This window comes from Chenopodium album, chromosome 22 (genome assembly GCF_948465745.1).
Source record: "Chenopodium album chromosome 22, dcCheAlbu1.1, whole genome shotgun sequence".
NCBI classification, from domain to species: domain Eukaryota; kingdom Viridiplantae; phylum Streptophyta; class Magnoliopsida; order Caryophyllales; family Amaranthaceae; genus Chenopodium; species Chenopodium album.
The window spans coordinates 27751913-27824001 of NC_137855.1; the positions used below are offsets into that span (position 1 = coordinate 27751913).

The 72089-nt window shown below is 36.5% G+C and overlaps 1 protein-coding gene across 2 annotated transcripts; it reads left to right on the forward strand.

Annotated features, from left to right (window-relative positions):
* The first annotated feature begins 13172 nt into the window (after positions 1-13172).
* LOC145604986 (S-adenosyl-L-methionine-dependent methyltransferases superfamily protein) lies at positions 13173-43973 on the forward strand. Of its 2 annotated transcripts, none has more exons than XM_081660984.1 (13): positions 13173-13616; positions 13699-13794; positions 14435-14518; positions 20860-20934; positions 22135-22215; positions 22285-22424; positions 24295-24555; positions 29043-29217; positions 29547-29630; positions 38481-38598; positions 41255-41454; positions 42909-43101; positions 43488-43973. In XM_081660984.1, exons 1-12 carry the CDS (start codon positions 13491-13493, stop codon positions 43092-43094), a joined length of 1626 nt encoding a protein of 541 aa, XP_081517110.1. In that variant the 5' UTR covers positions 13173-13490; the 3' UTR covers positions 43095-43101; positions 43488-43973. The 2 variants fall into 2 exon arrangements, with proteins under 2 accessions (XP_081517110.1, XP_081517111.1); XM_081660985.1 differs by having other exon boundaries at positions 38481-38571.
* The last annotated feature ends 28116 nt before the right edge of the window (positions 43974-72089 follow it).

Consider the following 72089-nt stretch of genomic DNA (forward strand, 5'->3'; position numbering starts at 1 on the left):
CTTGAAAAACCTTTGGTGAATCGACGACAATGTTGCAATTAGGTTTGTTGATACAAACTTGTTTGTTTTTCAGTTTTTCAACCATGATGATAGGAAAAAAGTGTTAGATGGAAGACCTTGGGCTTTCGATAACCAAACATTGCTATTGAAGGAGATTAGTGTCCATGAACAACCCTCTGAAATTACTTTTGACTCATGCCCTTTCTGGATTCGTATTCTTGATGTCCCGTTTGGTAAACGAACCACAAATTTTGCTAAAGATGTAGGGGATCGTATTGGTGAATGTTTGGAGGTGGATGAGTCGGATCCTCTTGGGTGGGAGGAATATATGCGGGTTAAAGTCCTTGTGAACATAAACAAACCTCTTCGTAGGGGTATGAAAATTGCCATTGATTCGGAACATACAAAGTGGATTGGTTTTAAATGTGAGCGTCTTTGTGAATTCTGCTATTTTTGTGGCCGAATTGAACATAATGATAAGGACTATGATGAGAAAGATAATTGCATCAATAATTCTCCTATTGTTTTCCAGTATGGACCGTTCTTGTCCGCATCCCCTCACCGTTCAAAGGTGTCTGCCATTGAAAGGGAACAGGAGAAAAAATGGGTGGAGAGTTTAGCTAGAAAAGGGAGAATTTCGAGGTCAGATTACAATGACTCTTCTGTTGTTCGTTTGGCACCCCTTGGTGCCGCAAGAAAACTAAAATTTTCTTCTCCAAATGCAAGCCTCGCTATAACTCCGAAGCCTCGTACCATTGCACTAAAGGGTCGTGACTGATAGTAGCAATGGCAAAGTAGTATTGAGACCATCAGTGGTGCAAGGGTGTAATGCTAGTGTGAGTGATAATGATACTCTGGCTGCTGGGAATGGGCTGACTGTAGCGAAGGATGTTGGGGCTGTGGGTTTGCAGAGTGGTATGGTTGCTAACTCGGGTGAGGCAGGGGCTGCTGCTTCTAAGGCTCATAAAACAAGGCGTATGGAAGAGGTTACTGCGATGGATGTGAGTGAAAGTGGCGACGGAAAACATGAATCAAGAAAGAGGGGGGCCGAGGCTATGTTTGAAGTGAATGCAGATGGTCCCGTCAACTTATCTGAGAAGAAGATGAAGCTTGGTGTGAGTGATATTCCTTCTCTTATTTCTGTTACTAAAGTAGAGGGTTATGGGGATGCCCATGCCCTCGAAAAACAATGAAAATATTTAGCTGGAACTGCCACGGGCTTGGCAACCCGCGTGCGGTTAGGAGCCTCCAAGATATGTGTTGGAGGGAAAAGCCAAATATTGTTTTTGTAATGGAAACTATGATTGATGAAAAAATTCTTAATAAAATAAAAAACTGTTGTGGGTACACGAATGGTGTTTGTTTTAGTAGTTTAGGTAGGTCGGGTGGCTTGGGTATGTGGTGGGAGGACATTAACGTTAAAATTGTGTCCTACTCTATTCACCATATTGATGCTCATGTGTTGGATGACAATAATGTGCCTATTTGGAGAGCTATTGGTATCTATGGTTGGCCAGAACAATTGAATAAATGTCAAACATGGTCCCTAATGTCTCAACTCAAAGGGATCAATAACCTTCCTTGCATTATGTTTGGCAATTTCAATGAGATCTTGAGTATGTCCGAAAAAGAGGGGGGTGTTCCAAGGAGTGAGAGGCTTATGGATGCGTTCCGGGAAGCAATTGATAGATGTGTGTTAAGAGACCTTGGCTACAAAGGAAGTATCTTCACTTGGGAGAGGGGGAATTCCATGGTAACATTCATTAGGGAGCGTCTTGATCGTTTTCTTGTGGATGAGGGGTGGTGCACTTTGTTCCCGGACCGTGATGTACATCATCTGCCAATTTTGAAGCCCGATCATGCACCCATTATGTTGACAACAGAGGTAAGACAAATGGATGAGTGGAGGGGATCGGGTTTTAAGTTCGAGAATTTTTGGCTATCAAATGAGGGCTGTAATGATGTCATTAAGGAGGCTTGGGCTGATTCGGGTGGCCTTGGAATACAGCATAAAATTCTTTCTGTGGGGAGAAACTTGCAAGTTGGGCGGCTCTTACTTTTGGCTCCATCAAAAAGAAAATAAAGAAGGCTGAGAAGGCTCTTAAGGGGCTAAAAGAGGGAGCTATGGGTGGTGAAATTCTGGAGCGTTGCCATGCTTTATCGAGAGAACTTGACTCTTTATACTTGCTTGAGGAGTCGTATTGGTTTGCTTGAGCCCGGGCAAATGAATTGAGGGATGGAGATAAAAATACAAAATATTTTCACCATAAAGCAAGCCAACGCAAGACTGGAAATAGAATTGTTGGTCTCTTTGATGACAATGGAGTATGGCGGAATAAAAGAGTTGTTATTGAGAAGCTGATAACCGCTTACTTTTCTAAGCTGTTTGCCACTAGTTCCCCGACTAGCTTTCAGGACGCAATGGAAGGTCTCGATGCTGTTGTTACTCCAGAGATGAACACAATCCTGGATAGAGAACCCACTAGCAAAGAAGTTAAGAAAGCTTTGTTCCAAATTCACCCTCATAAGGCCCCGGTCCCTGACGATATACACGTTTTATTTTTTCAGAAATTTTGGCATGTTGTCGGGTCAGATATAATTGCATATGTTCAGAATTGGTGGAATGGGAATGTGAATATGGCTGAGATAAATAACACTTGCGTAGTCCTTATTCCGAAATGTGATAAACCTACTCTGATCTCGGAATTTAGGCCAATTAGTTGCTGCAATGTTATTTATAAAATCATCTCTAAGGTGTTGGCAAATAAATTGAAAATCTTTTTGGGCGCAATAATCTCCCCGAATCAGAGTGCTTTTGTTCCACAGAGGCTTATTACTGATAATGTTATAGTTGCGTTCGAAATTTTTCATGCAATGAAGAGAGGTGGTGAAGGGAAGGATGGTAATGTTGCCTTAAAACTTGACATGAGCAAAGAATATGACAGGGTGGAATGAGTGTTCTTGGAACAGGTGATGATGAAATTGGGGTTCTCGAATAATTGGGTTCATCGTATAATGTGTTGTCTTAAAAGTGTCTCTTTTGCTTTTAAGATAAATGGTCAAATTTCGGGGTCTGTGATTCCATCTAGAGGGTTACGCCAGGGTGACCCTATTTCTCCGTACTTATTCTTATTATGTGCGGATGCTTTTTCGACGCTGATTACTAAGGCGTCCAATGGTAATTTAATTCATGGTGCTAGAATTTGCAGGAATGCTCCTAGGGTGTCTCATTTATTTTTTGCAGATGACAGTATACTTTTTGCTAGAGCAAATGTGCAAGAATGCTCGGTTATAGATGATATTATCAGCAAATATGAGAGAGCTTCAGGTCAGAAAGTCAATCTAAGCAAAACTGAAGTTGTTTTTAGCAAAAGTGTGTGTCAGAACCGAAGGCAAGAAATTATTGATATTTTGGGTGTTAGAGAAGTCGAGAGACATGAAAATTACCTTGGTTTGCCAACTACCATCGGGAGGTCGAAAAAAGCTATTTTTGCAGGATTGAAGGAGAGATTATGGAAAAAGCTACATGGATGGAAAGAAAAGTTGCTTTCTAGGCCGGAAAAAGAGGTGCTCATCAAAGCGGTAGCTCAAGCTATCCCCACTTACATGATGAGTATTTTCAAACTTCCCGATGGCTTTATTGATGAAATTCATGCAATGCTTGCTCGATTTTGGTGGGGCTCGTCGGAAACTTCAAGCAAAATGCATTGGCAACGATGGGATCTTTTATGCCGTCCTAAAGCTCTCGGGGGCTTAGGGTTTCGAGACCTTAAATGCTTTAACCAAGCTTTATTAGCGAAGCAATTATGGAGGCTACATCATAATCCGAGGACTCTAATTCATTCTATTCTTAAAGCAAAATATTTTAAGAATTGTGAGGTTCTCGACGCTACTTGTGGCTATGATCCTAGTTATGCTTGGAGGAGTATGTGGGGTTCTAGAGGGTTGCTATTGGAAGGGTTGAAATGGAGGGTGGGGAATGGAAGTGCCATTAATGTGTGGTCCAGGCATGGTTACCAGGTAGCTCCTCGGCTATTGTTCCAACCCCAAATGCATCTAGTGATATGGGCTTAAGAGTTAGTGATTTAATTGATCACAATTGCGGTGAGTGGGATGTGAACATGATTTCCAGCAATTTTAATGAAGATGATGCGGCAAAAATTCTCACAATTCCGTTGTCTCCTAGCAGCCCCCCCCCTCGATAAGATGTTTTGGTGGCCGTCAAAGGATGGTGCTTACTCTGTGAAATCGGGGTATTGGTTATGCAAGAAAGTTCCGACTATGATGCAAGGGGCTGATATGAATGAGGTGTGGAGATTGATTTGGTCTTTGGTGTGCCCACCGAAGCTCAAACATTTTCTTTGGAGGGCATGTAAGGGGTTTCTTGCTGTCAAGGAGAGATTGCTATATCGTTACATTGTTACGGAGAGCACTTGTGGTATATGTGTTGCCCCAGAAGAGACTATTATCCACGCCACTTTCGATTGTACAGCAGCCAAGGAAATATGGGCAGCAAGCCTAATTAATTCCAAGATTATGGCAGCCCCTTCTAGCAGCTTTGTCAAGCGCTGGCTATGGTGTGCTAAGAATGTATCGAAGGAGGAGTTAGTGACCATATCATCACTAGCATGGGCAGCATGGCATTGCAGAAATCAAAGCATATTTGAACAAGCAAGTTTTTGTGCGATTGATGTGGCAAGGGGATGGGTGAACTTTGTCAGAGAGAGCAACAAATATGCAGCAAGAATCAGTAATGGTGCAGCTCCAATTGTTACCAATGCCCCTAGTTCGTGGAGTTAACCTGTGAATGGGGTAGTTAAAGTAAACTGTGATGCACATATTGGAGTGAAGACAGGTTTGGGGGTCGTAATCAGAAACGATCAGGGCTCCCTACTTGCTGCTGTTGTGCGTCAGGTAGGGGCAGGGTGGGATCCAGCGATGGCTGAAGCTGCAGCCTACAGGTTAGGTGTGCAATTGGCACGAAGGTTGGGCTACTGTGATTTGCACCTTGAGACTAATGCTGTGAGCGTGGTGAAGGCAGTCAAGACAAGAGCAAAAGGCTACTCTCCTATTTTCGTTATATATGATGATATTTGTAATTTGGCTTCTGTTTTTAATTCTTTCTCTTTTACTCATATTAAGCGTGCGGGTAATACTCTAGCCCATAATGTTGCAAGATGGGACACTAGAGGTTGTAATGAATATGTTTCTCTTGGTCCTTTCCCTCAAAGCTCGACAACTTTGGCGGAAATTGATCTTCTATAATATTAATCCGCAGCTTGTTTCAAAAAAAATGCAGAATTTAATAATTTTATATTGTGTTTAGTACTTGTGAATTTTTATTATCAAATTAAATACATGACAAACTTATGTTTATGTCGGCTTATGTTTGATTGCTTATGTGGTAAAATCATTTGATTGTATAATTTGAATAATTTTAAGAATCAAATTGGATGATTTGGTTGTAAGGAAAATCAGGTCGTTACTATATCCTCCCTATATCAAACTAAATTTATAATTCCTAAATTAACTTTTAACGAGTCTAGTAGCAAGTTTTGAATTCGGACCACAAGGACTAAAGGCAATAATTTGAGTCAATTAAAGCGAGAAAATAGGTCAAAGACAATGGAAAAGAAAGCCAAACAACTATAAACGATAAACAAAGAAAGCAAAACACTAGGGAAAGGGGGATTAAAGCATACAATTCAATCACTCAAACTACAACAGCTAACATGATCAGCACGTACACCAAGAGAAACAAGCATAACAAAGTCCCTTCCGCACACAAAGACATGTAATTTCTCAACTAAAATAGTTCACTCTCGCGCAACTAATCAAGCTAGATATTGGGTATTCATAGTACGTACAAGCTTAGAAAGTTAGAATAAAATAAAAGAGCATTAATAAGATTAGAAAATTAAAAAAAAACAAAAACAAAATCAACAACACAAAACTATTAGACTCTCTTTGTGATTGTAGACACCTAAAATGATTTATAATAAGATACGTATCAAATATGGATTATATTTTGTGTATACTATACAAGTGTACTATATTGAAAATTATACAATTTACACATGTATCTAATATATATCTAATGTTCTTTCCCCCTTATTTCATTTAATTTCTTTGTTTTCTTTAATCTTATAATTTATTTTATTTGTCCCTATTTCTCTCTCGGTTTTGTTATTTGTGTAGGTTGTGTGCGGAGCTTCGAGCCTTAGTTCAATCAAACCAACACACAATCTCCCCGTTGCTACATGCCTCCTATCCACCGCGTTATCCTTCACCCACTCTATCGTTATCCTTCACCATACCAAGCTATCACCCACAATACCACAAAGAACACCTCTTACCCCTGGATTTACCAACCAGCACCACCAATATCGTTCACCTCGCATCACCACATCACCATCAGCGTTTGCAATCACCAACAACCTGCTGAATTAACACCCACCTACCGCATCCTATCTTCGTCTGTAACTTCACCTCCGCACCCAATAGCACCCTTGCACACCCTTGCATCTCCCTTGCTAAACAACATACAACATCGCCCCTACAACTACTACTCTCCCTCACAACCCGCATCAATTATCACAACTCAACATTAAACCACCGCAATTGTTGGTAAAAAACCTGTCGATTCCAACGACAAACATAGAAAAGATGAAAGGGAAAAATACTTATCGAAGATCTCAAACTCACAGTTGCGCCATGGAACATAATCCACTGCCTTAGAAGCGAAATACGCCACCACCGGTACAGGTTTCCTGATGACGCACGCCCCCCAAGTTTAACGCAACTCTCCTTCGTAATTCGTGTACCCGAACCCGAAGCGTGGAATTACTCATGTTTAGATCTCAAAGGGTAGGTTTATGTTTATGTGTTTAGGGTTCCAGAGATAACGAAACTTTGTATCTCAATTTGAGGGTTTAGGAGGGTATATATATATGTGTACAAAAGAAAGGATATAAATGAAGCAAACAAGGCCTCCACGATAAGCCCACGAGCGGCCGAGCTCTCGCTCTCCTATGATCGAGCTATCGCTCGGCCCTGCCGCAAGCAATAAACGTAGTGAGCTAGCATGCGAGCTATAGCTCGCACCTACTGCAAGCAACAAGCAGAGCGAGCTAGCACGCGAGCTATAGCTCGCACCTGCCATAAGCAGAGAGACCATACGAGCTACCATCCGAGCTATAGCTCGGACTTGCAGTAGCTCATATGCCATGTGAGCTATAGCTCTAACGCTAGCTCGACCTTACGTAGTCTACTTGCCATGCCATCTATAGCTCTCTCGCTAGCTCCATTGCTAGCTCGGTCTCGCGCAGCTCACTAACTTGCTTGACACACCATTCCATCATCAACTCCTTGCACACTCACTTGGTAAGTCTCCGATTTGCATTACTAGAATTGTAAAAACTCCAACAATCCCCCACTAATGCAAAACGGACATGAGATCATGAAATCTGAATAGTAAAATGAAAGATTAGGTACTTAAGCACTAGTATCCATAAGGTTTGAACTAACGCCTTAGTAACACAGGTATTCAACACTCTTCTGGTGAGTATCCAAAGGTTTGAACTCCCAGGAGCGAGGAAGGAACATGTATCACATACTTCACCTTTTGAACTTGAGTAATTCCGCCAGTCTTGGCCAACACCTTGGGCTCTCATGAGTACTTCAAGAAAACTACACAACATTTTTCCCTTGAAGGAGGCCACCCCTCGTACTCACGTAGGTGTTCCGTCTGTGTATAAAATACACATTCCCAGCACATCTAGGGTCTTTCCCGCAGGCTTAAAACACATTCAAGCACCTTACAAACCCAAGATTCTTTGTGCAATGGAATAAGAACATTAAGAATGTAAAGTGCAACCCTATCAACTCGTCGGTGCATCTATCAATCCACTGCTCAACGAGCTCTTAGGCTAGATGCATTAAGGGATACTCCCAACCTCAGTCATTCAGTACCACTATCGTTCCCTAATCGAGTAGTATCAGGGCTAGTGATTCTAATTCATTTAAGGATCACTATCGTTCCTTACTCTCAAGCAACTGGGCTATTAGTATTAAGAGCAAGCAATGCTCAACCTTCCACCTTCGGTGTCATTATCAATCCTACTCTAAGAGCCACTGGGATAATGGTCTTAAATCCACTTAAGAACCATTATCAATCCCTGCTCACAGAATAACTGGAAAAATGACATTAAGAGCCACGCTCAACCTTACTAAATCCACCTGGTCAACAAACCACTAAAAAGAGTTATATATTCAATAAACATAAATGGTGTAAATCCAACAATGAGTCAACCAAAACAAGGCTCTAGACCCATTCAGATGAACATAAGTTCAACAAATTAAAATACTTCGGTGTGTCCATGTAAGCTGTCTCAATTGACCACCCAACCTGGGTTATGGACATATTAAGAGCACTTAAAGCTCAACCTATAAACATCAAGCAACAAGTCTACCAAATCATCTCATAACCATATACTTTAGAGGGTTATCAAGCCAGATCACTTCAGATTGTAGACAAATCTTTTAAATCTTCGTCTCTGGAATAATTTAAAATACCCTACAGGATCTTAACTATACTCCCTTAGACAATCAAGCACTTACATGTGCTTCATCCTTGTATAAGGACCTGCTTGATTCTTCTTTGCTTTCACATACTCTAACATGAGTATCACCTCCACAAGATCTGTCTAACTCTGTCACTACATCTGTAGTTCCTGACAACATACATAGACACTTGTGAAAAATAATGTAGAGAACATGAGGATTAACTTACCCCCACAATGGACAAACTTCTAGAAATTTATTTTTGCAATAATCATCTTCTTGACACACGTCATCCAATCTTATGAACCTTTGCTTCATAATGGATAGTGTACACCAATTTGTTTTGCAGCTCACTCAAAACAGAGTACCACCCTTCATCATGTAAAAACCATACACTGAAGAGGTTCAACTAATCATCATTGTTCATTCAATCATTGTCCTTTTAGAACTTACTGGACAGGTACTTGAGAAACTTTCTCACTTTCACCTTCACCTCTGTACTAATTGAAACTCAAAACAATAATTGAGTAATTCCTTTTTGACAAACTAAATGAACAATATAGTTCACAACAAAACCACTTCACGTCAAGAATAATTGTGTTCATCATTTAGATTGCAAAACATTTGCACACTTGAATCAAACATCAAGGGCAAATCATAAAAATAACTCTGGCTTAAGCATGATAAATATAATTTACCAGAACACTTTCTCTACATCACAAAAATGAGATTAATGCGTACCTTTATTAGTTCATTGGCTTACTGCCTAAAACCATTCTGCTTATCTCATTATCCTGTACTTGTGTCTTGGCTTTGAGACACATATACATCTTTATCTCAATAAACAACATGCATGTGAATTTAACAACTTATGATCATTCTAGCATATGAACTCTATCAATGCGAACCATAGTAACATCAGACATGCATCAAGAAATTCAACACACATGCCAAGAAAAACTTAACATAACAAGTTAGGGTACTCAAATCTAACCCCCACTCACCATACATATCACAAAGGATATAACATCATGAGCAAAAATACCTCATCTTCTAAGTTGTCCCCTGTGCATGCGTTTTAAATACACACCCTTGATTTACAATCAATCATGCTAGGAAGCTTAAGCAACCTTACTACAAAACAGACAAGCTTAGAATAAACCAGGTGAGTCACAAAGATGAGTCAGCACCAAACTTACATAATAAATCCTAACATCACAGTATCTTACCTTCAGCTCATTTCCAATCAACCTCCTTTCAACTCACCTTGAAAGATACTTACAACAGATGGATTTCTAATAACAAGGCAAGATATACTCTTCTCAAGCATATAAACTCAAAGGAGCGCAAACTCGCATTAATATGCTTCTTTCCACAACTAGTTAATCAAGGCGTATTCATATGGTTTCAGGATTTTTTTTTATCCACCACTACATGAAAACATACCACACGACAAACCATCTACATACAACTTTTGATCAAGAAAGTAAATACAAGATGATACAAAACTAGTTCAAGCTTTAATCAAATACACCTTAGGTGATGAACTCATCAATTTTACTGGCAGAATAAAGCTTAGGAAGCAAGAAAAAATTCTATGAACGAGCAAAACTAACATGCCATGTCATAGGAAAACATATACTTGAGACATTTCATAGGTTTGAACATATCACGGTCATGCATGATAAACGTAGCAGATATTCAGCAAACACATCACCCACAGTCCCACAAGCGTTCATGCTTTACGTGAAACACATATAGAGAAATCAATTCTTCATAATTGGAAACCCCCACATAACATATGCCACATGAAAATAAACATGACACGGGTAACAAAATAGGGAGTAACATCCATATACTTGGGTGAATTACTTACTACAAACCAGGCCAATAAACAACTGAAACATATCTGCAACCCCCACAATACTAACATTCACAGAATATTAATAGATCTTAAAGAGATATGGAAGGTTAATTCCCATCCTTACCTCATGTGGGGCACTTACACTTTAAACTTGCACGACCATTCTGGCTTTGCTACGTCAAGCCTTTTTCATTCTGCTATTAAGCACGGAAATCAACCTGGTCTCATCTAGACCATCAACAAGAAAAATAATTGCTACACCTCTAGCAAATTAAATACATTTCAAGTTCGTGAACAAAGCTAATATAAGATCACAAGAATTAAATGAAACAATAATTCTAAATCCCTTTTTAATCTAAAAAGAGACACTTACAGGCTTATCACATACTCCGTGTTCAACAAAACATTGTCCATGATTAGGAATAAGGTCAACAACACACTATCGTAAGATAGAGCACATATCATTCCTAATCTACTTGGATAAAACACATTAAAGTCCTTGAACATAAATAAATTACCATTGGACGAAACATACATTAGCAGAAATAAATTACTTGCAAACCAACAAGCAAATAGCCACAGATAAACGTCTCTTACGGAGACCTTCCTCCTCAATACCACTCATCAACAAGATTACAACTAACTTACTAGTTAGTCTCAAGATCTAACTCACCTCACCCCCACATTGCATTGCAATACATCATAATAATTAAATTATGCATATTTGGGGCTAATATAATGAACATATTATGTAGAGTTACAAAATTAACATAAAAAAAAATAGAGAAGAAACTTCCCTGATCTTTGGTATGAGAATGATAACCTTTAATTACATGTTATCATCGAGCCAGCTACAACCTGGCACTGAAAATCATCAAACTCGCTGTTTTGAGAAAGAAAGTCGGAGGCTGGACGCCTTGGTGATCACTACTCCGCAGTTGCATCCTTCGACACGAGCATCATACTCTCGAAACCGTTTGATCCCAATCCACTATATTTGTTATGATTTATCTCTGTTGACTCAAATCAACTACTCCTAACCATTATAATGGGATTTGATCCTTGAAAATTAATTCTGTCAATTACCCATAAAGATCCACTAGCTAGGAATTAAACAATGAAACCACTTGATTATAATTTGATATTAAAGGATTTAACTTCCTTAATATAATTCAATCCCTATCCTCGGGATACATGATTCATATTTTGTCGACTAAATTAATAGTCTCATAAATAAGGTTCTTAAATACTTTTCAATTTCATGTCAGACAAGACCCCTCTCGATCTCGAATACAAGGAAGTTAATAAATTAATCTAATATAATTTTTTCGAACTTTCTTCAAAGAATTCATCCAATCAACTGACGAAGACGGAAATCACAATCTGATGAAGATAGTCCCCATAAATGAATTTCGTCAAATTTGGCCGTCATACCAACGAACCCAAACTACCGCAAAACTATGTTGATCATCCGAATCATAATTTTCATCCCAATCATACGATTTATAATTTAATAATCCAGGAATCGACTATATAAGAAATAAATACTATTTCGCTTCTAAATTGTTGGTAAAAAACCTGTCGATTCCAATGACAAACATAGAGAAGATGAAAGGGAAAAATACTTATCGAAGATCTCAAACTCATAGTTGCGCCATGGAACATAATCCATTGCCTTAGAAGCGAAATACGCCACCACCGGTACAGGTTTCCTGATGACACACGCCCCCCAAGTTTAACGCAACTCTCCTTCGTAATTCGTGTACCCGAACCCGAAGCGTGGAATTACTTAAGAACTGTTCAAATCTCACAGGGTAGGTTTGTGTTTATGTGTTTAGGGTTCCAGAGATAACGAAACTGTGTGTCTCAATTTGAGGGTTTAGGAGGGTATATATATATGTGTGTACAAAAGAAAGGATATAAATGAAGCAAACAAGGCCTCCACGATAAGCCCACGAGCGGCCGAGCTCTCGCTCTCATATGAGCGAGCTATCGCTCGGCCCTGCCGCAAGCAATAAACGTAGTGAGCTAGCACGCGAGCTATAGCTCGCACCTACCGCAAGCAACAAGCACAGCGAGCTAGCACGCGAGCTATAGCTCGCACCTACCATAAGCAGATCGAGCGACCATACGAGCTACCATCCGAGCTATAGCTCGGACTTGCAGTAGCTCATATGCCATGTGAGCTATAGCTCTAACGCTAGCTCGACCTTGCGTAGTCTACTTGCCATGCCATCTATAGCTCTCTCGCTAGCTCCATTGCTAGCTCGGTCTCGCGCAGCTCACTAACTTGCTTGACACACCATTCCATCATCAACTCCTTGCACACTTACTTGGTAAGTCTCCGATTTGCATTACTAGAATCGTAAAACTCCAACAGCAATAACCACCATAGTAGTGACATCAAGCAACCACCATTCGGCCCCTCAAAAGCCCCGATTCGATCTCGTTGTGGGCTCGATGAGGGCACACATCCTCCAAGCACAGGTTCATCGCAGCTGCGCAATGCAAGCAATGTCAAGAGTGTCACTGTTTTGAGGCAGGATGTTTGCACACCCCAAGATAAGAATAGTAAATTACCTACCACCATCACCAACAAAGAACAAGCTTGAAGCTTGGGTAGTTAACAACAAGAATACAAATCAACTTTAATCTTGGTTTGGATAATCTATACCTAACGATCAGTTATATCATATACCTAATGATCAACTACAGAGAAGGAGACCAAAGAACATGATGAAAAATGAGACGATGTGCAATGGAAGGGCCGGGTATTTATGAACAGAGACCTGAGAGGAGAAGAACACACAAAGGAGAAAGAAAGGGAAGGTCAAACTGTCAAAATGACCAAATATCAAATAGGGTAAATAATTTTAGGGGTATATTTGTCTTTCACAATGTTCCTAAGAATTTTCTTACACTTTTTTTTTTTTTTTATTTTTTATTTTTTTTATTTTTTTTATTTTTTTTAAAATGAGGATATTAATCATATTATCGTACGGAGTATATGAGTACTACTCTTCCGGCTAATTACTCATACTCCAAAATTTGAGTCTACTGAATAATGGAATTCAAAAGCAACTACTCGTGTAACACTGCTGCTGAAACCCTTGAGTGGATTAACGCCATTGTTAAATTCCTAAAACCTTACAAATTTTTCTTCCAAGCTAATGTCGTCAATTTCCTCAAGGTTGTTCCAACTTCTCTGAATTCTGCATTTCAATTTTCACTGTCATCTTGGTTTTATTGACGCTTTTTCTCCTTTATTCCAGGATCGATTGTGGGAAGCAGTTGATGAAGATTGGATTGATTGCTTGAAGCATGAACCTGTTGAACATCTTCTTCAGATTCCTTCTGGAATTGTGCAGGTTTAATTCTAATACTAATGATTGTAATTCCAGCACTAATCATCAATAGAATAGTAAAATATATTAATATTTCACACAGCATTTGTTATTTGATGAATAGGCTTTTGTGTGTTTGAGGTAACTGTCAATCAGTGGCATCTATTGTATATTTGTTTCTAGTTCATAGGATTTAATGCATAGTGTTTTTAATTTATTTGAACTAGAGCATACCCGTACCCGTGAATGCACGGGACAGATTATTCCCGAAAGAAAACATGATTTAAAGTGAAAGGTTGGTAGTTGCTAGTCTCTTGAAATGAATTACAAAATATAAAAAAGGAAAAATAGTGGGATAGGTAGTTATTGTTTTTTTGTTTGGTAAAAAAAAAAAAAAATGAAATGCATAGAATTTGAGTATTGGGGATTTGGATGATCGTTGTGAAGTGTTGTATAATTGACTGTGTAATTATATACTAGATATCTTTTTCAAATTATGAGAATATAAAAACTATAAAAGTATATTGAAAAGATATTATGAGAATAATATCATATGTGATATTAGTGTGGTTAATGAGAAAAGGGTGACCAATACTATATTGATATTGGTTTCCATGAGAAAACTTGAGGTGTGAATTTAACATAAATTCATGAAACATTGTAGGACCATTGGCCTGCTTTGCTCAAGGAATATGTACTCACTGCCAAATTGCTTGCATTTCCACGAGAACCAGCAAAGCTTGAAAAGGTATAAAGCTCTTAAATCCTTTTTTTTTTTTTTACGATTAATCATCAACTACTATTTTCGTTATTTTCTACTAATGATGGTATGAATGTGTATATATAGAAAAGCTGTATTGTTCTTGGAAGACAATTTGTATGAGGTTTTGAAATTGCGTTTTGTTAGATTTTGACGGAGGTATTGTCCAACACCACTGTTATCTAGGAGTTCTATTAGCCAATTTAAGCCATTAGTGGATAGAATTTTGGATGGATCCAAGATTTCTAGACCTTGTCTTATGCAAGCAGGCTACGACCTGTTAAAATTATTCTTCTCGATCCGTAGACAATCTAGTTTCAAGATGTTGATTATGCCAAAATGATTTTGAAAAATAATGAGATATTGTTGGATCTTCTCGTGGATCAATGTTATAAACACTAAAAGTGCGTTGATGTCTTGGGACATAATGTTCTTGCGTAAGGTTACTGATGAGTTGTGTGTCAAAAAAATGCATGTTTGGAATAATTTTGTGAGTTCAAAGCTTTTGTGAGTTCAGACTATCAAGGAGGATACGCTGTTATTATATTAAAAAGAGTTTGTGGGCCTTCACTTCTTTGGACACACTTTTCTGGATGGTTGGGAAAAATTTAATCTGTAGGAATTTAGGAAATAAATTGATCAATTTGGAGAATGATGCTCAACCCTCAAAGCTTGTATTTTTTCTATATAACGGTTGTACAAGTTGTTGAGTGGCTGTCACCAGCAATTGGGGTTGTGAAGGGAATTAGTTGCAGGGCTTGCAACAATGTGGCAACTTCCAACTGTCTTTCTATTACTTGGTTGATGCTTTATTATAGAATGCTAGCATTTGCCAAATGCATGGAATGTACCCTGTGATATGCTTTACGGTCTTTGCAATGCTAAAAGTGACATACTTCAGCATTCGTTATACTGTGATTATAGTGCAGCTTCAGCCCTGCTGAGGTTGCTGAATTGCAATAGACCTGTTTTTGACATAGAAGGTGAAGCTCATATTGCAGTTAACAAAAAATCAATCACAGTTTTTTCTGTATTATTTTTGCTGAAGTAGTCTATAGTATTTGGTCATAGAGAAAGAGTATGAAATATGCTCACGGTGAATCCTGTGAACTGCTCAACAGTTGAGAAATGTTTTGCTTACAGGAATCTTAAAACTATTTTCTGTGGCTGCTTTTGTTTGGCCGGGTTTATTTTTGGGCAAGTCTAAAGGATTTGTTGGATTCTTAGCCACTATTTTCTGTGTCTTTTAGTGTGCTATTTAAGCTGGTTTGTTAGTCAGTTTTGAAACCAACTGGATCTTTGCTTTGTGCAAATTTTGCTGTGTTTTATGGGTTATCATACAATGCGGAATTGTGTTTATCTGTGCTGCGGGTTTCTCTGGATGGTCTCTTGCAATTGAAAAGCTCTTACTTCTCAAACCTTTTGAGGAAATGGGTGGAGGTTAAAATACTGATGTTATCACTGAAATCATTTTTTTGGTCAGATTGGTTTACCAATTGCAGTCTACTGTGCTGTTCTGCTGCAGTTCATGTATGAGCTGATAGTATGTATTTATGGGCATTATATTGATTTTTTTTTTTTTTTTTTTTTTTTTTTTTTTTTTTTTTTGTGTGTATGTTTAACTCTCTATTTATCCAAAGCCTTTTGGTAATTAAACCAGTAATTTTAATTGAAAACAAAAAAAATCAGCTGTAAGATGTAGGTTTGATAACAGCAAATCATTGATTGATCTTATACATAGTATTGTTAGATGACTAGGATTTTTTTCAATTTGCCTGTGAATTGTTTCCTACCCATTCTAGACCTTTTTACATAAATAAACTCAGAGTTTATATTGTAGCAGGATCATGACCTGTTATTAAGGCTTAATACTTCCTGAGTGGACATTGGCTAGACAATTATAATTAACAGCAGGGATTTGATCCTTTCATTCATTGGATAGAAATAGTAAGAACACAAGCTAGAAAGAGATAGAAATGGCAGTTAGAATTTCACGGTAATCTTTATCCTCTTTTGGGGACAACTGTGGTAATTTAGCAGTTAGAATTGGTGGAAGTAAAGACCAAATAGAATGCACGAGGATATGGCACATGCGCCTTGGGCATATGTCGGAAAAGGGTCTATCATTGCTTAGTGGACAAGGTTTGTTAAAGAACATGAAAAAGCGTTAAATGTATTTTTGTGAGCATTGTGTGTATGGAAAATCACACAGGGTGAAGTTCTCTACAAGCAAGCATAAGATCAGAGGATTGTTAGTCTATGTGCATACGGATGTTTGGGGTCCGGCTAAAGTTGCTTCCAAAGGTGGTTCTAGGTATTTTGTTACATTTGTTGATGATCATTCTAGATATGCTTGGATTTATTTTTTAAGCATAAGGATGAGGTATTCGACGTTTTCAAGCGGTGGAGAGCAATGGTTGAGAACACAGGTCAAAAGCTATAAACTGTACGGTTTGATAATGGTACCAAATACACAGAAGGAGCTTTCTAGGAGTTTTGTGATCAAGAAGGCATTGTGAGACACTGGACGGTCAGAGACACACCACAACAGAATGGAGTCGTGGAAAGACCGAATCGTACACTACTTGAGAAGGCAAGGTGTATGCGCTTTAATTCTGAATTAGGCAAAGAATGGTGGGCGGAGTCGATTGCTACATCTTGTTATATAGTAAATCAATCCCCACATTCTTATTTAGATGGTGACACACCTTATAAGGTATGGTCAGGGGAATATGCAGATTACGCGAGACTTACACCCTCGAACGGCCCTGAGAAAACCGAATTCGCCCCAACCTCGAATTCGGATTTTCGAAGGACGCGACCCCCACCCACGGGGGGAGCACAACCGAGTAGCGAAGCTACGACTTGTGAGTGAGAAAATGCCGTAGATGCGAAGGTAAAGCGATAGTCTTAACTCCTACTAGAAATCTTAGAGGGTCGCGGCTTATTATCATGTTAAGGATAATAAGCTTGATAAAAGAGCCAAGAAAGCAATCTTTTTGGGGTATCTAAAAGGGGTTTAAGGATATCGTCTTTAGAGTGTAGAAGATTCTAAATTTGTAATTAGCAGGGATGTGACCTTTGATGAAAGATCTATGGTAGCTTTATCGAAAGCTATGGTGCCTAATGATGGTGATGTTAGAATGACTACAAATACTCAAGTGGTGGAAATAGAATCTAGAAACCAACAAGATTCTAGTCATGTTCAGGTGGAGCATCTTGGTGTTTCTTAAGAAGAGGAGGAGGGTGATCTGGATCATGAGGAGATTCAGCAGGAAAATACACATGTACTTCAACAGCAGCAGCAGGATTCTTTGGCATCCACTTGGCAAAGAGGAATTATAAATTAGTTTAGAAGTTTGGATCAGACAAAGCTCTGAAGCATTACGACAGGTAAACTTGGTAGATTATGCACTCTCAGTGGAGGATGATGAGTCGGTCACCTTCAAACAAGCTATTAAAGATAAGGATAGTGAGAGTTGGTTGGTTGCTATGGAAGAAGAGATGCAATCTCTTCATAAAAACAAGACACGGGAGGTAGTCCCATTGCCCGTGGAAAGACTGCTATAGGCTGTAAGTGGGTGTATAAAAGAAAAGAGGATCCTTCCCAGTTAGATAAAATAAGGTATAAGACTAGGTTAGTGGCCAAGGGATTTGCACATAAAGAAGGTGTTGATTACAATGAGATATTTTCTCCAGTGGTACAGTATACTTCTATTCGGGTGCTATTGAGTCTTGTAGCTCATGGAGATTTTGAGCCGGAACAACTCGATGTGAAGACAACCTTCTTACACGGTGACTTGGATGAGGATATTTATATGTATTAATCAAGAGATTTAAGGTTGAGGGTAAAGAGAATCTGGTATGTCGCTCGAGGAAATCACTTTATGGATTAAAGCAATCTCCTCAACAGTGGTACAAGCGATTTGATTCTTTTATGTTAAAACAAGGATTTTTCGGAATTAGTTACAATTGTTGAGTCTACATTCGCAAACTTCGTGGAGGTGATTATTTTTATCTCTTATTGTATTTAGACGTCATGCTTATTGCTTAAAAAGCAAGGTGGAGATGGATAGGTTAAAAACTCAACTCGGTGAAGAGTTCGAGACTAAAGACTTGGGCACTGCAAATAAAATACTGGGTATGAAGCTTAGAAGAGAGAGATCAAGTTGGAAATTGTTCTTCAGATTATAGAAAGGTTTGGGATGAAAAGTGCTAAATCAGTGGTGACACCAATGGCTCCACATTTTAGACTTTCTGGTAAACGATAAGGCATACATGGATAATGTACCTTAGACTAGTGCAATTGGTAGCTTAATGTACGCCATGGTGTGTACACGTCCAGACATTTCACAAGCAGTCAGTGTTGTTAGTAGGTTCATGGCGAACCCTGGGGAAGGGGGAAGCAGTGAAATGGATATTACGGTACTTGAAAGGTACTATTGACACAGGTTTATGCTTTGGTGGAGATACATGTCGAATAAGTGGCTTTGTTAACTCGGATTATGCTGCAGATTTAGATAGAAGACGATATACTACTGGTTATGTGTTTAAAATACATGGCTCCAGTTAGTTGGCGATCAATGTTACAGGCTACAATGGCTCTATCAACGATAGAAGCCGAGTATATGGCTATGGCAGAAATAGTTAAGGAAGCATTGTGGTTGTGGGGACTTTTGGGGTTAAAGTAGGATAGTGTGAATCTAAATTGTGACAGCCAAAGAAACAGGTTCATCATGCTCGTACCAAACATACATATGTAAGGTATCATTTTGTACTAGATGTCATAGAGAAAGGAAGTATTTCTCTTGTGAAAGTGCATACAAATGAGAACCCTTTAGACATGTTAATGAAAGTTGTGCCACGAAGCAAGTCCCAACATTGTTTGGAATTGCTTAATATTATCTCATGTTAGGTAATACATGGAGAAATAAATTTAACAACGATTGGTTTGATCCCGGTCGAGGGTACATAGTCAATCATTGTTAAAATGATGCAACCGGATAAGGAAACCGCAATTTGTTCGTCCAAAATTTGAATTGTTTTTCAAATTATGAACGAGGTGGAGAATTGTGGGAATATATGGCTAAAATTAACCATATCACATATTTTTTAGAGAATAGATAAATAATGTGAATGGAAAAGAGATGTTCTAGGAGAGAAAAATGGTTGTGTGATGGCAAAATGCAAAATGAAAGGAGTGTATTTTGCAAACAACATGCTACGTTATTTCTTTAGATAAAATAGTTTCAGCCATTCGTTGTTTAGCATTAAGTTATTATATAATGCATAGGTTGTAAGTTGATAATTTAATCATCATTTTTTTTATTCACGTCAAAGTTTATTTTCTTATATTTATTATTTCCTTCATAGTGGTTATTTGTCTATCCCAAAATATTATTTATTTATCATCATTTAGTTTGCAACTTTATAAAGCTTCACCGGCTAATAAGAATGATAACATGAAAAATTAACAGTGTGTTTGGATATAAAAAATCAAAGATAAAGAAAGGGAGGGAGGGTAGGGGAAGGGATGGGAAGGGGAGGGTAGGGAAGAAGATGAGTGTTCCTTCCAAATCTCTCCATTGTTGGAGAGATTAATTTCTTACAATTTAATCCCCTCATTTCTCTCCCCTCCAATACCTTTACTTCTTCATTTGTTATCCAAATGAAAGATAATCCATTCCTCCATTTCCCTTCCCTTCCTTTCCCTCCATTTCCTTCTATCCAAACAAAGTGTAAATATTGGAGTGGGGTATGATGCCAGACCAAATATCAGTAATCATGGAATTTGCTGGCCATCTGGATCTTGCCTTCCTAGAGCTTCTGTCAGTTATATGTTTGCTTGATATATTTTTTGTTTCAATCTACAAATTCCCTACCTTAGTCCTAAGCTAGTTTCTCAATCTCTGAGATGGCTGCTAGTTGAATGCTATGTGTTTCATGCTTAGCATAGGTTTCATCTGCATAATAGATCTGCTGGACATACTAGCTTGCAAGATGAACAATAAGACAGACCTGATGTGAAATGGGTAGATTTTAAACTCATTTCACCCACCCATTGAGAATCAGGCTGCAATTTCTGTATAATATTGTTATACTAACTGTCTGCCTTTGATTGTCACATACTCACATTGTTAAATCAAAGTACACTATCCCAGTAACCATTGTTTTTACTTGGGGTAGTCTATATTCAATTAACTTTCTACTTTCTAGCATGCTAGGATTATGCTATGTATATGCTTAAAATTTGAAAGTGGGCACTGGATGAGCTTTCTCCATTTAACTTGTATAACATATGCCATTGTTTTATCAATGGTTTCTTGCAGGAATTACCTGGAATTAGCATGACATCATTAAATAGTGTCCTTTCACAAGGCATGAATCCCAAGAAAAAGCATGAAGTAAGTATTCCCCTTTTCATCTTTTGGCCATGCACCTTCTTTACTCGCAATTTCTTATGTTTTTTTTTTTTTTTTTTTTTTTTTTTTTTTTTTTTTTTTTTTTTTTTTTTTTTTTTTTGGATATACAACTCATGTTAGATACATCAAGTCTATTACTACGTAAAAACTGTTTGATTAACACATTCGATCGTGTGTGATTTATATTAAAAGCTTAACATATTCCAGGATTGCTTGGTTGTAAGGGTTGGATCTGAATATATTTAAACCTTCTTATACACTGCTTTAATGGATGTGTGTTGTTTACTGTGTCGTGAATGTAATTATGGTGGTTATCGTCGATTGATGTTTCTCAAGTTTTTGTGTACACCACGTTAGAACTTTATGGTTGTGATTGTTAAATTCTATAATCTGATCATGAGCCTTGTTTTTTTACTTATTATTATTTATAGTTATACCATCTCTGTTCTGAATGATTGTAGCACTATGTGTTTTGGCAGGTTTCTACTTCCAAAAATTCTTCACACTTTAAAATTATTCCATTTTCGGCAAACTTTTACTACCTTACCCCTCTTATGCCACAATATTTACACATTTCTACTCACTATCCACCTTTTTTCCTATACCCACTTACTTTTTTACACCTCTCTTACTTTACCACCTTTTTCTTACACCCACTCACCCACCCACTCCTTAATAATGTGCAAATAGTAAATGCTAAGATCAATTAGAAACAGGGGACCTATTTTTTTGTCTTTTCCTGTTTCTCTCAGTAATTTATGGACAAACAGTTCTACACTCTGATTGTAGTTGTGCATTTTGAACTTGTTTATGCTTTGAAATTATCCTCTGAAGACACTGAAATGGATTCATTTCCAGAAAATTGTGTTTTAGGTTATTTACCTATATGAAGTTATGAACTGTATGCATATTTTTATCATGCTAGAATTGTCTATAGTAGCTACTCTACCAGGGATTTGCTGGGAGTTCATTGGTTGCTGGTTTTTGTGTAGTTACTGGGTCTCTTTTGACTGATCAATATCTGTAATTTAAAACTTGGCCTGCATTTAGCCAGGTCTCTTTTTATTTGCTCAGAGTGATTATCATTGGCTGGTCCAATCTTTTTTAATGTTCCATTCATCTAAGTGACCTTACGATATGAACACTTTTTTTTTTTTTTTTTTTTTTGTTGTTGTTGTGAAGGTTGAGGTTTTGTCTTCTCTTGTAAGCTGTATCACGAGAAATATAGGAGCTCATACAGTGATTGATGTTGGTGCTGGTCAGGTAGATAATCTTGTCACACTTTTGTTTCGGATTCAAGATTAATTTATCTAGCTAATCAACCAATTACAGGGCTACCTTAGTCTGGTACTTGCCTTCCAATACCAGTTACCCGTAGTTGCCATTGACGCCTCTTCTCATCATGGAGCTGTTACAAATATACGTGCAGAGAGAATCAAGAAGCATTATGCAGCTAAGCTACATAACTCTGGGTATGTGAAAGGTTGAACTTATGTTCCTTTGCTATCATGTCTAGTTTATAGATACCAATCTTCCATTAAAATACATTAGCATATAACCTATGAGTACCCATTCTCCAGCAACATCCTTGACAAGCTGTTGATGTTTTGTTAATTCTAGCCTGTAGATTACTTTTATATTTTTTATCAACAAAATTAATACGAAGAGCTCAGAAAGGATATAGGAACAAATTCTACATGAAAAATATTGTGGTGATTAGAAAGTTTGAAGTCTAGTTCTTGAAGAGGGGAAGCTTTTGGAAGGTGAAACTTTTTGTGAACATGAGAAACTATTTACACAAGTATGTTTTCCGTTGGAACACATGTCAAATAAATAAAATATTCTACTCCCTCATTTTCTACCAAGAAAAGAAGTTTCAACTTAGGATGTAGAAAATGGGAAAGGGTGAAAGTGAAATCACTGACATGAAAATAATTTTTGTGAGAGTAAGTGTTGGTCCTTTTTAAAAATGCAGTAAGTTATAAGTGGGTATATTAAAAAGTAATGCTCCCTCTATGTTTTATTACTTGCTCCATTTCTCTAGACACATAGTTTTAGGAGAAATAGTAGAAAGTATTATTTTATGATGCAAGTGGGGTTGGTTGTAGAATAAAAAAAATCTAAAAAAGTATAATTGAGTATATGTGGGGAGGAGAGAAGATAAGAAAAATATTAAAATCTAATATGAGGGGACCACTAGTGAGGAGGAAAATAGTAAAATATTGTTAAAAGTTTCCAAAAAAGGCAATGGTGTAAGTAATAAAATACGGCCGCAGAAGGATAGTGGAGCAAGTAACAAAATACGGAGGGAGTATTTACAAAGGAAAGTCAGTATATTCAAAAAAGACTAAGAGAGTACAAATTATATCTGATGTGGAAGTGATATTTCCAATGCCTCACCACTCCCTTATTGAAATGTTTATTACAGTTCTCTTTGTTTGTTAAATAGAAACTCTATACCAAGTCAGGAACTGGAGATAAGAAAATGGCAGACCATATTTTAAAGGTAATACGCCCTTAAAATTTTGAAGTTTGGGACATGTTTGATCATTTCAATATATGATCTAATTTTTTCGTGGTGGTGGATTGGTAACGTAGTGGTCATCATGGTGGCGTGGTTGGGGATAGGGAGTTGATAAAAATTTTTTAGTTTTAGTGCAGATGCTGTTTACAATCAGTATTTATTATGTCTGAAATAACGTGAATTTTTCAACCATAAATTTGGGCATCTGGGGAAATTTTAAGATATAATTTTTTTCAACTTGGCTTGGTTTGAATATAGATTTTACGTTAAGGTTCTTATTTAAATTTCAGGCACTTGCATTGGGTTGATGTCTCTATCAATGCAACACAAGCTGATCTATAAATTTTTTTAAAATTTAGAATATTAGTCATATGAAAAGTTTCCCCAAAATCAGTTTTCTCCACATGGCGGCTATTTGAGACATACTTGGGGTGTACTCTAGTGATTTATTAGGGTTTCCTTATGTTATAAAAGGCCCTTTAGGTGATAAGTTAGATCACATCTTAGAGAGCCATAAATAATAAAGACTCCTTGTATTCTCATTCTTTCTCCATTATAGTGAAGAAACTCTCAAATCCCCCACCTCTGGATGTAGGTCTAATTTGACCGTACCACGTAAATCCTTGTGTTTTTTTGTTTATCTTTATATTGTTTGCTTGTTATTATTTTTCATTGACTTGTTCCGGATTAATCAAACACAACACCACCCGATTTCCTAACATTTATGCTCCTTTATGGACCTTCATACCAACAATTTTCAGCTGCTGTTTTCTTGTTCTTGTAGCAAACTGATATACCAATTTACTGTGCTAGATTAGCAAGGGGCTCCAAAATATGCCTATCACAATGACATGCCATGTTTTGTCTTCATCTATGTTGAGAAACCTTAGCAACTACTGCTGTCAGCAAGATGGATTTGATAAAGATCACAAAGGAAATGGGTCCAACCAAATTTCTCCTGCAAGATTTGAGGTTGCAGGTCTGGAACTTCCATCCAGTGGTGATGATTCTGATTGCGAATCATCACTGGTTCTTGCTGGTCTTCATGCTTGTGGTGATTTATCAGTGACTATGCTGAGGTATGTCTGTCGTTATCATATCTTTGGATTTCTATATTGAGTGTGTTCATTTTATTTTATCCTCTTGTTTTATTATACCACAGTACCATAATTTTGTGTGTGAGATGTTTTAAGGAGGTAGAGGTAAGGTTGGTGATTATTGATAAGCATAGAGAATTTTGGTAGATGGTTTCTATGTTTTACTTTATATTTCTTATACTGTTAAATTATTTGTTGGAAAAATCTGTAACATAGTACCATATTTTTGTAGCTAGGTCTATAGGCTACCACAATCCCTTTCAAACATTGTTGGCCCCTCTGTCTTATCTCTACTAGAAAGGAATTTAATCACTCAGTAAAATTCAGCCGAGCATTCTTTAATTTTGCATCACTGGTGTATGTGAGCTCACTTCCTAGGAAAGGCTGTCGTAAAGTCACCTCATTATGTGCACAAAGTGATTACATGTCAAATTAGTTATCTAATTAAGACATTTATTGTACGAAGTATTATAATATAGGGTTAAATAGTCTGAGAGAATGCATGCAGATTCAATACTTTGCAGCTTTAGATCTCTGAAAACCATTTGGATTTTTGATCTCATTGCATGAAAAATTAAATCAATTCTAACCCTTCCATAGAAGATTGACTAAAATATTACCCTTAAGCATATCAGCAAAAATGGGGAAACAGACACATAATGCTTTTCTCTACTTAAAAGGGCTTCCCCATCGCTGTGGAAGTTTCTCTGAGTTGCCATAGGGAAAGTGGAAGAAGGGAAAGCTGCTTTCTGCTGCTTAATTTTCGCCTTGTTTCTCGAGCTAAGGAAGAGTAAGGGGCTTACAAAAGTAATAGGATCCACATTATTATACATTTCTGCCCATGAGTTGCTCTTAGTATGTTGCTGGGCACAAAAATAACATAAGAAGTGGAGCTCTGATCCAAGCACCATACGTGGGGCAGAGCCAATCCTTAGGCAGCATGCGGCAATGATAAAACTTAAGCAATCTGAATTTCAATGGGTCTAGACAAAAAACTTGTAATGACAGGAAAGAAATGGGCATATTACTTACAGAAATGTTACATCAATGGTAATTTAATTTTTTGCTGTATACAAAGAGTCCAATATCATCTCAATTCCAGTACATTTCATTTGATGGCTATTTTGTCCCTCATCATTGTCGTTTTCTTTTATATCCACCCCACTTTCAACAGCTTTTTATCACTTTCTTCAAGGCTTCCCAATCACTATCTATCACTCTCACGCCTACTTTATCTATACCCACCTCATATTCTCGTATCTACTTGTACATTAACTAATTATCTCCTAAGTAATATTGTTAGTATCTACTGAATATTAGGGTTTACATCTACCGAATACAAGATGTGAGAGAATCTCCTAAAGTGGTTTAAGGAAGAAATTAGGGGTTACATCTACTAAACACAAGATGTGGGAGAATCTCCTAAGGTGGTTTGGCGACATAAAATGGAGACCAAGTGAGGCTCCGGTAAAGAGGCTCGAAGAGTGACAAAGTGTTGGGATTACGAGGGGTAGGGGGAAGTCCTAAGAAAACTTGGAAGAGGGTGATCGAGAGTGATATGAGTGCTTTTGGGATTGAGGAAAATATGATGTTGGATTGGGTAGAGTGGAGGGAGAAATTTCATGTTGAGGATGTATCACGATTTACTTTACTTCACCCGTTCTAATAATATTGCAACAACTAGACTTTTGCACTATTCATCATGCTTGTTTGACCACAAATTATGATTTATACCTAAAGTAAAATATTGTCATGTGGGGTCTTGTTAGATTCATCTCGTAAAATACTTTCACAATATCAACTTTTTATAATTTTTACTCTTATATAATTATAGATTTTTAACGTATATAATGTGCTTTACAGTATACTTACTCCCTCCGTTTTTTAAAGTGTTAAATTTACCAAATGTGACATTATTTTTTAAGGGTTACACTTCCTTTTATGTTAAAAAAACTACAATTTAATATTATATCTCCCTCCTCTCCTTGTCCCCCACCCAAACCCACTATTGGGTTTTTTTTTTTTTAATTATTTTTTTATTATTATTTCTTCACTCACATCTATTATTTTTCGATGAACTATTAACTTCATTGTCTTTCTTTCACAATTTTTTGATACTCCAACTACCCCACTTACCTCTTATTTTATTTAGGTCAATTAAATTGCCTTAAACTATATGCTGGTTAAAGTGAAACACTTAAAAAAAGAGGAGAGTGTATATACTTTTGTTTATTTTATTATAATGTTTACTTTTAATTAATTACTCAACTTGTGTTTTGCAAACTTACTTATTTCGTTTGTTAAAGTTTTCCCAAACTCTAAACTTTTTACTTACATGTATCTCCTGTTACCACAGTTTTAAATTCTCTTATATTTCATTTGTATATTATCTCTGTAACTCACTTTACACACCTTTTTTTTATTTTACAAAAAACTTTTATTCAATCAATTATCTTGTTGTACTTTTTTTTTTCTTTTCAAATGGTTCTTTATTACGATTTATTTTAGCCCACTTCAAATCATTTTGGGACTAAAGCGTTCTTGTTAATCACTTGCAATTTGTGCGGTCTATACACAAATGTTTGTTCGATTATATCTTGGTATATGTTAGTTGTAGATTATAAAATTTTGATATTTGTTTTTCCTAAATTGAAACAATTCTAACTATATCTCACATGATAGTTTTTTATTTGTTAATTAAGTCACAATAGACAATTAAAGCCTTTATTTTTTTTTTATAAAGTTTGACTTCATGAATAGTGAGTAAGTAGAACAAAAAAGAAAGGATGTGTACATTATATAATTTTAGAAAATATATAGGTGAAAATTAGGGTTGCTTAAATTTGCTGTTCAATTAATTTTGTCACAAATTTTAAAAATTGAAATTTGTTAGTTACAGTTTTATTAGTGCTAACTAATAATTTAGTTAAAGGTCATATAGGGTTCATTTTATAGAAGACCAAAATATGAACGTTAGTGTAATTCTATTAAAATTTATCATTTTTTGTAGCCACTTTAAACTCTTCTTACAGAAACTTTGAGTTATAATTGATAGATGGGCTGACTACATGATCCGCAACTCCGCGTGTCGCTTTGAATTAGACCAAACTACTTGACCAACTAGCTAGCTTGGTTAAAGTTCTGGGGAATGGTACCCAAGACATATGATCAAATTGTGGAGAAAGAGTGTGGAAATAACTTGTAAAGAATCAGGTAATTTCATAGCAATTTTCAATCAGTAGCTTATATAATAAAGGAATCAAGAGGATGAACAAAAGAATTTAGGGGAAGGTCTAAGATGGATGATTGTATATGTTGACCCAAGCAATTGAAATCTATCACTCTTCGAGGGGTGACATTCCTTTCATTAGATGATTGTCTACTTTTCCGAATGATCTCATCACAATGCTTACATCCCCTTATCTTATAATATTACACATCTTTCTTACTCCTTACTATTCTTCTATAACCAACTTTCATAGATATTATCAATTTGCCCTCTCCTCACGTGTCTGTAAGGACTGTAACTAATTGAGGACAACATTATATCCTGGCCCTTGGGATATTTCCTGTTATATGTGATGCGGATCAGAGGACTGGACTGTTTTCTTGCATCACCCCTCATTTCATCTTTCACCTTGAAGATATCAGGAAATTGTTGATCATTGGTAGTAGCCAGGCATCAAGGTTAGCATCAAACACTAAGTTACCAGTGATCTGTGTAGAAATAGTCACAGAAGGAAGCAGTTTCTAAAGTAGCTTTGAGCTAAGGTACATGGTAAACAGGGTGAAGCCTTGTCATATGAGGTAGCTACAACCTATAAGAAACCTTTCTTGCTCTGTAGTACCTCAAAACCCCATAAATCAACCTATAAGAAACCTTTTTTGCTCTCTAGTACCTCAAAAGTCCATAAATCAAGCAGCTAAGTTTTGATAAATTCTTAAGCCAAGGACTTTTTCCTGGAAGGCTGAATCTTTAGATAAACATAGTCCCCAACATAATACTCATCTCTGTTCTATTTAAAGTTCTGAGTCAAATTCATGTTCTGCTGTGCCTTGAACAAAGTTTCCTTTTGATCATCCTAAATTAAATCCCTCTCCAGTATTTCCTTCAAAAAAAAAAAAAAAAAAAAAAAAATTCCCTCTCCAGTAACTGATTTTCAAAGGAGCTCACAGCTGTACAACCTTTCTCAAAGACTAAACTGATAGCTACATCTCCTCTCAGTTCCTTAAAGTTAAATTAGACATGTTTGGCATAAGAAAGAGGATTTTCCCTTGTACCTCTCAAATTCCTATGTGCAAAGGTTCAAATCACCATGATATGCCTTCTAACATATGATGTTCTGATAACATATTGCACACAGATACATTTAGCTTGCTAGTTTTATATTGAAGACTTTGTATGTTGATCTTTTGGCAGAGCACCTGTATGTTAATGGAATTTTACTTACTGCGTACTGTTTCTGAAGGGCATTTGCAGAATGCAAGGAAGTGAAGGCAGTTGTTAGTGTAGGTTGTTGCTACAACTTACTAACTGAAAGTGGATGTAAAAACAGTGATTTGAACTGCGGTTTTCCTGTGAGCAAGGGACTTAGATTAATGGATTTTACGCTTGGTAAAAATGCACGTGATCTTGCTTGCCAGGTATAATTTTTATTTCTTTCCAAAATGTTTTGTTTGAAATGGTACATTAGAGCATGAACATCCTGAAGTTCTCTCCAAATCCAGCTCCTCCTCTTTCTTTAGTATGCTCTTTTTCATATTAATTCCTCTGGTCATAAAAGACTAAAAATAATATTTGGATTTGGATGGAGATTGCAAATAATGGGATGCTATGGTGTGTGTGTGTGTGTATATGTATTGTTCTATAGTCCTAACTTTCAAGGATAGGAAGATTATTGTTGCATTCTACAATATTAGCTTTGTAGATCATTAAGTAGTGTTCAAGCCTTGATTCCTAGTCTTACATACAGAGTGCTGAAAGATGGCAAAGTCTGGAGAAGGATGCTGGTATTCAAAATTTTGATTTGCATGGATTTCGTGCCGTCTTTCAGATGGTATGTCCACTATTGAGTTTTTGATAATTTTTGTCATCATGTCACTGTTCTGAATGTTCCTCATGCTCAATTGTTGGAATTGTGTGCGCGAATGTGCACTATGATTATTTTAAAGAATCCATAGTAGCAAATAAATAGGAAACAAGAAATGAGAGATAAACTACCAAAAATTAGATAAATAGAGTAATTCCAACTCCATCCCTTCAAAATAAAATATTTTAGTTTGAAAATAGTTTTACAGATCATATAAATACACAGAGATAATAATTGCGTTTATTACTACATCAAAAAGTTATCACACAATAGAAACTGCTCGAATCTTAGATGGGTCTACTGCAACTCCTTTCTTCAAGATTACATGGCTTAGAAATGCCACCTTCTGTAGTCAAAGTTTACATTTTGAAAACTTAGCATACAAGTTATTTTTTCCTAAATCTCCAACACTTTTTTCTTTCCTCTTTTTTTTTTTTTTTTTTTTTTTTTTTTTTTTTTTTTTTGGGGGGGGGGGGGGGGGAAGTAAGAAGTATATAATCTCCAACACTCTTGTTAAGTGTACTTTGTGCTCTTCTTTGTTCTTCAAATACTCCAAAATATCATCTATGAACACCTCAACAGACTTATACAAATAATGCGAAAAAGTCCTATTCATAACCATAAGGTTTGTAAAAGCTATTTTTTGGTATAACAGTGAATTCATTATATGCGAAAATTTGTTTTTTGGTAAATTTTCCTACGCAATGGATATCTGTTCTTTAGAGTGACATTATGCAGCTCTTGATATTCAATACATAATCTAAGGTTCTGTCCTTTCTTCCTCATGGTGATACACTTGGCCTAATGAAACCCTTCTCAAGCAATTCCTCTAATTATACCTTCCATTCCTTCATCTCTACGAGTGACATCTTATATGATGCCTTCGAAACGTTGTTTAATAGTAATGTTCCTCATTAGGAGTTTGCTAAAACAAATAAAGAATGGGAGTAAAATTAGGAGAGGAGAAATAGTAGCAAACGAGATGAAATTAAAGGCGTTTGAGAAAAATAATTTTTATCATTGTTTTAAATGTTAATGCTGTGTTAGTTGTTGTTAGGACATAGTATAAAGATTGTAATCTTATAGAGATTTTTTAAGAATTGTATGACATTGTTTTGATAAATATAAATACTCGCGAAATTTGAGTGTACCCAATCGAATATTAGTTTATAGTTTATAATCACATTTTAAGTTATTCTATTAAATTATATAAAAATATTGTTAGCCTATTTTGTTTATACATGTAGGGAAAACAAATTTTATTTTTTCTGCAAGATTATTTATGATCTTTCCCAATAGGTATCAGATTTGTACATAAATATTGTATAAAATAAAGTGGAATATTCGATGACAAGCTTATTGGAAATGATTAAATTTACATCATCCAATATTCAATGTGGAAGTCTCGAATGGAGGATATTCTTTTGTTATAAGGATTTGTATAAACTCATCGAGGAAGAAAATAAGTCGGAAAATAAAACTGAAGATCCATGGAAATTGGTGAATTGTAAGGCAGTTGGGTTAATCCGACAACAAATCGATCAAAGCATTTTTCAACATTTTGCTAATGACATTGATGCCTACGAGCTGTGGAAAAAGCTCGAGACAATGTGTGAGAGGAAGAGGAAGACAAGTTTATTAAAAGCTACATTAGTAGAAGGTTGGTTCGTCTTCTATACAAAGAGGGTAAGAATATTGCTAAACATATGAATGAATTCGAAGGCATTGTTAAACTCTTGTTATCTCGTTGAGCAATTGAACTCCGAATGGTAAACTCACCCTTGATATGGTGAAAGATAGCTTATTTAATGAAGAAGCTAGAAGGAAATAATATTCAGTTTCTCTTTATTTATAAACAAAATAGGTAACAATTATATCTCTAAAATATAATAGATCCACTCACAAAGTGTTTATAAACTATAAACTAATATTCGATGGTATACTTTTACATTTAAATATGTTTCTATTTATCAAAGCAATGTGATACAAATTCTCTCTAAATGATGATTATTATTCCTAAAGACTACATGATTACATAATATATATAGTTATTCTATTATTAAATACAAACTATTGGGTGCGGGCACCCGCACCCTAGTGTTTGTGCGTCCGAAGACGACGAAAACGACGATGACGATGAAGACGACGAAAACGACGATGACGATGAAGACGACGACGATGATGGCGATCGGCGATTTAAACCCTAGATTTGAAGCAAATTACAATTGAAGATTTTAATGGCGCAACGTCAGTGCTCGGTGATTGGTGATTCGCGGCTGGTGATGTGGTGGTTGGTGGGTTCGATGGTTGACGATTTGTGGCTAGTGGGTTCGGTGGTTTGTGGGTTCAATGAACGGTGGCGAAAACGGTGGCGAGGGTAAGTGGCCAGGATGATTTGAGGAGGAAAGGAAAGTGAGGAACAACGGAGAAGGAGAGGGAGTGAGGGGTGGTGTGGATGCTTTAAGAATTGAAATTCCTAACAAAAGAGAGAAAGAAAGAGAGGAAGATGAAGAGGTAGACGGGGAAAGAGGAGAGAGAATGAAAGAAACACGTATCAGCCTTGTATATACTTGTACTTGTATATACTTTTGTACATCAACTAATACAAGGAACGTATCGGTCTCATCAGTCAATATTAAGGACATATCAGATACTAATAAAAACGTATCAGCTAACAAAAGGTACTTATAGCCAACAAGAGATACATATAATCCAATAAAAAGAGTATATAAGCCAATAAAAGGTACTTATCAGCCAACAGAAGGGACATATCAACCAATAGAAGAAAACGTATCTGCCAACAAAAGGATGAAATCAGCAAACAAAAGCAACAAGTAAGCCAACAATTAAAATATACATATTAGCCAACAATTAAAATATACATATGAGCCAACGAAACAAATATATCAGCCAACTAAAGAAACATATAAGCTAAATGATGTTTAATATCAGCCAACAAAAGGAACCTATCGAAAATTAAAAAAAAAAATGATCGGTAACTGCAAGAGTCAAAATTAAAAAAACTTTTTCAGTGATCGTAAAATTCGTTTGTTCTGCAATACCATTTTATTGAGGCGTTTTTAGGACAAATTTCTCAAGCTCTATCCTGTACTTATTACTGTATTCTTCAAATGGACCTTTATACTCACCACTATTATCAGATCGTACACATTTTAATTTCATGCTCATTTCTCTCTCTACTTTTGCATGTAACTCCTTGAACGCATTAAGAACATGGTCTTTACTTTTCAAAAGATAGACCCACACTTTCTTGGAATGGTCTGTGACAAAATAAGATGCCCCACCAGGTTTTCTGTCATAGAACATGTGATAGAACATACATCCATGTCAATCAAATGTAGAACACGTGGTCTTTTAGATGGTGGATTTCTTCGAAATGGAACTCTGTAAACAAGCTTTCAATTGAACATCCTTCAAAGGAAGGAATTGAGTGATGGTTTGCATTCCCTTCTCATTCATATGTCCGAGCCGCTTATGCCATAGCTTGGCAGAACATTCCTCCGTTACTTTCACTGTTGAGCTTCCCATTTGTTAGGATAAACATTTTCACCAACTAAATACATTAGAATTGTTACCTTGAAAAATGGCCAATATAATGAATTGTTTCTAATTTCTGGTGGTGTTTCATTGAAACTCTGATATGGTCGAATAATATCACAAGAAAATGAAACCAAAGCTTTCAATACTGCTCTAAAGTAAATAGAAATGGTTGATATCGAATGTTGAAATCTCTTCGCAGCATCACGATATGAATTAGCTTTAGCAATCATGAATAGACATATCGCGACTTGCTCTTCCACGTGTATAAATCGACCATCAGATAGTAGTTCTTTCCCTCTTAATACATCAACAAGGTTTATGAAGATATCTTTATCAACCCTTAGTTGCTCTTTGCTCAAATTAGGATGTCCAGTGAATAACCTATGTACCCACTCACTTCCAGGTTCACCCCCTACATGTAGAGACATTCGTTCTATTTGATTAAGTAATCTCATCAACTCGTGCAAGGCAATGTACATCGTACAATTTTGGTGCAATGTTTCGTCCATTCTATAAATAAAAATAAAAGTTAGTTTCTCAAAAAAAAAAAAAAAAAAAAAAAAAAAATCAACGAATACGTAATTAATAATATGTGACTCTTCATACTTGTCTTTAAAACATAATAAAATAAAGTTTCACATATCACAATAAAAACACATTTATTAAAATAAATTAGTTACCAAAATTTAACTTATTCCATATTGGAAAAAATGAAACTTACACACCCAAACTTTAAAATAACAAGTGCTAAGCATCTTAGACGACTTATGATAGTTTAATAATCATCATTTAAGTTATCATTGAAGCTAGGCCTATAGCAATCATCTGGGAATAAGATTCTTTTCTTCAAATTTAGGATTTATAACTCATTATTCGGAAGAGACCAAAAAAAAAAAAAAAAAAAAACACTTTCATCTGGACCACGTAAGAACTCCAACACTTGAAGAATGAAAGACTTTTGCTAACTGCCGGCATTCTTTCCAATATTGAAATCATTTTTTTCATATTTTGATGGAGATGGTTTAAGGCCGTGTCTTAGAGAAACCAAGTTGCATGTTTTTTCTTAAATAATTCATGCAAGTTTTGTTAAATATGGATCTGGGCCGCACTCGCAAATCAAGAGAGAGAATCCACTAAACAAGTCCAAAGGAGGTTCTATCCCAAAACCATATGGCAGTAGGAGGAGTAGCCCTTTAGCCTTATAAAGTGTTTTGATGGTGATACTTGGGAGGTTTATTCTTCAACAAGTTTTAATGCCATCCTTCACACTCTTTCTACTAGAGGTAGCACCGAAATATGAACTCTTACGTTTGTTAGAAGATATTCTTTTGGGAGGGGACGCTTTCGTAAGCTGACCTTTCAGTATCTTCCATATCATCATCTTTGGTTCTAAGTATCACCTTTCAGTATCTTCCATATCATCATCTTTGGTTCTAAGTTCTTCATCAGAGTCCAAGGTCCTTCCTTAGAACCATCTTGAACAAGAATTATGGGCTGTTTGTGTTTGGTTTGTATGGTCATTCCTCCGGCGGCGGTAGACCAAGATTTGTTACTTGTCGCATACGTCCCAACAAATATATTATACAACTTATCCTCAAACATCAAGGGTTTCTTTAGAAAGCTTGAAGAGTTCTTATATTTCTACAAGGTAATGCAATAAAAAAAAAAATTATTTATACTCTTCCAAGTAATAATAACAAAATTTAAGTAGGAAAAGCAAAATTCATAACCTAAATACCTTTATAAATGCCTTCCGCTTCTCATTTTTTGGATCAATTACAGGTAACCTGTTTCCTCATTCCAACCAATTCCAGTCCAACTTTTAAGTTCGTTCCAAGCTTTAAATTTTTTTTTTAATGTCACTACTGTTTGTGTATTCAAATGTAATATAATTGTGTCCCAATTATACTTGCCACCTCTTGACCTTTTGTTTTCTTTTATTAAATCCAAAAATATCTCAATATCCTCATTGTTCCATGATGTCTTTTCCTTAGAATCCATTGTAATTTTGCTAAGAAATAAAATATTCAAAGCAATATTAACTAGATGAAGTCAATAAGATACTAATATGGGTGATGTTGGGACTTACAAATATAGGTGCTAAGAGCAAAAATGCACAAAACAACAAAAACTCTAAAGCAATACTTTAAAAACCAAGGTACACGTACAACTCAATACAGAAACTCGTATAAGTTAACAAATCATATCCTTGTATATGAAATAAATATTGTCAACGTTAATGTAAGATAGTATAACATATTTCAAATTTAGTAGCTAATATAGACTTACGTAGCTTTTTTGTTGATCAAGTATAGTTTTTTTTTAAACTACCTCTGTCAAAACTTGAAATATATAGAATGAAAATAGGATATTAGTATCAAAATAATAAAGCTATCTAAAATACTCATAAACAAGCTCTTGTACCTTCTTGGTGTTTTGTGAAGATACACCTAATTAGTTATTGAATAAGAAAAAGTATGGGCGTGTATATATATATATATATATATATATATATATATATATATATATATATATATATATATATATATATATATATATATAACTCATTGCATGCTTGAAGAAACTAAAACCACTATTTTATAGCTTAGAAATAATAGTGTGTACTTGATTTTTAACAACATGCAACTAATCAATATTCTATAGCTTAGGAATAGTAAAAAGTTAACGGTTAACAACACTACTATTTTATAGTTTAGAAGTAGTAAAAATTTTCCTTTGGTTTTGTTGTTGATCTGACTTTCATTCTCATTAATTTCCCTTTACAAAAATAATAAACTTGTTTATCTGCTTGACTTTTATTTAAGCAAAATTTATGTGATTGACATGTTAGTCTTACCATAACTTATGGGTATAACGTTAGTTTAATTATTATTTTTTAATGCAAACGTTACTTTATTCTTATATGAAATAATGATAGTAAAACATATAAAATTTGACACAAAAAATAAAAAAAAGTGAGAAGCAATCTTGATTAGTAATAATTCTATATAAATAGGTAAATTTGTCAAAAACCTTTTAAAAGCACCATTTTGTGAAAAAAACCTTTTAAAAGCACCATTTTGTGTAAAAAACCTTTTAAAAGCTTTTTGGTTAAAAAAAACCACCACATTCTGTTTAGGGTAATTTTACCTCGCCACGTGGTCCGCTCAGAGGATGACACGTGTCAGCCCCAGGGTGGTCCAAAGTGGACCAATCCCTGCCCGACACGTGTCACTCTAGAAATTTGGGGGAAATGGCGGCCTTCAAGCCCAAATCCCGAGAAAGCCGCAATGCGGCGCAGCCCACCAATGATTAGGGTTCAGTGAGTCAGGGGCACAATTCCCAAGGACCCTATAAATAGGGAGATTCCCCTCTTTTAGAGGGCACGTTTTACCATTCATTACAAACTGTCCCTTTGATAGAGACATCTGAGCTTGGAATATACCCACCTAAATTTCCGCACCTTTTTCTCTCCCTTCAAGTTACTAACTTGATCGTCGGAGGCGGAGCACCTACCAACCGGTGTCTCCGTTTGTTTTGCAGGTACAGGCCGCACCGGACCAGTCTTCGAGTTGTAACCCTCCCGAGGGACAAAAACACCCAAAACACATTCATTTTTTTTTGCGAGAGGAAACCTATTCCTCTAATTACGCTCTAATTAACTTAATTAAACTCTAAATTCTTCTAATTAATCTCTAACCCACCAAATTGTTAAATAATTAGATTTAATTAATATAAATATAAAAAAACCACCACCCCCTCCTTCCTTCTCCCTTCCTCCCTCCCCTTACTCCTCCTTCCTCCTCCCATGGAATCAACCCCTCTCCCACCGGACCGCTGTTTGGATCCCCTCACCTCCGGCGACCTCCACCGCTAGATGATCCTCCCTTTCCCACTAATCAAATCCCAACAACCATCTCGTTGATTTTGAAAAACCCTGGAAAATTGATTTGGGGTTTTTTTTAATTTTTTATTTTTTTTTATTTTGTGCATCTTTCTTGTAATTGATGCTTGTTTTGGCTTTGATTATGTATGTATGTGATGCTAGGATGATTTAAAAACAAATTGGAATTGATTTGGACTTGATTTGAGCATGTTTGAGTATATAAGATCCAAAAATTCGAAGGGAGGTGGTGGTTGCTAACGGGGATAAGGGGGAAAGGGATGGTCCACCGACGGTGGAGGCAGGTCGCCGGAGGTGGGGGGATTTGGGCGGTAGGTCCAGTGGGTGAGGGGGTTGCTTGAAAGGGAGGGGGAAATGGAGGAAGAAGGGGAAAGGGAGGAAGAAGGGGAATGGTGGTTGGTTGGTGGTTAGGGCGGTGGTTCTTTTTTATGTACAAATTAAATGTAATTATTAAGTAATAGGGTGGGTTAGTGGTTAATTAGAAGAAATGGAAGAAATTTATAGGCTAATTAAGTTAATTAGAGGATGATTAAGGAAATAGGTTTCCTCTTGCAAAAATAATGAACGTGGTGGTTTTTTTTTAAGTAAAAAGCTTTTAAAAGGTTTTTTTTTGCAAAATGGTGCTTTTAAAAGGTTTTTTTTGACAAATTTGCCATATAAATATAATAAATGGAAATAAGGTGAGGAGAACGTTAATTTAGAACTTAATAACCCTGAACTTATATGAACTTATTAACCCTTATTTGAACTTATCCGAACTTGAAATAAGTGAAAATAAGGTGAATAGAACAGACCCTAAGTCGCCTAATATGTATAAGGCCACCTTATATACAGATTACTCTAAAGATCTAATTTAAATCACCAAATAAGTAGGACTTTAGAGTTCCATGCATATATGGTGCACTTGTAAGCCTTTCAAGTCACCTCATGTATATTAGACAACTCGCTAGGTGCTTTGTTGACTTTGACCTCAACTTTACAAGTCGCCTTATAAGTATGAGGCGACTTGATAGGTTTATGAGTCGCACCTTATATAAAGGCGACTCTAAAGTCCGACTTATTAGGGGGTTTTTGTAGTAGTGGTGGTATAAAAGTGAGCCATTTTCTTTACTATAAAAGGAGTAAAGCAAAAGTAGGAACATAAAAAAAAACGTTTCAAACGTAAAGTAGGATGATTTAAAAAAAAAAAAAATAAAAAAAAAAAAGAGGGAGTACTTTAAAATATCCGTTATTGGTTAGACAAGCCTAAACTTATTTTCTCCGCATGGTCGTCTGCTTACCTATTACTTGGGTATTACTTTGTATTAGGATTAAGGAGTAATATTTTAATGCCACTGGTTGTACCTATGCAGGTCCTAGATCGTCATTATCCAGAAGTTCTTTTCATGAATCCTTCAATCGGTCGTCAAGGGAAAGCCTTGCGTCGCCAGCAGAAAAAGAGCTGTACTAATTCTTCAGACTCTGCAGAAAGTAAATTTTGCTATTGTTTCTGTTCTTTAATTATTCTATCAATTTTAGAAAGGATACCACAAGCTGCATGGGCTTAGGCTGGCGTCTAATCCAGCCCAAGTAGGGTCCTCAGACTTCTTAAGCCACTAATTGCAATCTTTACCATTTGCATAATTATTGTGTCTTTCTGTCTGCTATCTTTGTTGTCATAGTTAGCGCTAGTAATTAATGTTACATCTATGATGCTCTGAATCTCTAATATAAATTTCTTTTTTTCTGAAGGAATGTGATAAAATATTTATGTTTCTGTACTGTCATGCCTTTGAGGCTTTGACCTAAACATCTGTAATTTGATCTTTGCAAGTTGTAGTTTAAAAAGGTTAACCTTCTTCATCTTGTTAATTGTGACCAAGCTACAAATAGATTCCTGTAAAATTTATCCCAAGAAAAGTTGGATTTTGGGCAGTGTACAGATATGTATCTACGAACATAACAAAATGGAAGGGGTGGGAAGTGAGGGATAGAAGAGGCTAGTGGCTATGGCTGGTGGGGAAGAGGAGGCAGTGTTGGAGGAGAGGAGGTTGCACAGATCATGATTCATGATTAAAAAGGTTTATGTATTAATCTTTCCAAGGACCTTTTGCATAGAAGTACCCCAAATTTGAAATCTTTAAGAAATCATTTTTTCTTAGGATTATCATGTGACTGTGTGAGGCCACCCCAAACTTGGGATACATCTGGTCAAATTTTCTTTATAATCCTTTCTATTCTTCATTTTAATATGTTTAACATATTTCTCTTTCGTGTCACCACTCACTAGCTTTATCTTGCCCTGCTATTCTATTTAATGAAATGAATATCTTTAAGATTATGTAGTACATATTAACAAAATTCTGTTTAAAAGCAGCTCAACTTAAGAAACATAATTAATGTCCTTTTGCTCGTCAATTAAATTTGGACACTAGTTGATTACATCCCCATATCCTTGTCTAAGACCTTTTCGTGTTAGAATCTGGAACTCATACCTTATTTCATATGAGTCCAAGAATCACAAATCTAGTAGCTGTTTAACTACCTATTTATTTTTTTCAATGCTAAATGTCATTTAAGAGATTCTTTTTTCAATTGGTAATGATGGAGAAAGTAATTTGTAGGTGTAGGTGATGCAAACTTAAGCTCTTTAAATCTAGACTTGTGATCATGTGATGAAACGTGAAGATATATATGCATATTGACCCATTATGTAAGTAACATACTTCCTCTGTCCCTATATAGTTGTCACGCTTTCACTTTTAGCACTAGTTTGACTATGCTTTTTTTCTAATATATTTAAATAAATGTCAGTAAGATGTTGGGTTTATCACAATGTTATCACAACATTAATTATTTGTATTTTTAACTAATATATAATGAAAAATATAACTGTTAGTGTTGTGATAAAAATTGTCTGTTCTGTTTTCATCTTAGCTTAGAAATGCCACTTTTAATCTTCTAAGTATAATATAAATGTCAGTAGAATTCATCAATTCTGTCAAGTAGGTAAAAAATGGACTGTTGATCCACCAGTGTTCGCATTTGTATTGCTATGCTTTTTGTTAACAATATAAGCAGAGTGTGAATTTCAAAGTTAAGTGGCAGTTCTGGATATGTGGCAAAACTCAGTGCGTTATGTGACTTGAGCTTAATTGGATTTAGATAACTGAATGTAAAAAGTTAAATCCAAGAGTAATCAGGCCTCCTTCAGAATTGGATAGGCTTTAGATTTGAAAATTTTGGTTGATAATTTGTATGTATTGTTGTTTAACTGATATCTTCCTGTTTCTTTCAATATCTTTTTCCACCTATATATTAGAGGGGGATAGTAGGCTTTTTCCATCTAACATAGGGTCATCGATGCCTATGGAACAGTGTTGTTTACAATTTACTTTTGCTACTGTAAAGTTTAACGGTTTGAGCTCTTTTATTTATAAATCACAGACATGAGTCCATCGCCCTTTATTATGTCATCCCTATAAGCTACTTCCACTGTCCCTATTTGCTTGCCTCATTGTATGTTTTTTGGGGACAGTTTTTAAAAGCTTTGACCACAAATCCTTAATAGTCTATAAGAAATAATATAGCCTAATGAGATCTTGTTAGATTGGTTAGAATGTCTACTTTAAGGATATCAAATTTCTATAATTTTGACGCATGTAAAATTGGAGATATTTATGTTTTAAGACATAGCTTGAAGCCGTGAAAGGGGGTCAAATGGGGAAAATAAATAGGGACAAAGAGTAAAATCTTACTGTTAGATCTTTGATGTACGATTGTGGACTTGTGGAGATATAATAGAATTTAGTGGCGGGAAGGGTAATTATTAATATCTAGAACATGGGCACTTAATGATTTTTTTAATTTTTTATTTATATTTATTTTTTACAATTTTCTTTCCTAGATGGTAGGGGTCAGGTGGAAATAGAGAGGGTTAGTGGATGTAAGCAAGAGGTAGTAGCTATGCTAGTGGCTATGCTTACCAAGAATCCAAAGCACTTAGAGGTTTATAATGAACTTAATTTGAAGTTGTCTGTCTTTCATTTTTCTTAACCCTTGTATACTGCGGATACTTATCTGCTGTTGTGATTGGGTTCATGATTCAATAAATTAGGACTGATGCTTTTTTTTATGCTTGGTGCAGATGAGATACCCCGGACAGCTGTGGAGATGGGCACTTCAACTGTTGGATTTCAGTCCAATTTCTGTGACAGAGTTGGGAATTTGGCTGATAAATATAAACTTTTCGAAAAATTTAGTCACTCAGGTCTCCGTCATCTTAGCATTGAGCCTTTGCATGATATGGATTTGAATGGACTATGGAGAGAATGTCAGCCATCTGTTGTATGTCTCTTGCATCTTTTTTTTCCTCAGAAACTTTTGTTTTGTGCTTAAATTTAATATGATTCATGCTAAGCTGCCAAACTGGCAAATGTACGAGGCACTAAAATGCGGTGAACAACTGCAATGAAGGAATTCTTTTCTAAATTCCCACTCTCATTTTTGCTCATAAAAGGAAAAGCCACAAGTAATGTTGACCTTGCAGTATGTGGAATGAATAGTCAGTTAGAATGAAACTTAATCAATGAAGGGTAATTGTAATTTGAATAATATTTTTTTATATATAACATCTAATTAAATGTGGCCTTTTATGTCAACAGAGAGGAGTTACTATAGTCCTAACAGTCTTAACACTATTAATCAATGATGTTCATCCTGCTTCTAATCTTCATGCAATGTGTAAGATTTCATTGAGGATAGTGCCTTCCTCCGTTTTAAATTCATCTTGCATGCTTAGTTATGTTACCTTTTCTTATGGCAATAATTAGATCATTTCTCACTCTTTTTTTTCTTTTTTAAATTCCCACTCACTTTTAATTTGCTCATGGAAAGAAAAGCCACAAGGTTACCTATTCTTTCTGCAGTATGTGGAATGAATAGTCAGTTAGAATGAAATTTATTCTATGAAGGGTGATTGTAATTTGAATAACTTTAATGTTAACATAGAGAGGGTACTCTAATCCTGAACACAATTAATTAGCAATGTTCATCCTGCTTCTAATCTTCATGCAGCAGTTTCTTAAATTGCCAGTTGTACACTTCCTCTTCTTTTTTTTTTTTTTTTTTTTTTTTACTTACTGCAGATACGTAATTTTTTTGGGGGTAAGAGGGGTTATGATGGTAAGGGCCAAGGGGACTAGAGAAGTATGCATAAAATGGAATAAAGTGACTAGTAGAATGAAAAAAAAAAAAAAAAAAACCATAAATGAAAATTCAGTAGAACAAAAATAATGATTTTTTTTTATTGGTTTGTAGATGTCTAATTAAAATAATACCACCATTTTTCCAAAAAAATAAAAAAAAATCTCTTTCACCAATTTGCCCATTTATGCTTGGTAGGTCATCTGTGTTCCATGTATGTAAATAAATCTTGCTGAATCTTTTTCAGTATTTTTCCATCAATGGCTACAAATGCTGGTTAAATTGTGTGCTGTAATGCTGTTAGATGGGCTTTGATTTGGTCAATCATTTTTTGTATTCAAGTCGAACTAATTCATGAATAAGTAGTTACATCATTACAAGAACTCAAGTGAATAAAATATGGAATAAAGTATTTATGTTGATAGGTAAGATTCTCTGCATAGCTAAAATGCTCAATTTGTCTGCTTGGATTTTTGTTGTACAGTGCCGCTGTGCATGTTTGAAGTTATATGATATGTAATCTAGGTTGTTGCATCATTCAATTTTGTCATTTATTGTATAATGTGTCTCAACTTTAATCTGTATTTCCATTACAGGGGCTTATAGGTCCTTACTGGTCTTTGCGAGCTGCTCTGGGGCCAGTCTTCGAAACACTCTTACTGCTGGATAGATTGTTGTTCCTACAAGAGCAAGAAAGTGTCAAAGTTTTCATGTTGCCTATTTTTGATCCTGTTTTGTCACCAAGGAATCTGGCAATTATTGCTCAGAAGACCTCAATCTAGCACCAAGGTTATGCTTTCTTGTTCATCTTTATAAACGTGTATTTGTAAGCCTGTACAAGTAAACAGCCCTTTCATATCTTTTTTCTTCCATGTAAAAGTGCTACCTTCAATGATTTGCTAAAAGAAACTAAGAAGTATATGAATTATTTGAACTTGTGCACCATCTTTTTGAGCATTGACTTTCAGATATGCAAGAGTTTGAAGGAAAATGTCAAACAAAACTAAAGCTTTAGGTTTGTATGGATTGATACTCTCTACGTTCAAAAAACCTTGCATGTTATCGACCATCAATGTTTATGATGCCTATCGTCTTTCGTTGAATATATATATATTTTTTTATAAAGTCTTTGATTGATTGATTGATGTGCTGAAATTATTTGAATTATTTTGCAGTGTATGCACTTGGGTGAACATTGTATCATTTGAATTGATATGCCCTCTTCCTGTGACATTTGGACAAGAATACGAGAATCGATTACATCTGCTGGGTGAAGGAGATTTTGCGATACCAAGCTACATTCGTAAAGGCCGACCCTGCAATCCCTTATGTTGCTCGGTTGCTCCTCCTAGAGTTAATGAGGTTGCCATGGTTGCCTTCCAAACACCAACCTATTCCTTCCAAACATCAATTGAATAGTTTTCATTGGTCTTTGTGATTCATCGTTTTGGAAAATGTTCCTAAAAATCTTGGTGGATATAGAGGGTCAACCTCTAGGGGATGGAAGCAGCGAAAGATTTTGTTCCAATTTTTGAGAACAATTAGAATGTAACCTTTAGCCATCATATTCTTGACTACATCCATGATTTAATTGCATATGATATTCCAATATTTTTGGAAGAAAAAAGAAATTATTTATGAGCAAGAAGGTTCAAGTACAATCATGAGTGAGTAGATCTTTAGCTAGGGAAAGGATGAAGCATGCTTGATTGATTATTGAGTTTGATTTTGGGAAATTGATTAATTAATGATTACCTTTAGATTAAATTGATTAGATAAGGTTTGCTTGTTACTTACTTACTTGCATTGATTGGTCTAGCTAGCTTAGCCTTGATTTTGAGTATAATTGCATTGTTTATTTTAGTTGGAGTGAGACTCTACGTTAAGATCATCTAAATTAGAAAAATTTTATTATGATCTTCTTGTTTTTTCTTCCCAATGGATAGATCTAAGGTAATATAGGTTGAGGATAGTGATCAAATGAATTCTAATAATTGCTCCTCTATCTAGTCTTCATATAGTTTTGATTGATTGATTCCCAACCTTGCTTGATAATCATGATTGCATGTGGATCCCAACTCCCTAGCACTTTTAGAATTTGGATTCCTCCTTCATTTGAGTTTTGATTTAGCATAGTTCAAACTTCAAATCCTTAGCTTGATTTTGGTTTAGCTTAATCATAAGTCATCTACAGTCTTCATGCATTTCCTCTCCTTACTTGTTTGACCCTTGACTTGCCCTTATACTTTTATCAGGGTAATTGAGTGATTATAAATTTTGTTTGATTATAGGAGGTTAGTCTTAGACCTAATTTTCCTTCGTCACATACAAGCACATAAGCATATAAGCACGTAAAAATGAGATATCACAACTTAAACACACTGGTTTAGACTTGGGTGGTCAAGAGGTCGGGTACCACATCTTATGGACATTCATTGACCAAGCACATTACATGCTGTTGTCAAATGAGATGATCCTCCCAACATTTTGTTGGTGATGCGGGTAAGATAACTATAAGTGATTAAGCAAAGAAGCCTAAGGGGTGGACCCTTAGTCAATCGGTGAGCCCCTAATGGTTTAAAGAGGTGCTTACAATAACGCATGATGCAATGTTACTTTGCTTAGCTTTTACTTTCGTGAATAAACAAGGAGATTGTTTCGAGGTTTTTTTTGGAATCCCTCGTGATACTGGTCACGCTCTGCTGACAATGAGACTCGGACACCTACAAAACAACGGAACTCCGGTGATTGGAGATCCGCCTCCGACGATCAAGTTAGTGATTGGGAAACGGAAAAAATGTAGAGAGAGAAAGTAGAGAGAAGTTGGAGTTATTTAGTGCTCTTTTTGAGGTTAAGTCACAATCCCCCCTCCTATCATCAATGATAATGGTATTTATAGGGGTGGGGATTTGTGCCCCTTAGGGAAAGTAATCTAGGATTTAGAGCTCTGATTGGCTGCACAATCCGGAGAGGGCTATGTCCCCTTCGGGGCGCCGTTTTTGCGGCATTCTAGGATCTTGGGTGTCTTGATGTAAGGAGGCCCTCACTCACTCTCTTTATTTCAGGTGCTCTCTTATTCTTCATACGTGGCATCTTCCTACAGTGACACGCGTTGCCTATCGATTGGGCCACGTACTTGGGGTAATTTTTACCCTAAACATTTGCCCCTCAGAGGGGGTGGCTCGTCCCAATCGGGCCGCCTACTCTGATTTCACTTGTCCGAGTACTTTAGGCGTGTTTTGAGCATTTTTATGAAGTTTGCGGGGGTCTGACAACGTTGCCCGTCTGCCTAATTGGGCTAAATGCCTTTTCCGAAGAGACCAACGACTTTGAAGAACTTCGTCTAATATTTAGTCGGACAGGATGGGCCAAATGGTCTTTGATTGGGCTGGGTGCCTTGACTGACTTGTCTGACATCTTCAAGGGACTTAGCCTGATCGTCAGTTATGGCGCCTGTTCGAATACCGTTTTTAATGTTCGGTTATCCGTGTAGATTCCGTCAGATGAGGCGGAACGTTTGGAAACCATTCGACTTCTAAGTTAAACTTTTTCAAAAGTTAACCGTTCCACATTCCTTAGGCGGGATTGGCTTCTTTACCATTTTACCCCTCAAATTTTGCCTTTAAATAGCAAGGCTTTGACCTCACTTCTTTTTACTTTGCATTTTAACTTTCTAGAGAGAAATCAGAGCTTCTTGAGAGAGAAAGTTACTTTTGCCCGGAATCCTCAAGAGCCTCGCTGTACGTTCGAGTTTTCCGTTCAGGCCTTTGAGTTTTCCGGCCATCCTTCATCCAAGATCTTCAGAGTTTTTCAACTTTCTACTCGTACAAAGGTAACCGAATACTCTCCTCTTCTTTCTTGATTTTTATATATTGTTTCATTTCTTTTTGAACACACTGGCTCAACACTCAGCCTCGTCTGTTTCTCCTTATCATGAGGCCGTCTGTTCGCCTTGGAATGAGGAATCTAGAGTGGACGGGGACGAGTCTTCGTCTTTGTGGAGTGGTTCCATTTCTAGTGCCTATCAACTCACCCCCACCTATCCTTCTATGTCCCTGCAGGAGGACATGGAGCGTTTGAGGCAAACATACGACCGATATGCTGCTGGGAATTCGGACGGCAGCTTGATTGAACCCTTAGCCTCCTATGATTTGAATAATATGGACTAGGAGAACACCAACACAAACACCAATACAAACACCTCGGCCACAGTGAGTGGTATTTCGGTGGTCGAGGTGACCACTTCTTTTGAGGAGAGCCAAGATCAGCGTGGCACCTCTACTTCTGTCCGAATGTGGCTTGCACATTACTTCCCAGCTCGATCCTAGGATCGGACGAGCTACCGACTTCTTTGCCCATAACTTTAGCTCAAATGGTCGCCGTTCACTTTGTTAGAAATCAGCCGAAATCTTCTTCAGCAGCTTTTATTCTGACAAGGGAATAAACGCGTCGTCAATTGTCTATGCCCAGATCAAATACAATTTATACAACCTAAACAAACCTAATACGAGTATAAGGTAAGCATAGGGGTCGAACCATAGAGAACGGATAAACACTACCAAATGTTATCGACAATTAAGCTAGTCTGGAATAGGAGATAAATAAACTAAAGTCTAAATATGCTAAAATAAGAAATAAAACATTGAGGGAAATGGTTTAGGTATAGGATTCATTTGAACATAAACAAAGGCATAGAAATTGAATTAATTATGAACTAAACATGCTCAAATATCGAAATAAAGGATCTAATCTAGCTGCCTTCTGGGGTCAATTGGCTTCACCTAACATAGCCTCTATGTTTCCACATTAGAACCATATACTAGGAGGTACTATTTAATAACAATCGATAATAATGAACCTTAACTAAGTCAACTTCCGTTCCTTGTTAGCAAAGATTCATCTTTAATCAACCAACAATGTGCACTTGCAAGAAGATTAAAGAACATCAAGCATATAAAGACTTTAATCACAAATAAATCAACTCTAAACCTAGAACATGCTTAAGATCAAACTACACCACAACCATCCCCTCAAGGGGAAATTACTCACTAATCATGATAATAACAAGATTAATCAACAAATAATCAAGAATCAACATGATCAACAAGCAATACCAACAACAAAAATAATAATCAAAAGAAAGCAATAAAAATAGAGGAGAGAGAGTTAGAGATTCTCATTAATTGAAGATGAAAATCTATAGAAAAGATGATCAATTTCTTCTTCAAAATCCAAGTTCAACAATGCTGAAACCCTCACTTTCTCTCTCTAAACTACCCTAACGCTAAACTAAACCTAGAGAGAGAAGCTCTCCTAAAACTAAATTAGAGAATAGAATAATAGCTAAAAATGTTCTCCCCTGATTACCCCAAAAATGGGTATTTATACTAACTTAATAAAACTAGGAAAAATAGAAAAATAAAAGAAGAAAATAAATAAAGAAAGAAAAGGAAATTAAAAGAAAATAAAAGAGAAAAGAAATAAGAAAAGGAAAAGGAAAAGGAAAAGAAATAAAAATAAAAGAAAAAGAAAAATAAACCCACCAATCCCCCCAAACAATCAGACCCTCCTTTCCTCTTCTAAATCGAAGATGGCTGCTCAAAAATGGTGGAATAATCCCCTACTTCACACCCATCAAACAAAATCAGCATTAATCAAGCTTCAATCAATGCCGTTCATTATCATCAAGAATCGGCATCAAGCAAACACCACCGTGCGATCTTCATTAAAAACCATGTGTGAAGCTCGTGGAGTGGTTTGATCAAACCGAAAGTAGGTGCGGCCGAACCATGGGTTGGTTCGATCGAACCATGGGTGTGTTCGACCACTCCTCTAAACATCAGAAAACATCGAATGATTCTGATTGTTTTCGCCCTTTTACTTCGACCGAACTCTTCAATGGGTTTGCCCGAACTCGATTGATTTGCCCTTTGCTCTGATTTGGCCGTTGATTGCGTGAATTGGTGGTTTGATGTGGCGCAAATTGCTGCTGCTGGTGATTGTTGCGAGTGCAGCAGCGGTGATGGTGGCAGCAGGTGAGTGAATTGGAGCAGGGGGGTTTTGGTTTGTGGTGTGCGTGAGAACAGGGGGGAAGTGTGATTGGTGGAGCTGGTGGTTAATTGCGGAGTGGCTGAAATTGGTGAGCTGAGAAGTGCGTGGCTGATTGTGGTTGGAGATGCTGGCGGTTTTGGCGGTGGTTGATGCTGGTGTGTGTGGTGTTTGCGGGGGAGTTGGCTGGATTTCTGATTGGTGGTGTTGGTGTTGGTTGCAGCTGCTAGGTGGCTGGTGTAGTGGGTTGTTGGTGTTATGAGTTTGGTGGGCTGCTGTGTGCGTGAGGGAGCAGGGGAGTGAGGTGCTGTTGTGGTAGAGGATAAGGGGAATAAAGAGGAAGAGTGTGGTGATGGATAAGGGGCAGTAGGTTTGTTTGGCGTTTGACTCAAGTTGGGACCCGAACTCACTTGACACAAAACCCGAACCCTTACACACAAAACCGAAGGAAGGAAATGGGAAAAAACATAAGAATAAAATAAAATGAAAATAAATAAAGGACGAAATAAAACAAAACCACGACAAATAAAATAATAGAAATAAATAAAATTAAATAAAGAATAAGAGACATAAAACTAAACTAAAAATAAAACAAAAACTATACAAGCAAATAAAGTAAAATAAAATACAAAAATAAACTAAAACTAATAAAATAAAGAAAATAAACTACAACGCTCCAAAATATCCAAAATAAACTATAAACTTTATTAAAGAGAAAACAAGAGAATAAAAGGGAAAATAAGGGAAAATAAACACGAAAATAACCTAAACACTACCCCTAGGGGTGACATAAATGTCACTTATCATATTCAATCTGGCAAAAATCGGCCACAGTCTTCCACAGCCGCTAGCACACAATACAGAAATCAGCTAGGCTCTTCTGTGGCCGCCGAGCGAACTCTTGCTCCTCCATTTTCTCAAGCTCTCAGGTCGGCAAGGCCTAGGACCGACATTGTAATTGCCGAGCCGGCCGACTGCCCCCATCCAATTCCATCTAGAGATCACAGTTCTAGGGGTGGCAAGAAAGACAAGGGCAAGGCCCCCTTAGTGCCTGAAGATGAGCCAAAGTAGGGCTCGATCGGAGGTAGTTTTGCCGAGGAAGATGAGTTGGACAGAGTTATGTCCAGCGATTTTGGTGCGGTCGGGACCCCCGCACTTCAGCCGACCGAACAGGGAGATGAAAACCCTGACGCCGATGCCAAGGCTAAAGAGTATGATTTCAGTAGCCCCTACAGCTGCATGATTGGGGATGTTGCCTTGGCGTACCTCAATGATAGGTTCGAGGAATGGGAAGAGTTCCTCATGCTAGGGGAGGGCTTTGAGATAAGTCCCCCTCGAACCTCCGGCTCGGTCGTAGCCTCAGACGACCCTAAGATAATCCGCCGGGGCTTCAATGTATATAGAGCGGCCCTGGAGGCCGGTCTTCGCTTTTCCCTTCACCCATTAGTCCAGGAGCTGCTGGACGAATATCAAATCGCTTTGGTCCAGCTAGCGCCGAACAACTTGGCCAACATTTTTTGCTATTTGGTGACCTATCTAAGGATGGGCTTCACCCCCAACTTCCTAGTCTTTTGTGCGATGCATAACATGGTGAAGCTGGAGGCTGACTCGGACGGGTGGTTTGTTTTAAGCACCCGGCCGGAATACATGGTGTCTCTGCGTAAGCCGTCTAAATGGCGGGACAGGAAGCAGAGGTTCTACCTCATCAAGACGAGGAACATGGAGTTCAACAAAAAGATGAACAAACTCCTCCCCTTTTCAACTTGGACGAGGGGATCACTGGCCGACTCGGCCCCCAATTCACCCGGACCACATTGAATTGACTATTTTTCGGTCAAGCGGGAATCTAGAGGAGGTCACCGAGTACCCTGTTTTTCCGAGGTGGATTCCCTTAGTGATCTGGCTAAGGGATCCCATATTCATGTCCTCGTTCGGCTTGCTCCGAAACCATACTCCAGGTTGACTTCTGTGGCATGCCTTGTTGCTTTTATTTTTTCTTGAAAATTATTCTAACTCTCAATGTCTTTATTTATAACAGAAGAAGTCGCTCCATAGCTCGATCCAGTGGAAAAGGCAGAGATGGATATGAACGAGTTCAACATGGAGAGGTATCGGCTTCTGAGGAGCAATACGAGGCGGCTAAGGGGGTACGAACCCTTTCTTCTTTCATCCCTTTGCCTTAAAATATTTCTTCTTTTTTTTTTTTTTTTTTTTTTTTTTTTTTTTTGCGTCCGACCTGCTATGCTTTGGGTGACATTGATTTTCTTTCTAAGTCGGATGATGCATGCATTTCACTCCTAGCCGGGTAAATTCGAATTGTAGGCTGCTTCCTACAACCCTATTCGGACAGGAAAAAAATGAACTATTGCCGAATGAATTTCCTTTCAAGGTCCTTTCCTTGAATGCTACTCGAATGGAGTTTTCTAACTGAATCTATCTTATGTTTTTCGGTCAGCTACCCCTAAGCCTGCGAGGAAGCGGTCAGCGCCTGCTTAAAAGTACGAGGGGTCGTCCAAAGCTCGCAAAGTATCGGCGGTCAGGGCTAGGTCGCGGGTTGTGTTAGAGCAACCTAAAGGAGAGCAACCCAAGCTGACACCTAGTGGGGACTCCAAGCCCTCGGAGCCACCATCGTCCGATGTGGCTCGGAACGAGCCCGTCCGAAAGGACGAGGAGGGAGAGTTATCCCTGGACAACACGACCGACCAAAGCTCAACTCCGCATGTTGAGTATTTGGGAACTCGGCCTATGGGTTTCCAAACTGAAAGGAAGCTGCCATCTCCGCACAAGGCGAACGATCAGCCTCAGCTGAGGCGTCCGCACTTCCTCAATCTCTCAGAAGGTAGTCATACATCTTCGTCTTTTTCCCTTTTAACTTATCTCTTTTTCGGAATTCTAACTTGTCTTTATTTTGTAGAAACTTCTAAGGATAAAGACGTTCGCCCCCCTGGGTCCTCTCTGACCGGGGCCGAACTTAAGACCGTCTGAGATGCTATTCAGAAGGTAGTCCCGACCGAGACTCAGGACAAATTCCGGGGCATCCACGATGGGCACCTCGGCCCGATGATCAACAGATGCGTTGAGGTAGACTTACAGCTTTTCAGCAAATACTTTGTCAGTTTCTTTCAGGTTTTCGCTTTTCTTTTTGCTAATTTTTTTCATTCGTCCGCAGCTTCTCCTTAGGCTCTTTGCCTTCTAAGACTGGCATCTGAAGCAGAGGCGGGAGCTCCAATCGGCCTGGGAGTACCTTACTCGGCTGTAGGTTGAAAACACCGACCTGTTGGCCATGTAGAAATTCCGCCACTAAACTGCTATGAATTCCCTGACTAAGAAGGCCACCCGACAAACTGACGACATCGTCAAGATTGGCGATGCTCTTAAACAAGAGAGGCTGGCGAACGAGGCCCTCATCAAGGAGAGGGACGAGGAGGTCGCTCGGGCAGCCAGCAGGCAGGAGGCGACCTAGGCCTCTGATCAGCTGAGGGCCGAGCTGGAGTCCATCAAGGAAGCCTTGAACGCAGCCCTTTAGGCTGCGGACGAGAGCAACCAATAGGCCAAGCGTTTGAGGAAGGAAATAGAGGAGTTGAAAAATCAACTAAGTGGTCCAAGGCCAGTTCCTCCAGCCGATGTTGTCCGCATCGAACAGTCGGCCCTTACTCGCCTCAAAAATCATTTTGAGGATGCCTTTGCCATGATGGTGAAACCAGACGGGCTTGCTTATTATCATAAGTGGTTCACTAGAAGGCTGAACTTCCTCACTATGAAAGAAGAGTGCGAGGCCGTTGGTCGGCCCATCTCTCCCTTTCTCGAAACTCCTTCCTACAGCAATGTTGAAGTTGAGGAAGGCGAGGAGGAAGAGGCGACCGTGGATAAGGAACCTCCCCAAGCTAACAATGCGGCCAATGCTGATGATGATGCTGAGGGCGCGGTGTAACACCCTAGAAATTTCTTTCCTTTAAAATACCTATCTTACTCTTTAAAATACGATTTAGGAATATCTAAGACATTACCGCCAGCGTGAAAACGACTAAGGCAATTATCAAAGACACACAGCATAAGACAAAAATCAAAACCATTCAAAACAAGTTAACTCAAAAGTCAACCAAACGAAAGTAAAGTTAAAATAAAAAGCAAACGAAGTCAAATAAAAATCAACCTACAACTTGGAACCATTAAAGGCCCTTATCAAATCCAAACCAAATCCAAACTTGACGTTAGTTCCACACATAAACATTATCATAAATAATTAAAGCATAAAAACACATCGTAAACTAATGGAAAACTAGCATGATTCGCTCTTCACTCATTCCCGTCATGAATATGCTTCAATGCTTGAAAAGCTTATCTCTACTTGTTTCCACTACTCTCCATTATAAATGGGTCATCATAGGGCCAAGATAAAGACATGGCCAAAACACACAAATACACACAATTAGCAAAGCTGAGTACATAAGCGTAATTAAACATACTAACATGCTTCCACCTATCAACACACACTTACCTCCATGCACCTGTTTACAAACACACACAACATCCAACAAGACTCTTTAACTAGACACTAAATAATTTATTTAGCATTGATCACGCATCGAATGGGTTTCCAACTCTACCTCCCCCCAAATTAATTGAGGTTACTGACACGGGATCTAACCGTGCCAGCATCAAAACAACACATAGGTGGCGGAATTCCTGCGCATAATAATAATAAAAGAAATGTACATCGTTCTGTACTCCAGTAGAAGTTATGGTTAAATATAAAACCCCATAACTCCCCCCATATGTTCATACTCAAGGTATATATGTTCCAAAAGTTTTGGTGCGTAATCTCTTTCACTTTACATTATTTACAGATTATTAGACTTGGTGATGACTTATAAACCAAAATCATTTAATCAACGGTAATTCTTCAATCAGTCAATATACGAATTTAATTCTTGAATAATTAATGACCACATAATGTTTAATGTTGAACTCTTTTTAAATCTACCTGAGTGTTAAATGCATAAACGCCACAAATCCTATCCCTCGGTGTTAAAAACACCTTAAGTGCACTAAGGCACCAACATACAATTTATTCCTCGTGTACATAGACACATAAATAACTCCTTTCCCATGCTTATAACATCAGTAAAAAATTATATGAATCATAATAATTTTTTTTTTCAATATTCCAAGCCAAATTAAACATGTAGTTTAATTAAACATGCATTCTAACATGCCATAAATAAAAGTGTAGTCCATATAATCATGCCAAAATATAATTTTCCAATCCATAAAACATCACAAATAAATCATGATTCACAATTTAATCACCAATATCAAGAATCCACAATTCCAAACATAAACCTTAGCATGATACTACTTGTAATTAATTTAAGTCAAGCCTAGCATGATACTACATCACCAAAATATGTAATTAAGTATGCGAACGTACCTTGAATACCATCTTAAAATCGCCACGACTCATAGAAATTGCTCACTTCAAAGTCTCCTACAATTTAAAATCATAGAAGAGTATTAAAATCCACTCTACACAAATTTCCAGCAATATATACTATTATAAAACCCCTCATAAATCAATTAATATAAGCTGAAATTATATTTAAAACATCAAACTTTAGTCCCAATTAGTGGGGTAATTGAAATTTCTTAAAGAAACTTAATTTTAAATGCTCTACTAAAAATTCCAGCACTTTATTTTAATTAAAACTTGCTGTAATTAAGCCTCAAAACACTTTAATCAAAGATCTAACCCATTATACATCATAATCCTTCAATAATTTAAAATAAAAAACCCAGGGTTTCAAAAATTGGGGCTTTTTAATTAAAAATATAATCTGAAAATTAATTAACATAATACTTATAATCAAACATCAAAATCAAATCCCAAAACTCATAATTAAAAATTAGATTTAAGCATAGATTAGTTTTTAACAATAAAGACTAATTTTTTTTTTATAATCGAAAAAGGGGAAAAAGAAAACACGGCAGCCACCTGCTGCCGGCTGACGCTACTGGCAGTGGTGGCCACATGCTGCCGGTGGTCGGCAGTGGTGGTAAGGAAAAAGAGCATCCGAAAAAAAAAGAAAGGGGAAGGGAAAAAGGAGAAAGAAAAGAAAGAAAGATAAGGAGAAGGGAGAGAGAAGTTTACCTTGGGTTTTATCCACTTTGGGCAAAGTTGATTTGCTTATACCCCTTCTCTACCAACCCTTTTTCCCTAACTTTCCTCTTTTAATTTTCCTCATCCCTTCCCTACTAAAACTTGGTAAAATCATACTTTCCTAAAATAAACCCCAACTTTTATAAAGTAATTAACTAAATAAACATTCCTTTTATAAAAATATTTCCAAACATACATAGAATAAATAATTAAAATACCATAATTTAAACGTTGAAATTATTTAAATACTTTTACAAAATACATATTTTAAATAAAATACGGGGTATTACACGCGGTCAAGTGAGGAGCCCTCTTCTACAGCTTGTTATAGCTTTATGTCTTCTACCCTTTTTCTGCTTTTTTGAACAATTTTTTTATTGCCGCATGTTTTGAGCGGTGTAGACACCCATTTGTGTCTCCCCAAAACCAAACCCAGTGATGAACACCTTTCGTGTCGAACCATAATCGAATGAAGCGAAAGTATGAACAGTTTAGTGTTGCGGTAGTTTTTATTAAAATCCTTCTTTCTGTTTTCGAAAACCAACTCTATTTTATGAAAATAGTCAATCCAGTTTAGTTTGGTCCATGATAAGGGTCCAATAATAGTGTAATTGGATATGGCTCGAATTTCAACGATACATTATAAGCCCAATTCCGATGAATATTGAGGAAGTTATGGCCAAAATACTAAACTAGGCTTGATTTGGTTCTAACATGCGGCCCAATGATCTAAAGTAGGGCCTATTATTAATTATCATTCCTAAAGCTATTAGGATTGGTTATAGTCATCTAGAATACTCTACAAGGTTCTTTTAAATCCTAATGGAGTTAGGATTGATAATTATGGTTCAAAGAGTTTGAAATTAAATAAGATTCCTCTTTTGAGAGTCCTAATTCTATTCAAATTTAAAGGTGTTGAAATACATTCAGATATTATTTTTGTGCCTCATAATATTTATCCAAATTTTATATGGTTGGATAGATCTTGAAATTATCTTTCCAATTATATATTATAATATTAATTCTAAGCTATAACGAAAAAGATATGAAAGAAATACGAAACTTTATCCAAAACTGACACCGTCCAACTATTTCGGCCATATCTTTTTATCTACAAATTATTTAAATTCGATTCTAATTGGGTTGGCAAGTAAACTTCAATATCTTTCCAACGACATATTATATGCCTTATTTAGATTTCTGGATCAAAAGATATGATAAAAACTAAATTAGTAAAAACTGCTGTCTATGAGTTCTATTTCGATTTGAATTCGGATTCTTTTCTTATTCTTCAACTCTCTTTTTTCTCTATAAATAGAGGTCATATCTCCCCTATTTCAATCATCCACAACCATCATAATTCTCTCTTCTCTCTCTAAGCTATAACTTATTCTCTCTCGATTCTTTTATTAAGCCTAGCCCTTTTCAAAATACACCATACCGCAAGCCTAGCCAAGTTCGAAGTTGTCTTCGCCCTATACGTGAAAGGTTGATAATTTCTGAGGGTTTCGTCTCAAATCAAGTTTAAAATTTTTAACTCTTCCTTTCAATTATTTGATTTAATTGCTTGATTTATTATTTTTCTTGAAGTTTACTAACGCGTGTATTTTGTTATTAGAAAGAGGTACGAGGCTTCAAAGAAAGTAATCAGCTTACTCCCTATTTATTTATTATTTTAATGTAGGAAGCATGTTTATATTCGTTTAATTCCTAGTATCATGTTAGGATGTTATTTATTGCTTTCTAGTATCATGTTTAGGGAGTGATAAGTGACTTTTATGTCACTTTTAGGGTGTTTATTGAGTTGTTTTCCGGTTTATTTTCCAATAATTTCACACTTTCTAGTCTTTATTTTATTTATTTGCTTATTCTCGTCTTTTAATATGAGTATTTTGGTATTTTTAGTGTTTTTAGTTTAATTTCATAGGTTTAGTTAATAATTTCTCTTTTCTCTTGTTTTCTTATTTATTCTAGTTTCGTATTTTATTTTATTTTATTTTACTTCGTTTTATTTTATTATTTTAGTCTTTATCCCAATTCACCCTCGCGTTTGGTTTTGTTTGTAGGAACGTTCACGTCGAGGGCTTGGTTATAATCAAAGTCATATTCGCAAGTGAAGAAGTTATGTCTTCGATAAGTGCAATTACTAGATATATCAAGGATCACTATTATGGAGATAATAAGTTTATTCTATAGGGTCGTCAATATTTGGTGCTAGATATGATAATTGATCTTTGGGTTAGTTAAATAGCCCAAAGCCTTATAGAATGGATCCTATGAGGTCACACAACAAGGGTATTGGGTTAAACAAGTACGAGGCCCATTAATGGGCCTCATGAGATTATGACATACCATGTAGAGTGTTGGGCTAGAGTAGTGTGTTTAGGATAAGGGTTTTGGGCTTTTGACATGGGCTCTTATTTAGAGATGAGATCTATAAATAAGATCCATGCCTAGGGTTTGTAGTAAGCAGTCATAATTCACACACTGTGAATTTTGACATCAAGGCAACCAATCCCAAAACCCTAAACACTCTTCTCACTCACGGCCCTCTTCTCTCTCCTTCACGTCCGTATGTGCGGCGCCCCTCATGGTGGCTCGTGGTGTTCGTTGTGGTGGTTTGTGGTTAGCTCGTGTCTCTCTTCTCCGTTGAAGGTTGATTGAAACGTTCAATCACGACTAACTAGCATTAGTGGAGGTTTAACTTGTGCCCGTGGACCAAGTAGAGGAATCACGCTTGGGGTTCTTTATCTCCCTTTGTTCTTGCTCGATCGCACGTGGAATCACGCTTCAAAGGTACAATTATTTATTCTTTATGTGTTATGCATTACATCCTTGGTTTAGGTGCTTTATGAATATGATTCATGTTATTTCCGCTGCGTAGTACCTATAATCTCCTATAGTGGTATCAGTTAGCCTATTGCATTTACGCATATTGCCAATAATTCTTTGATAATCCACAATTTTAATTCAATTAGGAGGGAGAATAATTAATTATGGTTCAATTATTATATTAAATATGATTTAACTCTTGGAATGGATTAAATGCGATTTAATTATGCTCAAAATAGCCATGAAGAGGACCAAAAATTTAGCCCTAAAGTGTTCGAAATTTTCGAACCCCCTAACCCTATTTTTTCGAATAATTTCGAATTTCTAGCCTTAAAATATGATTTTTGTGCTTGATTTTGATTTAATTCGATTTGTTTTATGTTTCATAATTTTAATTGGATTGATTTATGCATAAAAATGTTTTATGTATGATCAAATATTTAATTATAAAAGTTAGAATTAAATTGGGATTAATTTTATGATAAACCCTAATTTTAAAGTTGAATGTGATTTGATTTTAATTTTATGGACTGATTTAATATAATTACGATAAATGTTATTTTAATTAAATTAAAACACAAAAAAAAATTAAAAATAAAAAAATTAATTTGTGGCAGGCAACCGCGGCTGGGTGGCGCAGCCACGGCGGCTGCCGACCAAGTGGTCAGTCCAGAGGGAGGGAGGGAGGGCAGGTGGTCCGAAAGGTGGCTGGACAGCAACGTGCAAGAGTTGCACGGCTGCTGTCACAGCCACGCTAGGGCTGCTGCTGCTGCCTCTTTTGCGCGGTAGTGGCTGCTAACCGTAGCCAGCCACCGTGGCTAGCTTTGGCTGGCCACGCACGGTGGCCTGCAGCCCTGGCGGAAGCAGCTGCCACGCTGCTGCCCTTGCGGCAGTGGCTGCTGTCATGGCAGCCAGCCACCGTGGCTAGCTTCGGCTAGCCAACCACGGTGGCCGGCGTTGGTGCCTCACGTTTTTTTTTTTTAAAAAAAAAAACAGTTTTTGGAAAATTTATTTCAAGATAATTATGAATATTTTGGGATAAAATCAGTTTTATTTTGGATAAGTTAAAATATTTTGAAAATATAATCTTTTATTTTAGGATAAAATCAAATATTCAAAAGTTGTTATATTTGATATTATCCATATTCAAAGTTGTTATTTTGATAATTATCCACAATTAAAGTGGTTAATTTTGGATAAGAATGATAAGGATATTCTGAGCATATTCCAAAAGGATAATAATTGATTTAAATAATGTGATTATCCCATAATTATTTTTGGATATAATTGATTTAAAATATTGTGATTGGCTAGTAATTAGGATAGAATTTCCTAACTTTGTTAGGATAATCTTTGAGGATACATATGATTTATCTTTTAAGATTAAAATAAGATTTGATTCTATCTCATGACTTATTTAGAATATATGATATTTTATTGATGATCATGAATAATATATGATATAATCTAATTGCGGTAATTAAAATATGAGATATTTAGATGCCATGTTTCCTTAATTGTGAACATTCGATGTTGTAGTTTAGGAAAGCATGATGAGTGATATATTATGTGGCAATTTTATAACATATGATGTTGTTTATTGCTATATATAATGACTATTATGGCCCAGTAGATTGCTAAATACGATCTGCCCATCGTGATGTATTTTTGTAATCTTAGTACGGTCTACGAACCGATAAAGTATTTTGTAATTTTATTTTATTTTATTTAAATAGTAGATAGTATAGAGTAGAATTACAGGTTGCAGTTAATCCAAGAAGCCCATGAAGTGAAGGCCCAAAGGGGCAAGGTGGATGCGATCCATGATGATTCAAATGAGAGCATTTACTTTATTAGTTTTCTTAGGATTAGGGGCCATGCTATGTCTTATTTATGCATTCAGTATTTTATGCATGTTAGATTTTATTGATGTTTTGTGATGATGCGCTAGAGTTCACTATTTAATCACAACATAATAAATCTAGATCCCAGTAATATTGAGGCAGCTTTTCCAATTAAAAACCCGACGAAACCTTCGATCGTTTATGATGGGTCAGCCTCAGCAAAGCGTCATAATATATCTTGGGGAAGTGGGGGTAGATCACGTTCTACACTTTTAATTGGTTATACTTAACAAGGTTACTTAAAGATCAGTTTAGAACCTTGAAGCTAAGGGTAATAATTAAACATGTGATGGGTAATTATTCAACCAAGAGTTACAAGAGTTGTAATTAGTAAAGAGTTTACTCACCTTGAAAATGTAATGGTTGATGGCAGGGCCTCAGTCCGGTTAATTATTGCACAAATAAAGGATCTTGGAATCATTTTATTCAATAGGGATCATTTAAAATTGAATAAATGTTTTAAAGTTACCAATTTAATTCGCTTTTGGTACTTTAAATTTAATAAACATAATTGAATTTTGCGTTTACTTATAAGTAACATGTCTTTCTAATTCTATTATTATATATAATCTCCTTGATTGAAAATAAAGTTGAGAAACGTTCTCAAAAAGTTCAAAAGATAATCCATAAACCTATATTCCAATTTTGCTAAGATTGTTCTAAAAGGCAAGTTTTAGAAATTCATGTCACAGGTCTAAGGTTGGTTTATTCAAAATGTTTGAGTAAAATGCCAACACATCTTCATTTTGAAAAATGTTTCAAGGAATATAATGAGATGAGAGGTACAATCCCTCAAAAGACAAGTGTACAAGTCCAATAAAATCTCTTATCTTCAATATGATTGAATATAAGAAAGTGATTGGAAATCTCTAAGATCAAAAGTTGATCAATGACAGTATTCCTCATGTACTTTATATAGAGTTTAATACTAGATTAAACTCAAACATAAATAATGATAGAATAGACTTAGCAAAATCATGAAAAGTGCTTAAACAAGCATCATTTTGAACCTAAGAGAAATGTTCTAAGTGGCTCAAATGGAAAAGGTTTAAGAAAGTACGAGGATTGCATTAAGAAGTTATAGGCCAATAATTGCAAACAAGTTGCTACTTCTCAAACCTAGAACTACTTACATGCTAAAAGTTGTTATGAACAACAAATGTTTCAAATTAAATGGATCAATTCCAATTGATTAGAAACTACCTCATAACAGTTGGAAGGTAAAAGAATGGAAATGTTCCAATTTAAGAAGTATATTGTAGAAATTGATTTAGTATATTGCTACTTCTTGGACATATGATGTCCTGTTTAGATCACTCATTGCACAATTTGGTTGAACTAAAGGAAGAATTAGCTAAAGGAGGAATAAAACTACAAGTTTAGAAGCAAATGTTGCTACTTCACAAATAGAATCTACAAGTTTGGAAGCAAAAGTTGCAACTTTACAAGTAGAACCAGTATTTCACCACTAATAATTGGATAGAATTAAATAAATGTTATTCATTCTTTCCATTATCAAAACACCATTCGATGTTAGTAATGACTAAACATCGAAGATACAAAAACGTGGAATAAATGTTATTCTATGCTTCATTGAATCATAATGTGTTTTGAATTGCTAAATAAGTTTAACATTCTATATGATAGAAATAATTAAACTATTTCTATATATATATATAAATTGTCTCTAAAATGTCAATTAATTCGAGTGAAAATGAAAATTTCATGCGGAAGATCCAAAGGGATGGACTTTCAATATCATTGGATTATGAATCCATTGATATATGTAATTATCATACTAATTTGAAATTTTGACAAAGTCACCATTTAGAGAAATGACGATGTGAACTCGAGGTCGAATACATATCGATGTAAGAAAACCAAAGGTTCAAAGACTAGAGACGGACAATGAAACTTTATTTGTGATATGATCACTACTTGTGCTTAGTTGAAGCATAAGAGTGAAACTTTTGAAAAGTTCAAAATGTTCAGTATGAAGTTCAGTATCAACTTGACAAGGTAATGATTACACTACAATATGATTGTAATTTCGAAAATTTAAGTCAAGACATGTACTTGGCAACACATTCAAAATATTGCGATATGATCGTAATAATGAGAATTTAAGCCAACACATTTATAAACATCTAAGAGTTATAAAATCGTTTTACAACAAACTCCAAAAGCAAACTTTGTGAAGTGTTTATGAAGGGAGCTATCAATCTATATGAGATATATTTTGATAATGGATGTAAATTACCTATCTTCCAACCATTGTTCAAGGGATATACTTTTAAGATAAGCTACAAAACTAAACAAAAACTACATAGGTCAAATCAAAATGTAGCAAGGCTTCATATGTGATATGGATAAGAAAGCTTATTATTAAGTCTTTCTACAAATCAAGGAATAAAACATGTATTAAACCGTTTGATGCACGTTCGATTCTTATATAGAGCACGGGGTACTACTACACAACCATAATTAGCACAAAATGTTTGTTGCTCAAGTAGGTGCCCTTATGGAAATTGTTCCAAAAGGTCAAGTGGGAGTAGTGTAAATCTCAAAAGAGTTTGAGAAAGCAACAAACAAACGTGGTTCAAACCATGATTGGTTCACCCTATGCTAAATATGCTTCCCCAAAAGGCAAGTGGGAGTATAAGAATCTTGAAAAGTTCGAGAGCCTTGAAAGAGTTCAAGAAAAGTGATTTAGAAAATCTCAAAGAAATTTGAGAAGTTATCGAATAAAAGCAACAATATGAGCATGATTCACCTCATGTTACAAATGACAACGCATGGTCTCATTAAGTGTAATGGGATTAATAACCATGTGTCGAAGGTAGTACATTCCAAGTGCACATCCTCAATTGTCGTTTCTCATTGAAAGCTAAACAAAGTTGTTGTATGAGTTTCAATTGTTGCATCAAACCCACAATGATGACTAGCATATGTAAAACTTAGCCAAAGAAATATGATTTCATATTGACTAAGAGTTCTAAAATATTTATTTTGGAACATGATGATTATGCAAGTAATAAGGATGATCTGACAAGTTAGGACTCCAAGTGGTTTCAAAACCATGAAATCTGAAATAGATTCTAAGTCTGTAAGCAAGCGTATGACACTTGAATAATTTGCCTAAATTGGGTAAAACCCATTGTAAGCAAAGCAGACAAGAAAGAAAAATGTTTTCTAACTAAAGCAAAGACTTGTTAAAGGATTCAACTAATTCATAGTATGACTATGATTACGATGAAACCTTTACATGTTGCAAAGATCTATTAAAGATATTTAGTGATTTCTACCTTATAAGATTTGGTAGATGGATTTCAAAACACTTTCTTGAAATTGTTCATGAAATAAGATTTGTATATGATACAATCAAAAGTTTGGAGATCCAATAATCCTAGGGATGCCTAAAAGATCCATAATGGATTGAAGTTAGCATTAGGGAGTTAATGTTCTTAATTTTATGATTTATTCAAATCGTTTGATGTTTTTGTAAAATGAAGAAAAGGTCTTGTATATACAAGATGTTTAGTGGGAGCTATGAAGTCTTCTTGGTCTAGTATAAAGAGAAATTATTCATTGCTTGAAGAGTCAAGTGGTGGGTAATACATTTTGTATGAAAAACCTTGAAGAAGAAGATGAGTACATTTGGGATTCAAGATCTATAGAGATAGGTCTCGAAGGATGTTTTGAGTTTTGGTTAAGAAGCTTATATTGATAAGATTCTTACAAGGTTCAACATTATATTGAAAAGAGTTTCAATCCCATGTGACATGGCACGTTGCTTGATGATTCAATACCTTGAGAAAGGTTGATGAAATTAAGACTTTGAGTGATGATCCTTATGCAATTTGCAAAGGATGCATCATGCATTCCATGGAGTATACTCGTCCATTTGATTCACGAGTTTTAAAGAACAAGTGATGATAGATTTCAATTGAAATCCTATGTAACGTTGGAATATAAATTAGAAATTCCTTAGTTCCTTGCGAGAGGGCGAAGGAAAATTCTTAGTGTATGGAGATGAGAATGATTATAAAATTTAGAAATTGCAAAGTTCATGTTTATGAGAATGTCTTATGAACTCTACTTACTGAACCCCTTCCATGACCAAGGTATGAGAGTCATACTAAGGTTTTTGGATTGAAGCAAGTTATGTAATTTTAACTGTGTATGTTTTGAGAAAGCATATTACAAAAGTAAATACATTAGCTTGCAGAATTATGTTTATCAATTGAAACAAAGTTTCAATCTTATTTAATCGTGGTTTCAAGATTAAATAAAATGTCCAAAATAATTATGAATTGATGGGCTCACTAGGTTAATGACCTTTTGAATGAAACCCCACAAGTGAACTAAATTCATATATTATTTAAGTTCCTAGTTCGGAATCATTAAACTGGTCATAAATGATTTCTTAAATTGGACTAGCATGTTAAGATTGATTGGATAGCGCAGCTTCATGGGCTATAGGAGCGTAGTGATGCTCGGTCAATCACATGGATATGCATGAATGATGCATGATCGAACTAAGACCTACTTTGAAGTTCAAGTATAGAGCTTCCGGATATATTAGTGGATTCCTTTGACATGAGTGGAACACTGATTCCATTCAATGATTGTTTTAACTGTGGTATATTCAAACGTCTGGCCGTAACTGGAGATTATAAAGGATGTTTCCCGGTTACTTCATGAGTTGAGTGGGAGCTTTGGTTGCCACAAGATTGTATAGAGTCTACCTATTTAATTAGGAATGTGTCTTGGCCCCTTGAAGAGGGAGAATTCAGAAAATGCATGGCCGTGCTCAAATGGATTACATTGTAACCATTTGTTTTGTAATTCTAACTCAGATTTCAAGAAAAGATTTGTAGATTAATATGATCACGACATAAGATGCAATCATATCATCAAATCGACACACATTGACTTAAGGAATTTGAATATTGCGTACTTGTCTCAGACAAGTGGGAGATTGAAGGAGTTATGTCTTCGATAAGTGCAATGATTAGATATATCAAGGATCACTATTATGGAGATAATAAGTTTATTCTATAGGGTCGTCAATATTTGGTGCTAGATATGATAATTGATCTTTGGGTTAGTTAAATAACCCAAAACCTTATAGAATGGATCCTATGAGGTCACACAACAAGGGTATTGGGTTAAACAAGTAAGAGGCCCATTAATGGGCCTCATGAGATTATGACATACCATGTAGAGTGTTGGGCTAGAGTAGTGTGTTTAGGATAAGGGTTTTGGGCTTTTGACATGGGCTCTTATTTAGAGATGAGATCTATAAATAAGATCCATGCCTAGGGTTTGTAGTAAGCAGTCATAATTCACACACTGTGAATTTTGACATCAAGGCAACCAATCCCAAAACCCTAAACACTCTCCTCACTCACGGCCCTCTTCTCTCTCCTTCACGTCCGTACGTGCGGCGCCCCTCATGGTGGCTCGTGGTGTTCGTCTTGGTGGTTTGTGGTTAGCTCGTGTCTCTCTTCTCCGTTGAAGGTTGATTGAAACGTTCAATCACGACTAACTAGCATTAGTGGAGGTTTAACTTGTGCCCGTGGACCAAGTAGAGGAATCACGCTTGGGGTTCTTTATCTCCCTTTGTTCTTGCTCGATCGCACGTGGAATCACGCTTCAAAGGTACAATTATTTGTTCTTTATGTGTTATGCATTAGATCCTTGGTTTAGGTGCTTTATGAATATGATTCATGTTATTTCCGCTGCGTAGTACCTATAATCTCCTACAGCAAGTCCAAGGTCAAGTGTTCTAACAAGCAAAGTCGAACTCCCTCACTCCTTGCCATATGCCAAGCTGCTACCATGCTTGCTATCCCCTTACCCTACACTCCACCATCACCTAAACCTACACCACACACTCCTTTTCACCTCCCCTGCTCCATCTTCTTAACCCACAGCGCACCACCATCTCAACCACATCCTTCCAATAGCAATAGCAGCAGCAGCAGAGCAGCCGTACACAGCCACCACAATCCCCTGACCTGCAACTCCAATCAGCCCTACTACCAGCCCACATCAACAATTCACCCACGCACTCTACCACTCACCAATTAAACCACCAACTCACGCATCAACCAAACTCCTAAAACTACCTTCGCGCTCCACCTTCAGCCACTCAAACCGAGCACTAACTGACACCAATTCACCGCATCCACCAACCATCACAAACCACAAGCCGCGCCACCGTTCTCAATCACCGAAACAGCAGCAGCCTCCAATATAGAGCAACCGCCAATACGAAACAGCCCAATTTAGCCTCAATTCGATTGGAGCTACTCGCGGCCGCGCAGCAATGTCAGAAGGTGCACAAATGGAGTCCAAAATCAGAGTTGAGGCAGTAGCATTTGCGCGACCTCTGTGCGATGTCTTCGCGGGCGCGCAAATGTGGGTTCAATCACGAGCTTCTCACGTGAGTTTAATTAAAATTGAACGGCCTTGATTGATGCTTGATTGATGACGATGAGGATTAACGGTGGTGATTTTGTGATGATGCGTGGTGATGGTGTTGATGGAAGATTAGAGCAGCCACGAAAGGGAGTGGAATTTTTGGTCTGATGACTTTGGGGTGGGGGGGAGGTTTGATTATATTTTCCTTTTTGTTTTTGTTTTCTTTATTTTTATTATTTCCTTTCTTTTCTTTTATTTATTTTTCACTTATATTATTTATTTTTCTTTCTTTATTTAGTTTGTATATAAATACCCCTTTTGGGGTTAATTCTCTCTTAACTTTCAATCAACACTATTTTTCACCCTAGATTAGTTTTTAGCCTCTTATTTTCTCTCTCTTAGGGTTAGATTAGGACCTCTCTCTCTAGTTTAGGAGTAGTTTAGAGAAAGAAAGCTTGGATTTTTCATGGAGTTTTGAGATTTTGAAGAAGCATTTTGTGGATTTTTCTTCTCATTTATTCAATGAGTCTTCCTAAATTTCTCTCACCATTGTTGCTTTTATTAATTATTGTTTTTGCTTATTTATTTGTTGATTTGAGTAGATTAATTAGTTTAGTTGTTTGATTTTTGCTTTTATTCTTGCTTTACCTTGTTTTTCATGTTTTTGTTCATCATGTTAGCTTAGATTTTGTTCTAGGGGAATGGATGAAGATTATGTTGATGAATTGAATGATTGATTGTGATTAGTATTATGCAATTCTTTCTTGATTATTGTATATGGATGATGCTTAAATGGATTAAAATCTTTCTAGCTAATTGATTCTATGTTTATTATCGTGCATTCAATCAATTGTACGAGAGTGAGTTGGTTGAGAGTCTAAATTCTTCCATACCTTTGCTAGGCTAGTGGCACGAGTGTGAATTAGTTTAGTAGGATAATTAACATGTTTAATTGTGAGAGAGTGAGTTAAATGTGTTAATTGTTTCTAATTGAGGTCATTTTCATCTAATTGTATGATGTTGTTGAATGCATTAATGTAATTGGCTTCCACTTTCCCTGGTTTTAGTTGTTTATTCTTAGTTGTGTTTACTTTAATCTCTCTATGTCTCACAACCTTTCCTAGTAGTCTAATTAGCATATATTGATACACTTAGTCTTCGTGGATCGACCCTTTACTTACCCTTATACTTGTATTAGAGTAGTTTAGGTTATAAATAGTTAATTTGATTAGGGTTAGTAGACCAATGACCTACCTCACCCCGATCACGGTGCCTCCTATGCTTTCTAATATCATATTGATAGCATGTTAGTACCATGTTAGGTTTAAAGCTTTGATCTTTATTGTTTAGTGACATGCTAGGGTTTGTTATTAATCTTGTTAGTATCATGCCTAGGATCATGCTATTGTTATTATTCTTTATTGTTAACATAGTTGTTATTATCATGATTATGTTGATGTTATTATGATGTTGATTGTTATTATCATTATTATTATGTTGCTTCATGTATAATTGTTGTTATTGCTTGATCACTCCTTTTATGCATGTTTAAAGGGAATTTGTAATTGAAATCACGCCTTATAAGATAATTAATAATTTGGTTTAGGCTAATATGATTTTAATTCAAGTGATCGCCAATAATAGTTTTATTTGTGCATTAATATTCAACCAACACACATTAAACAGGTTTAGGGTTAATCTAATGATTGCATGTTAGTCAGAAAGCGCACATGAATACGAGTACAATAATAAAGTAGAGGCCTATTTTATAGGGCGGGTTCTTTTTATTTTTGATTGGATTCATACCCTCATCCCCGAACCCTGATTGGTTCCAGACCTTATGGAGTTGACGATCTCATGGATCGTTAAGGGGTGAAACCTTCACCCCGTGAACGGTTTACAAGTTCCTTGTTGGCGACACTTTTGCTCTAGCTTCCTTCTCTTTTGACGCAACCATGCTTAAGTGTATGATCACAGTGGGGTTCAAACTGGGGATAACGCTTGAAATATTCCCTACAGTTTTTTGGGACTCCACTGGGGAGGATTTCTATTTTAATTCCCAAAATTTATTTTGGCAATGATTTAGAATGAGCGGATGAGACTCGAAAAGTTCAAAGTATTTCATGTGCGTAATTTTGATTAACATTATTGTCATATGTATAAAAAAGGTCCTCATTGGATAGACCATCTGAAATGAGTAAAAAACATAGGATTTTTTTACAGGTAGGAAATTTGAGAAATATCTTTCACAACTAGAATTGAAAATAATACTGCGAAAACTGGAAAATTATAAGAACACAGATACCTGCTGAGGCATGTAGGAACTAGCATCTAGAAAACAGAGCCTGTCGCCCGAAAAGTGGTTTTGTCGCCTGGCGACAATTTTGTCGTCTTGCGACAGGGTTACTTTTGTGGCGAAAGTCTCTGTAGTCTGGCGCCATGTTCATCCAATACCGAGCCAGAAATCTGCCTTTTTGTTTTGACTAGTTCTAGCACTGTTGGCTCGATTCTATTTCTTGATTGAGTTTTTCTCTCTTTTCTGAAACCCATATGTCTTCTACATATGGCCATAACCCTTTGGGGGTTCGCGCTCCATCTACCCAATCGAACGCTCCTGGCAACGACGGGTACATCCGAGTTTGTGAATCCACCAAATCGTGGAAGCAAGGTTAACTTGCGGGGTTCCATCCATACGCGCCAACCCTTCCAAAGGTAAGGCTTCCACGTGATGCATCCGGACTCATTTCCATGGACCCTATTTGACTACCCTATATCCTTGAACTTTAGAGAACTAGAGCCATGGTTAGGTTGCAAACTCATTGCATCATGTTGTGACAACTTTACTTCTTGTGCATTACTTGCTTGTGCATAGCTTAAATGTGACTAAACTAACTGTTTGGTTTGACTTGTGATCATAAATATGCTTAAATAAACTAATCAATGACTAAAGGACTTTGCTTAATTAATTAATTAATTAATTTGAGCTAATAAATATACCTTAAATCGAGTCACAGTTCCTTTAAGTCAACCTGGATTGTTATTTCCGTATACTGCACAAGCGTCAACTTAATTTGGTCATAGCCAGAGTTCTAGGAAAAGTTACGAGTCGTACAACCTATGAATCTATATCCTCGAGTTTTATCATTCATTAGGCGTTGGTTTCGTCCCACTCACAGTCACAGATCAAAAGTTATTACTAGAATACCACAGCCTGTCCAGTTTAATACATATACGTGAGGTCTTAACTAAGTCTTTGCTTGAGTCTAGTCACATAGTCTAGCCACATGGTTATGACACAAGTCTTAACATGTCACCTACACTCACTAGTCTTAGCACACTTTGCATATGTCACCATGACCATATCGTAGGTCCATGCATGAGTCGGTTTTTCTGTCATTCAAGTTGGGGGGTCTATTCTATTTCTAATTCTTCCATATCTCTACATCATCTTCCCACTCACTACATGCTTTCTCCATACATATCATTCCCCTCGTTCTTTCATGATCTCTTCCCATCTATGCATGTTGAATCGAGTTTGAGTCATGTGATTGACAAGAAATTAAGTAATGATGAGACAAAATACAAGGCAAGCTTCTCACCAAGATTTCATGCTTTCTTCTTCTTTTTTCAAACCCTTTCCCCATAAGTCTAGCATAGGCACCCTTTGTCTTCCTTAGACTTTATTTTGTAGGTTTCTTTTTTCCATTTAATAAAATGAGCATTTATTTCCTTGCATATGATCATTACATTGCATTGCTAAAAAAAAAAAAATTGTCGGACTAAGCACAAGGTATACCACTGATTCGAGGCACTCCTTGTAGCCATATTATACCTCTCACCCTTCAAATTTATAATCCTCTTTTGACAAACCAGTTTGAGCCTCGTCTAACGGTAGACTTTTCTTTCTCCAACCCACATCTATCTAACCTTGCAATGGGATAGTGTGCAACTTATGCAATTTTCAAAGAACAAAAGCTTGAGTGATTCAAAAGATTAAAAAAGCAAAAATAAGCAAATAATAATAAAAGTGTGCAAAAGGGCAAGTGTTCCAATGTCTTTGATATGAACATGTCTTTGATATGAACACGTCTCAGATTGCGGTTCTTATCGAGTGCTCGGTACCGTGCCTGAGAAACATGAATGCCAAGTGAGTGATAAACCGCATGATTGGGATTGCCCACACTTAGCTTATTGAAAAAGATTCAATTATAAAAAATGCAAAAGCAAAAAAAAAAGAAAGAGTGCTCAAAAGTGAGAAAACCTCAAGCATAAAAATATAAAGATTCAAAAGCAAGGTTGCACACCTTGGGGGCTTATCTAGGGTCTTGGGCCTTTATCCCCTTCTTCTCTAACCTTTAGCCTAACCACGTTACAACCCTTCAAAGACCTTTTTAAGTATACACACACTTGTGCGAGGTTAGGCTAGAGTTACGTTCGGCCTAATTCCGAACGGATATGTAGGCAACCTCACAATAGGGTGCGGCCGTAATAAAAATGCATTCATATTCACATTCACACACTCACACCATGATCATATTAAGGGACCTCCTATGCTCATCCCTATCCATTTAGAGCTAGAATTGGGGGCTTGATCCCTACATCAATAGCCTACCTAGCCTAAGAGTCACCATCATTTGACTCTTCTCAAAATATATTTTTCACAACGTTAGCCTTTGCAGCCTAACTTTAGTGTCACTTTCACACACATCACAGATACATGACCAAATGATACTTCCTTTAGGAACCCTTTTTCATGAAATTTTAATACAACGTTGAAGCATGCCTTGCCATATCAGTCATCACTCATCAATCATAATCATCATTGCATCACGAAGTATGAAGTGCTTAGCCTCCGCGCCTAAGTTACCTAAATACTTTCATTATCGAGTCAACTACGATAGTCTACGATGTTACAATCCTTATACTATGAGAGACAATGTTAACGCATTAAGCTCATTCAACATACACCATCAAGCACTTCGTTTCTTTTTTCGCGTCTTTCTTTTTCGGGAGAAAGTCGGTACCCTCCACAAAAATGACGGAAAATAATTGCTTTTTTGCATTTTTGAGTTGCACAATCACATTACAATGTACACACAAGTAATGAGTCACACGTGTCAACTCACCTTGGGTCAACACCAAGTCAGTCAGTCACATTGAGTCAACCTCAAGTCAGTCAATCACCTTAGGTCAACCCTAAGAAAAGACATCAAGCCTTAGGTCAACCCTAAGAAAAACACCAGCAAAGTCTTTTGGCAATCTTTTGATTTTTTTACAAGATACAACCATTCAGCAAAGCTCCTGTTTCCAGCCAACCGAACGATCTCAACAAACATTCAAATATTGAAGCTCTTTTGTTCAGTGACATGCACGTGGACATATTATCAAGCTCTTTTGTTCAGACACGCGTGGACATATCATCAAGCTCTTTTGTTCAGAGATGCGTGGACATATTAACAAGCTCTTTTGTTTAGAGATGCATGGACATATAAAAAAGCTCTTTTGTATAGAGATGCATGGTCATCCTATCAAGCTCTTTTGTTCAGAGACGAGTGAACAATCCTAAAGAAGCTCCATTGTTCAGAGACGAGTAAACATTCCTAAAGAAAAAAAAGCTTTTTTGTTTAGAGACGAGTGAACATGTAATACCCTAGCAATTCCTTTCCTTAAAATACCTCTTTACCCTTTTAAAAATATGAAATAGGAATATCTTAGACATTACCGCCACCGTGAAAACGGCTAAGGCAATTATCAAAGATACACAGCGAAAGACTTAAACTCAAAACCGTTCAAATAAGCCAACTTAAAAGTCATCCAAACGAAAGTAAAGTTTAAAACCAAACAAATGAAATCAAATAAAATCAAACTACAACTTGGAACCAATAAATGCCCTTATTCAAACCCAATCCAAATCCAAACCTTTGCGTTAGTCCACATATAAAATAACACCATAAATAGTCAATGAATAAAACACATCGTAATCTAATAAAATTGGGGCTTTTTAATTAAAAACTAAACCTGTTTTAATTGGGGGTAAATATGTAAATAAACTTTTTTAAGGGTATAATAGTCTTCACACTGTTCATAAGAACATGTTTCCACTTTTTATAAAGTAGGGAAACCAAACCTGAAAATTAATCAACAGAATTATTATAATCAAACATCAAAATTAAATCTTAAAACTCATAAATTACAATTAGATTAAAGCATAGATTAAATTAGAGCAAGAAAGATTAGATTTTTTAAAAGTTTTTTTTTCGAAGGAGGTGGCTGCCGACAGCAGGGGGCGCCACTACCGGCTGCTGCCAGCGCTGGTGGTCGCCGCTGCTGCCGGTTGGGTGGCTGGTGGTCGGTTGCCCACCGGCTTGTGGTTGTTGTCGGTGGTGGTGGTGGTCGAAACAAAAGGG

Coding starts and splice junctions, on each gene's coding strand:
- LOC145604986 (XM_081660984.1), top strand. CDS start 13,491: ATGGAATTCAAAAGCAACTACTCGTGTAACACTGCTGCTGAAACCCTT. Junction 22,425..24,294: donor GCTAAGCTACATAACTCTGG/GTATGTGAAAGG, acceptor GTGCTAGATTAG/CAAGGGGCTCCAAAATATGC. Junction 41,455..42,908: donor GAGAATGTCAGCCATCTGTT/GTATGTCTCTTG, acceptor TTTCCATTACAG/GGGCTTATAGGTCCTTACTG.